The sequence below is a fragment of the Gordionus sp. m RMFG-2023 genome, chromosome 1 (genome assembly GCF_954871325.1).
Source record: "Gordionus sp. m RMFG-2023 chromosome 1, tfGorSpeb1-WG-v2, whole genome shotgun sequence".
Classification (NCBI taxonomy): domain Eukaryota; kingdom Metazoa; phylum Nematomorpha; class Gordioida; order Chordodea; family Parachordodidae; genus Gordionus; species Gordionus sp. m RMFG-2023.
Genome location: NC_088775.1, coordinates 5746882 through 5810555, shown reverse-complemented (window position 1 = coordinate 5810555; position 63674 = coordinate 5746882). Strand labels below are relative to the sequence as shown.

Sequence of the window (63674 nt, the reverse complement as noted above, 5' to 3'; positions counted from 1 at the left end):
GGTAGCTATAACTGGATATATTTTTAATATGAAACTAGTAAAACTATAACTAGTTAACGTTTTCAGAATAAATGTAATTTTAACAGCCTTACAATTTTAATAAATAAAATCATTTTCTTTTAAGCAAAATAAAATATTATTATTTCCACTAATTTCTTTTACGTAATTTTTGTCTTACGTAACATTGATTTCTTTCAAGCAAAAACAAATTTTAAATTTTCTACAATTTCTTTTACTTCATTTAAAAAAAATATTGTTTATTCATATTATTCGATTAGTTTTTTGAATAGGCATTTACGTACTATATACATTATGTATAGATTACTTGTTAAATATGTTGACGGCTAAAAAAATTTTATTTTATTAAACTTAACTTTAAAAGACATAGGCGGCATTTTAATTTTACCTAAGATTATAAAAAAATAACCTAAGACTTTTATTGTTAAATGTCCTCCCTTCTTTTTTTTTATTCATAATTAAATGATTTCCTTATATATGTATATTTAATCCATCAAATTTATGTCGAAGTTTGTTTAATTCAATTATTTAAATGTCTAACTTTCATAAGAAAAGATAGGCTAATTTCTGATTTATACCTCATAAAACAAAGGAGCAAAAATATGATTTACCCATTATCAAATAAGAAAGTTATTATTCCCCGTCATTCTTGAATAATCACTATTAACAATTAACCAAATGAAGAAACGACATTATTTGGCTTTGAAATATTAAGATTAGATCTTTATAAAAGTTTTTTTTAATGTCCGCAATTCATTTATGTAAAACATAAGATTGGAATTTCTCTTTTGGCTTCGGGTAGTTTGTTAGGCCTCCATCCTTGTGTTCAATGAAAAAGTTAGAGCTCAACACGTTAGTTGTCATCGGATATAATTTTAAGGGTAAATATCCTTTTTTTCTTCCGCCAACTTTACGTTACCTAATAAAAAATTTTCGCATCTTTTACCTTCAATTCTGCCAAGGACCATTTATTACAAGACATTTTAAAAAAATAATATTTATATAATAAATACTATCCAAAACCAAATATAACGCCGGTTATTACTTTATGCAAAGCAATATTGAAAGCTTTATTAATGGGATAAAATATTTTATTTATTGTCATAATTATAAGACTAAATTAACAAGATCAGTTTCTAAAAAGGTTAAACATGTCAAGAGTTATGGCATAAACAAATATATCATTTTGATTCATGGATATATCACATACTAATATGAACCAAAATTAAGAAAGTATATTCAGTAATGTAGTACGCAAGGCAAATAAAGCATTCCATCCTGATAAATTAAAAATCTTCGGAAAAATATCTAAGCACTGCCATGCATTTTTTGAGACAATGTTTAGAAGACTTCAATTCTTTATTAGAGCCAAAATAGACTTTTCAAAATTTTGGCTCATTTTAGTATGTGTTATATCCATGAATCAAAATGATATATTTGTTTATGCCATAACTCTTGACATATTTAACTTTTTGAAAAACTGATCTTGTTAATTTAATCTTATAATTATGACAATAAATAAAATATTTTATCCCATTAATATAGCTTTCAATATTGCTTTGCATAAAGTAATAACCGGCGTTATATTTGGTTTTGGAGAGTATTTATTATTTATAAATATTATTTTTTTAGGAATGTGTCGTAATCAATCGTCCTTGGCAGAATTGAATGTAAAAGATGCGAAAAATTCTCATTGATATTACACATCAAATCGAAATATGGCGGAAGAAAAACAAGGATATTTACCTTTACAATTACACCCCATGACATGTTGAGTTCTGACCAGAGCGTTTTACGTGAATGAGATTGCGGGCGTTATTGTTGAAGATAAAAACAAGAATACCATCGTAAAAAATAACTATATAAAATATCGTAGAATTTTCAGAGTTTTTCAATTTCAAATTTTTATTAAGTTATAGTATAAAATAGATAGGAGATAACGACTTTTACATAGACGCAGATATGATATATTTTATTGAGGGTAGCATACAATGTAATAACTATTTAAACATAGTTCAAAGATTTTAAAAATATTATTATTAGAAAAAAAACAATATGAATATGTATTTTGGTAAGGTTAACCTTCAATTTTATGCCAAAGTATATAATATTTGTGGTGGCCCGCTTTCAAAAATTCTTGTAAATTTTTATAATTTACTTCATGATAAAAACATTCAAATATTTCAAAAATTCTTGTAAATTTTTATAATTTACTTCATGATAAAAACTTTCAAATATCAAAGTTTATAATAAAAAATTAATTAATATAAGCACTTTAATGGGAGTTAGCTATACCAAAGAGTTAATTTAACTCATATGTCCTAAATATTGATTTAATTTTTCAGCAGCGATTGTTTTCAAAATTTGAATACAAATTTCTCGTCTAGCATAGAACAATTGAAACAGAAGATGAACAATATTTGGTAAAAGGTAAACCCTTAACAAAATACTGTTCAGGTTGGAATTGCTACCCAAGATCCATAAATCGCTACAGAATGATCATAAATATTATGTTAAAAAAGGATAATAGTAGGTAATGTTGTTAAACAGCTCGATTTGAGATTTTTAAAAACAACTAACTCAATGTTTTATACAGAAAAATATTACGTAAGCCTAAATATTTTGCTCATAGATGACACAAAGATTTGGACATCTATTAGCGAAATCTTGAGGCTTAGTTCTGGCTAAAATATTAAATTATTTTTAAAAATCGGCTCAAATCGAATCATTTAACAACATGAATTAGTTATTGAAAAATAATTAGATAAATTTATATGTATAATAATAATAATTAGTATATTTACTTAGCCATAAATTATTACATTCCTTTTTTTTGATATTTTTGTTTGTATGTACATCAACCTTAGACCTGGGCCAGGTCTTAAAAAATCTATCAGGGCCTGGCCGTATATTTTAAAACCGAATATTTTAAATCCCCATTATTAATTATAAAGATTAAATATAAATTCCAGGCCTGGCCTGACCTAAAATTTTTTTTTTTTAAAAAAAATGACCGGGCCTGAAAATATAAAACCCGTAAATAATTTTTTTTTAAAAAAGTCCAAAAAATGTGGGCAACTTAAGCTGAATTTCAGAAAGGTCTATGAATCGGCAAAAACATTTTTCTCGATTTGGATCAATCATTATATCTTAGAATAAAACACATAATATTTTCAACTTAAATACCATTTAAAAGATGAATAGCATATATAGTATCATTTCAAACTTAACTAATATCATTTTTAATTGGTTAAATAATGATTAAAATGATAATTTTATATGTTTAAAATGATGCACCTTAATTTTGAACGGATGCTTTAAAAAAATGAGGCAATAAAATATATATATTTTATCTATGTTTTTTAATTAATTTTTTTATATATTTTACCTGTTTGAACTTTAAAAATCTGTATTGTATTAGAAAGCAAAATCAATCCCCCCTTTAATGGCCCATATTATGTAGAAGCTATGTTCTACATAGATTACAGAAATATGCCGCTACGCGAGGAAGACTTTAAGTCAATCGCACTTCAAGTAATAATTTATATTTCTTTTGTTTAACTGAATGTACAGAGAAATGGTGTCAAGCCACATTGAATCCCAGAATACTTATTTTACGATAAACCTTTTTATAATTTATTGAATAAAAAATTTATGGTTCAAATTTATAACAAAAAAATTAATAAATAATTTAGTAATTTTTATTATTTAGATAGGGTTAGGTCTAATTTTGTGTTTTCGAAAATAGTATTCACACCAAAGTATTACCAAATTTTTTAAAGTTTTGTTGAATCGATTAATATTGTTTAAAAGCCCGATTAGGGTCATTTTTTAAAATTAAGCAGATTATTATAGCCAAAATAATATTATGTGAGCTTAGAAATTATAAATGGCAGAAATGTTTGTGCATCTATTTGCCAAATCATGAGGCCTAAATAATACTATTTTGGTTAAAATCTTAATCGGGCCGTTTTTAAAAATAGAACCAATTAGGCCTTTTTAAAAACTCTACAATCGATATCATTATATTTATATAGTTTTATTTTATGAATTTATTCTGTTAGAAAAATTTAACCATTATTATAAATGAGTTTTGAATTAGAAAAATTTAATTATTCGGTGAATTAAGGAAACGGTACATAAGTATGATATTATTGTTTTGTTTTTGATTAATTTTTCTATAATATATTTACAGGTTGATTTGATTTTAAAGGATCCCTCATTTCCAATAGAGGCATATTTCGTTCTCAAAGGGATTCGACCTTATGTAAATTTTATATATTCTATAGATTCCAAAATTTAAAAAAATATTTTTTAGAATGACATTGTTACCAAAGGGGAAAGATATAGAGATATATTTTGCCAAAACACTGCTCAAGCTCGCTTAGATAAAAAAGAAGATGTCTCTTACTTGATTTCAGCGTAAGTATATAATTTATTTCAAAAAAATAAATTGTTAGGAAGCTTGTAAATAGTTATCCACCCCGTTTTATTAACACTAGTATGCTACTATATAAGAGACTTTCATGGGCCTTAATTTTATGATAATGTTCAGCCAAGGACCGCCGTATAAAATTTGTAAGCCTAGGCCCAGCCCGGCCAACATTAAAAATTTAAAACAAATCCCAAATCCCAGTCCAATAGCGCATTAAACCTCAAATATTTTTTTTATACAGGTTTAAATAATACTAATGGAAATATAATATTTTATATAGGAATTATATAATATTAATAAGAATGATATAAACAAAACTATATTCTATAGTTTTTAATTATCATTTAAAAATATATAATTAATAATTGTTATATCATTTTTAATTGAATAAAAAGAAAAAAATTTTGCTATAAATTTTATTAGCATTTATTGCTAGATGTGAAGACCCTACTTTTCATGAATATGTATATATGTCTGACATTTTTTACATTGAATAAATATTTTTGTTTATGATTTACTATTATTATATTAAATTTATCACAAATTTTGCTATTTAATGAAAGAAAATGCTGAAAATTGTTTTATGCCATTTTTTTCTATAATATATAGAAAATTGATAGCGGAGACCAGGGCTAGGCGCAAGGGGCTTGTCGATTTAGCTAATTTTATTCTAAGATAAACAATGATTAAAAATTAAAATTTTATTCTAAAAGTGTATTCTATGATATCCATATTTTGGGATTATTATTTAGCTATTTAAATTTTAATCTGTTATGACATGTTTTTGACGTGAAAATTACAATATGTTCACTTAACATATTTAAAAATTAAAAGTTTAAATATGACAATATATATAAAATGATAATTATTATATAAATTTATTAATGTAATTTTTCATAATACAATTTTAATATATTATCAAACCTAAATAAATATCTTGCAAACTAAAATCTTCATATATATATATATATATATTGTGTATTATGATAGTTATAATATGTATTGTGATTGACATTATTTAATTAAATACAAATTATAATTATATTTAATCAATCAGATAAACATTTCATTTGCCATATGTAAATTTTAGACTGATAATTCAATTATTTAAAATGAATTATATCTAGCAAGCAAATATTATTATATATATCTATTATAATTGAAAATATAATATGATTCAAAATATTATATTTTATTAAATATGAACATTTTATTTATCAGGATATTATTTTATGATAATATGATCAAAAGATTTTTATATTTAAATATAGAATTATATAAATTTTGAGTGTTTTTTATTTATAAGGTACACCTGTTAAAAATTTTTTAAGACATTATTAAAAATATAAATGGCTGGCACTATGTCAAAGACAGGTCAAGATAATAAACAAAAATATTTGATGATAAGGAGGAAAAAAAATGGATAGAATATCTAATTTCATGTAGTAAAACGTTTTATGGTTTCTCTGTTTTTAAAAAGGTATTAAAAAAAATCACTTTACAACCCGACCATCTCAGATTTTGTTAAAATTTGGCATTAAAGTTAATAAAGTATTGTAAGTGACGAATCCAAAATATTAGAGTCTTAACTCTATTAGAATTGGAGATATAGGGCTTCAAAGTGGGTCAACTTGGTCATTTTTCGAAAAAAATGATTTTTTAAAATTGAGATAACTTTTATATTAGATGCACTATGTATATTTATTATGGCTCATTTTATAGCCCTAAGTAAACTCTTGAACGTATGTTAAATAAAATTAATTTTTAGTTTAAATATTTTTTTTAAATTGCGGATAAAAATTTGTAATTAATTTTTTAAAATGTTAGACTAAATTTTTTTTCCCAAATTTCAGATATTTTGTAAAGAGTACCAAGAACTGTTCATATATAAAATTTCAAAGTAGGGCCAAAAAATTTAATTAAATAAAATCGCATTTTAAAAAAATCCGCTAGATGGCGCAAGAAATTTAAAATATCAATTTTAACATAAAAAGTCATTCTAAGAAATTTTTTTTATTCCATAATATAATATTTATCGAATAATTAATAATAAGCGTATAATATAAATATTTAAAATAATTTTATTAAAATTTCTTTAAATGATAACCACCATTTATTATCATATAAACATGTAACATACCCTTTAATATCTTTAGTTAATATTTCGCTTTATATTTTGGATTTTTTCTAATTTGACTTCAATAGCACTAGAATATTTTTTTGTATTTATTTGTGATAAATTAACAGGATAGACTGCATGAATTTTTTGAGTCCCAGATATTGAAAGAGCTCTTGAAAATCGTTCCTCTAAAAATTCTTGCTCATCTTGGTATTCTTTATGGGATGTATAGAAAAAATAAATATTTTTAATATTTTCCTCAGCGAATTTAAAGAATTCATAGGGAGATTTTATTTGATTTTCATAAGGGCGTTGTAAACTGGCCCGCGCAGCCAAGCGTTTAACGGTTCCCCCTATTCCATCGCAAACATTTTTCCAATGGGCAGTAGGAAAAAAATGCCACTCTGCTGGGATGGCGAAGTCCACTTGATGATAACACAAATTTATAAAATTTTTCCTATTTTTATATTGCGCCGCGGATCCATCGGAATAATAATAAATGTATTTTGGCTCAGATAAAAAGAAATTTTTTAGAAAATTTATCATTTTTTTTGGGATAAATGAAATAAACAAGTGTTATGTACCAGCGACTCGGATATGGCCACATAACATATATGATTTAATACATTATTTATTTTATAATATATACCAAATGGATGTAGGGTAACCTGAGAAGTGGCCCAGTGATAACTTTGGACTTCATCTTGAAGTATAAAAGAGTAATTTTCAGAAAAATCGCAGATAACCAAATAATAATCTAGTTCTAAGTTGTTTTTAAGATTCTGATGGAATCTATTTTGTTGTTCAGCAATAAAAGAATGGCGAATCAAAATAAATATTTTATCAAATAAGTAATTAAGAAATTCGTCAGCAGTTTGTGTTAGGGTCTCTAAACTGGTTCTATCTACAGTTATCCATTGCTTGAACGTTATCCTGTATATATCATGTGCAATTAATAAATTTTCTAAGTTATGCAGGATATTTTAGTTATATAAATAATACTATGAAATTATAATGATTCGTTAATTAAATATCCTTAAAATAAGTTAATTTTAATAAAAAATTTTAAATCCAAGACTGGCCCATTAAAAAAATTTCAAAAACCCTAACCCGGTCTAGGCTTGCAAAAAATATAATATTAAGCCCACACCCGGTCCATAAACTGGGCATTTACCTAAGGGTCATGAGCTGGCCCGGCCCATGAAGATCTCTGCAATATATATGTGACGATTTAATTAGAAATCAGCGCAAATCTGTCCGATGCGCCGGAATGTTTTTTGAGGCAGCCAACTAGTAAAAAATTATCATATCAGATGTATATTTAATAAACCTGACAATATTGATTTTACATTTAATTTTTTAAAAATTAAATATACGATATAGAAACTGGAAATATGATGACAAAACAGGTAATTATTAAAATTTTTGAGATACACTGACACCCGAGTCAATAATAGTTATCGGGCCGTCACTCGTGTTATGGCTGATATCAAAATTATTTAACCCTTTCTCTACTCTTCTTCTTTCCCTCCCTTCTATTCCCTTTCTTTTCCTTCTCTTTTAAAAAAAAATTATTCAAATTTTATTTTTTAAAATAGTGTTAATTCGTTGGATGATATTTTTCAGTTTTTTTTGTATAATTATATAACTGAAAAGTATGTAGTATCGCTAGATACCTAACATTTTAGGGTAATGTTGTTAAATAGTCGAGTTCACCCGGATTCATAGTTTGTGGTCTTTAGTCAATTTAGTCGACCTCAAGTGTCGATTCGCAACTTAAGTCTTGAACTTGAGTCATAAATTTGAATCGACTAGAGGACGAAATTTCAAATTAGGGTATTTTACTATTAACAATCAAAATTTGTTCTCTTCCTTTTTAATATTGTATATTTTTCTTCGAGACTATCAACTAGAAACGTAAATTCGAGTTATGAACTTGAGTCGTGAAGTTAGTTTTAATTTTCTACATAATTTATATAATTTTTTATAACAAAATTTGAAATACTCCTCCTCTAGTCGATAAATTCACAACTCGAGTTCACGACTGAATCTGTTTTTCTATTTTCTTTGATACGAAACTTTTTTCCAGTTTGCGAATGTCAACTCGACTCATTCGATTAACAACATTAGTTAAGGGGTATCGTTGTGGCCAAAAATAATTGATATCAGTCATCTTTGTTTAATAAAATATTAATTTTTACTTTTTCACATGTTACAGCTTTTTTAAACAAATGTTATTTTGAACATACAGGATTTGCCCCTTTAGGTCGTATCTGTGATCCTAATTTTAGTTGCGCTATAATTCACCCTTCACATAATCTAGTTTCCACCATTGCACATGAAACAGGCCATTTGTATATAAAATAATTATTTGAATAATATCATGCCATACATTTTATTATATTTTAAAGCAAGGTTATAAGAGAAAATTAAACCCTAATCAATTTGAATTCTAGAATATATATAAGAAATCTGCAAACCATACCCTGACCCCAGATTTGAACTTAAAATGACATTATTTCTACGAGCAGATTCATCTCCCTAATTTTTAAAAATATATTCATATACCAGTTGAAAAATTCACTGATGGATCATTTAATATTACGTTTATTTCCCACATTTTTTTTCCTTTTGAAAATATTTACAAAATACAAATAAAACTTCAAATATTTCAAAAAAAAATGCAGACGAGGTTTTAGAATGTTCGTAATTTCCAAATCCTATAAAAAAAATTTTTTAAACAGCTATTTAATCTTAAAATTTGAGGCATACAATTTTGTCATAAATTTTTGAATCTAATTAAATATAATACATTATTTCAAGACAAATTTATTTCCGAAATTGATAAGTAGCATACATATGCTTGAGTACGATTCCGGCAAATTAAAGTCTTTAAATTTACAAAAGATAGAATATAAGAGATTTATATTTTAGCTATTCAAATATAGTCTGAATTTCAAAACCTATATGATATATAGTATGCTATCTACTTAATGATACTTTTAGTTATTTTAATTAATGCTGTAGTCAAGCAAGAAATTTTGTCTTCTAGATTTAGCCAAATTAATTATTTTTTGTATCTAAATAATTAATTATTTATTATAGATTTGGAGCAAGGCATGATATGGACAATGAATGCAACTCACTTGAACTTCGTGGTATAATGCACTACGAGAATAAACCCCCAAGACAATTTAAATGGTCTAAATGTAGTGCTCGCGAAATAGATAATCATTTAAAGAATATTGAGTATCATATTTTATTTTATTTTCTTTAATTGAGGTTGGAAGATATGAAATGAATTATAAAAACTTAATCTTACGCCTTCATATAATTTAGAAAGGTTCATCTTATAAATGCAAAATATTCATAAAAGTGGATTGATATTATAATCAATGTAAACTAGAAAGTAGATACGACTAATTTTAAAGAATATAATTTTGATAATATTTGTATACAATTAATCTATCATCGGAGAACGACAATTTACTTCTATTATCTCTCCCAGAAGTTCATCAAAATGATATATTTAATTCAAATAAAAGGATTATATAACTTAATAATTTAGTTTTATGAAGGGCCTATATATTTAAATAAAATTTATATGAAAAAAAAAATAGAAATGAGAGAAAATGCCTAGCTAATGGGGAAGTTTATAAAAAACCCGTTCACAAAAATTTAACAAAAGTTTGTGCTTCCTTGGGTGGCCGTTTTTACCCAGAAAAAGTATTATTATAAATTATAAACTTAAAATCTATATTGATTTATTGGAAAGATTATATATTTGAATGAATTATACTGTGGGCCAATGGGGTAAGTGTATGAGCGAAAGCTTAAAGTGAGAATTATTTTAATAAAAAAATACTGAAAAGCTTTATAAAATTACCATACATTCAAATTGAACAAATATATGTCAGATTGGGATATGAAATCCTTTTCCGTGGAAATTATTTTTAATCCCTCAATTTTAAATTCAGTACTGAGGGCCTTAAATTTAAACAATATGATTTGAGCATTGCATTCTATCATTGGCTTTACGGCTTATAATTTCGTTTAATATTTAAAAATATAAATATATATAAAAAATAAATATAAATAATTAGTAAAGAGTTCACACATATAAATTGTATTGTTTCATTAGAAAGATTAACAGATACCCGGTGTGAGTATAGGCAGCAGAATATTATATCTATCTGTCCAGTTTCGATAATAAATTTCCGTCAAACAGATTCTTCAAACTTAAATATTATCCTCAGGAGATAAATCAAAAATTGGGAACCCAATTTGGCATCATTTATTTATTTTTATAAAAATAGTAATTCAAGAATACTTTTAAAATGTGTAATATATATGTAGTGATAGAAATACTTTCCCTCCTCATAAAAATGGAAGAAATTTTATATAGAAGATGTAAGACTAGCGAATATCCTAATTTAACTCTTTCCATTTTTTTTGTACTTTATTAAATTTAAATAGAGGTTTTTTGTAAAAAATAAATAATTAACTAAGACTTTGATATCAAAATCAACTAATATATTAAAAAAAAATAATAAATAATAATAATAAAAAGCTAACTAAAATTATACACTGTATAATAATGGTGGATTGAAAATTTGATATATAATGATATATTTTTGAATATAATATAATACCTTTCTCTACTTTAACTTTACCTCTCTATCATGGTTTACCATGAAAATCTCGGGTGCATCATTTTCTTGCATATCAAAATATTTTGTATTTTTCACTCCACACAATCTCTTTTCATCTCCTTATGGTTGTGTGATTTTTGTTTGTTTAAAGGGAGATTATATTACAAATTTAGAATGTGTGATGCCAGGAGATTTGATTATTATTTATGGAGTATTTGGGTAGGCGTGTAGAAATTTAACGATTCTTTTAGTTATGTTTGTGTTATAAAAAAAAATATACAAATTTCTCAGCTTATCAATCGCTCGAGAAATATTTTTTTTTTCCTCTTTAGCTTTCATCTTTTCTGGTGGTAAGCTCCTTCAATATCTCTCTCCACTTTATGTTATTCATACTATCTCTTTTATCTAATTTATACTTCTTCATTGACTCTAAATTTATGGCCCCATTGAAGTTTTGGATTTCCTTTTTACGTTTACATATCACTTCCAAACTTTCAACCTTATTTCCTATGTAGTTCATTGTCCTTCTCATTGTATGCCCATACCACCTAAGTCTGTTTACCATTAATTTAGTCTTAATGTGCACTACCTTTAAATTACTTAGTATTCTTGTACTTCTCACCTTATCCCTTCTTGTTACCCCAGCAATCATCCTCAGCATTCTCATTTCCAAAGTTTGTGGACTTCTCTCGTCTGATTCTTGGCCATGCCGAACTATATAGAAGAGTTAGTTGTATTATGGAACTGTAAATTTTTCGCTTCAATTTGTGTGGAATTCTTTTGTCAAAGAGCACTCCAGATAAGGATCTCCACTTCAACCCTTGATTAATTTTACTCTTTATCTCTTTCTCTATTGTGTTGTTTGTGTGTATAGTGGAGTCCAAATATTTACAGCTTTCAATTGCCGATATCTGCTATTCATTTATATCAATGCTCTATGTTTCATCTCCTCCTATCACCATATACTCCGTCTTTTCTCTATTTCCGTGCTTTTCTAGGATAATCCAGCTCATTAATCTTTCTTTCCTTTCATCCTTGGATTCGGCAAGTATCACAGTATCATCTGCAAATATCATATTCAACGGGACCGTTTGTGGTATAGACTGTGGTAATACATCTATTACTGTTATGAAGAGAAGTGGGCTGAGAGCCGACCCTTGATGAACACGGCTATTGTGAAGCCTGTTGAAGTACCAGTTGTGCTACGGACCATTGTTGTATGGCCCATATACATATCCTATATTATTCTTATATATTTTTCGGGAACCTTTTGTTATCGAAGGTCTTTTCTAGATCAGGAAAGACCGTGTAGTTTTTTGTTCTTTTCCCTGTATTTTTCACTCATTTGCTTAATTGCATGTATAGAATCAGTTGTTGATCTTCCAGGCATAAAGCCAAACTGAATTCTCCTATTTGGATTATGTCTCTTAACCTTTTTTCTAATATTTTTTCGTAGAGCTTAAGACAGTGTGACATTAGTTTTAGGCCCCTGTAATTTTGACAATTGTGTGGATCCTCTTTATTTTTGAAGATAGAAACTAGATAGCTCTGCCTCCAGTTTTGAAGGAACTCTTCATTTCCTAGTATTTTATTCTACAGATTTGTGAGGAGATGTATTCCATTATCTCCTACTGCTTTAAGGATTTCTATTGGAATATCATCTGAACCCCTTTCATATCTTGTTCTATTATTGGTTGTACAAAGTTTTGACATGGGGAGTGTTTATCTAGATGTAGTATGTGGGGATTAAAGTTGAGAAATCCTGAAAATATTCTTTCCATTTATTCATTATTTCTTTTTCCTTTATTATCAATTTCCCATCTTTATTTTTGATTACTTTCGGCTCTCTGTTTGGCTAATCTGTATATTTTATTTTGCCCTTCTTTGGTATGTAGTTCTTCATACATGTCATCGTATGCCATGGCTTTGGCCCCACCGCCTTTGTATCTATTCTCTTGGATTTTTTGTAATTTGTCTTGTCATCTGGGTTTTTCGATTTGTACCATATTTGATAAAGGGCTTTTTTCTCCTGTATAGTTTTTACCTCTTCATTCCACCACCATAGTTCTTTGTATGATTTGTTGCCTACCTTTGTGCCAAGCCTAGTGTCAATTATGCAGTGTCTATAAATCTGGATGAAAGGTCTATCCACATTTTTTCCCTGACTTGTGAGGAATCTATTGTTTCAATGTTTGCTTTGATTGCAAAGGCATCTGTAATTGATTTTAATCTACCCCATTTAATGCATGGTTTAAGTTTTATCTTGTTTTAAGTGGATTTATTTGCGATGTGTAAATCCATGACTAGTAGCTTGTGTTGCGCGGCAATATCTTCTCCTGGGATGAATTTCAGTCTATTACATCTTTTAATCTTCTGCGAGAGATAAGCATGTAATCTATCTGGGTTTTCCTTCCATACATTCATATATTATTAAATGACTGTCTATTTTCCTATAATAGGTGTTGGTTAAGGCAAGGTCGAAGGCTTGCGCAAAATTCTAGTACATGCTCTCCTTCTTTCTCCATATCCAAAACCACCATGATGCCTTTTGTAGCTATCTCTTGTTTTTCCCACATACGCATTTAAGTCACCACCTATTATGACTAGGTCATCTTTAGGGATTTTCATTACAGCTTCAAGCTCTAAAGTCATATTTCTCTTCTTCCTTGCAACCGGTTTGAGGAGCATATACTGATAGGATGTGTAGTATTGATTGACCAATGCAGAGTTTTATCTTCATTAGTCTATCAAAGATTGTTGACTTCTACTGAGGAGGTTAGATCTTGACTGAGGATGAGGCCGACACCGTTTGCTAACAATTCCATTATAGTACAATTTATACCCATCTCCAATCATTAAAGTCTTCTGACCTTTCCATTTCGTCTCTTGTATGCATATATCAACTTTTCTCTTGTTCAACATTGATGCCAATTCTCTCGTCTTACCTTTAAGTGTCCCAATATTCAAACTTGCTCACCTTGTCTTCTTTGCATTGACCTTTATTTTACTTTTCGCAGGATGTAGGTCTACACCCTGCCCGTCGCTTGGAGTGAACGCCTTAGCTTTCATATTCATATTTTCATTTGTGTCCTTCATTTTTGTTTATTTGACAAGTATCCTTAGCACCCGGCTGTCCGAGCCTGTCGATTACCGGGGTGTCATCTTTAAGCTCCGCAATTCCTCCTACCATATGTCTTTACCCATCAGTCATCGAAGAAAAATCTAAAAATTTATACGTTCCTTACCAGGATAGGACCTGACCTTCTGTTTCCAAGCCTGCATCATAACCCACTAGGCCACCTCGGCGATCGCTCGAGAAATATGGCGATATAAAAATATATTTAATGTATAGGACACCGAGATAAAACGATTAGTATTTTGCATTTTTGCAATAAGTTTAGCATTTTACTATAATGCTTTAGGAGGAGTTATGATTAATTATGTAATGTATGCCATTTTACCCCATACCCAGGTTAAAATGGCTAAGCAGTAGGTTAAAATGGTTGAAATAAAATCGAGGGTAACTTTATTGTTTTATTGAACAAAATATTGCAATTTTGACATCCATGCATCACTTTCGAACTCAATACAATACCGAAATGTAAAATATTTTATCAGAAATAGCACATTTAATGTATTTAGACATATTGTGCACTTGAATTATTCTTCCCATTTGTTATTACTCTTAAAGTTTTATCTCAATTGACACATAAACTATTTATTAATGTTCCTTTTTGCTCAAAAATATCCTTTTATATGGTGTAGACGTTAATATTTAAAAATTACTTTAATCGGACTGAACATTTTAACCGTTTTACCCCAGGTATATTATACAAATCGTTATTGCGTAATTTCTTATCAACCTATAAACCTCCGACAAATTTTATTTTATATCTATTACTTTATGGAACATCTATGGAAAACTTTAAATTATGAGCCTTAAAATATTTTGCTAAAATAATAAACTAGAGGTTAATTTTTATAATTTTTGGGTAAAATACGGTTTATCAGCAAAATATGTCAAGCCAGGAAGGTTTTGCAAATAATAAATACTCTTTTTCGCAGCAATTTTCAAACAACTGTTTTCTAAATCTAATAAGTAATTAAGCCTTGAATATATATTAATCTTAAAAACCACTTAAAATAACATTATATTGACTCTAATCTATCATCTTATTCTTATAAATCAGATTAATCAAATAAATTTGAGATTCTAAATTGCACAATCACCCAATTATAAATCAGATTAATCAAATAAATTTCAGATTCTAATTTTCACAATCACCCAAATTATAAAAATTTGAATGTTAAATAAGAATCTTTGCCCAGATATAACATCCTTACACTAGATTTAAGGTCTTTATGCTCAATGATTTAAAGGTTATTCGCATTAATTATTACCTCTTCAATCGATTTACCCCGGTTACCCCTAATTTTTACCTTTAAATATTTTGCCCTAAAATTTGTGTACATTATCGGTCATAACTGATCCTATAGTTCCGAATCCCCAATAATTTGTTGAGGTATTTTATAGTTCCTGTTCTATTTGTTGAATTGACTATCAGTATTTAGGACTTGTTGCTGTAACTATCTATAATAATTGACGATTATTTTCCTTGAAAAGGTCTTAAAATTCAGGTTTAGACTGAATTATTAATTTGAATATTAAAAAAAAAATAAAATAGACATTATGAACAAATATTATGTAAAATTTGAATATAACTATTATGTTGAATTTATGTATATTGTTTTAAATAACAGAGTAACTGCAACTCTTTTCAATGCTTTCGAAATAAATTAGAACCCTATTCAGAAGAATATTTAGATTATCAGCCATGTAAGCGTGCTCGACAGCGAACTGAATTATCACGTTCCGAAACGGGATCAGTATATTTATTTATACCATTTTCCTCTTTTAATATAAAATTTTATCCATTGATATTTTATATACCAGTTATACTACAATAAATTCACCATTCCAATAGATACCATATATTCTATTTAACTAACAGAGAAATAACAATTAATATTAGGGCTGTGCCGATATTAAATATCTGATCGGCACCAATATTTAACATTTTCAATTAGAAAAACCGATCCGATATTTATTTTTTATTGTTTTTGAATATTTTATGTTTGTATAAATTTTTTTATTTTATAAATAATTTCTTATAATAAATTAATGAGAACTAAAATTACAATTTATTTATTGTAATGCTTAAAAAAATAGTTAAAAATTAATTTGTTTTGTTATATTTTCTGCACAAAAAAAGGATTTCAAAATAACTAAATAGTCTCATTCAGCTAGTGTTGTAAAAGGCTCGATTTAACCAATTATTAAAAACTGTTAGCTGAAGATTTTGGCCAAAAATAAATTACACATGATTATTTGGCCCACTTATGGCGGAAAGGTTTAGGCTTTTATTGGCAAAATTTTGAGACTTAGGTATTAATATTTTGGCGAAGATAGAAATTTAGCTCTTTTTATAAATTGGCCAATTGGGGCTGTTTAACAACACTACACATTCACATATAAACATTGCAAATATTTTAAATGATATTAATAACTTTCTGAGAATTAAAAAAATAACAAAATACACTTATTTATTCGTGAAAGTTGGTTGATTTTCTTTTATAATAAAAAATATTGATATTTTTATGACATTGGTTCAAAGATAGCTGGTAAATAACCAATTTTTTTTGTTATAAAATAGCGTAAAAGTGGTAGCTACTTTTTAAAAGTAGTAACCCTTAGCAGCACTGTTCAAAATCCGGACTTTAATTTTTTATAATTTTTTTAACACATAAACCTCTTAGAGACATGATTAAATCATGTCATCTCTTTATCGAATAAGTAGTAGCTACTTTTTAAAAGTAGTAACCCTTAGCAGCACTGTTCAAAATCTGGACTTTAATTTTTTATAATTTTTTTAACACATAAACCTCTTTTTAGAGACATGATTAAATCATGTCATCTCTTTATCGTATAAGTAGTGATATAAATGTTTAATAGCATCAATTATAACAAATTTAGGTTATTTGGGTTGGGTCGGACCGAAATTTTGAAATATAGTTGAATAATTTTAAAAAATTTGTAAGAAACAAGGTATAAATATTTCCCATTTATTTGTATTTATATATAATGATAAAACTCGATTATGTTTAGAGACATTTTAACAAAGTGTCGAGTAAGGGGGAGGCAATTAGTTTTTATTTTTTGCCGGGCTTTTCGGGTTAAATTAAAATAAATGTTTAGAATCGAGCCAAACCGGTTAGGTTTTTCAAAAAAACATTCCTAGTTTGAATAGCATATTACTATTAACGTCACGCATAAATTACGAAATTTATATAATTTGTATATTATAGTAAATTATCTCTAATGAGCTAATTCCAGCGTAAAAAATATTTTTTTTTCGATAAAGGTAGTTTTTTACAAATAAATAACTGTATAATTCCTATTTTTATATTTAATTTTTAAAAGTGGTGTCAAATGAAGAAATGTAATCTTATACATAGCTCTTGGAATTCTTGGTCGTCCTGGTCGTCCTGGTCGCCATGTAATTATATAATAGGTTATAGCGAAAGGAATAGAACATGTGAAAAACCCAACCCCAAGTAATAAAAAAACTTTCCAATCAGCTATATAATTAATTTTATAAATATATATTACATAAATTATTATATAAACGAATTAAATATCTCATTTAAATTATGCTATCTTCTTTATATTTATATGGGAAAGTAATTTAGGACGTTGTCAAGGTGCTAAAGTAGATTATAAAGAGTGCAATAGGGTATAATATTTTGTAAACATTTTATATTTTAATGGATTTCAACATATAATTTTTTTTAAGTTGCAGAAATGATTTTAAAATACCAGACTTTGTTATTATTCGTTCGATAAAACGTACAATGCGAATATTCGACGAATCATATTAATAATTAATGCCAATTGAATTATTCTGAATAACTTAATAAAATTTAATAATTTGTCATTTTTGTTGATAACCTATCAGTCTGATAGATGATGTGATTAATTAAAACGATTTTGTGAAAGACTTTTCTTAATTAGAATTAATTAGCTCTCAAAATTCGCTTATAGAAACAATATGAAAAACTTTTTTCCTTAAAAAAAATTTATTTATAGGCATTATTAATTTAATTAATAACTTGATCGCATTTTCTTTATCATTAGATTATTATTATAAAGTTCTCGGTTTAATAATTAGAGGTGCAATAAAAAAATACTCTGTTCAATATTATATTTTGTATGAATTATTTTATAATATTTAAAAAAAAAAGAAGAATTAATAGAATAATTCGATTCGAATACAAATAGTAATTAATTATTAGTATGAACACGAATAGCAAATTATTTGATTCGTTTAAACAAATCAAATATGAATGTGCACTCCTAATATTTAAAAAAAAACTAATATATCTTTAAACATGAATTTTAAAAATAGTTAACTGTTAAAGTCAAATAAAAAATAGTTATGCTCATATTTTTTTTTGAAAATATTAAATTGTGTATTTTTATTTTTCTTAGCACATAGGTTGTGATCTTAAACTTTCTTCGACAGCTAAAAGTGATAACTGTAAGTTTTGCAAAGGGGATGATTCTTGTAAACTTTTTGAAGATGAAAAAGAGATTGAGATAACTAATGGTAAAACATGATAATTTATTATTAATTTTTTTGTTTTATGGTTATTATATAAAAATACAAATTTTCGATTAGTAAAAATTAAAATGATATAATTTCCCAATCCTAATAATATTAATTGCCTCCAATCTTTTACCTGGTATTTAGCTTATACCCTGCGATTCTTGCAATAAATTATATATTGGACAAACTGGAAGAATTAAAAGGATAATTTATGAACAAGAGAATAATGAATCTTCCCTATCGTTTATTTGAATACAGTATTAATCCCAAACTTACACTTCTAAAATACAAATATTTTAACCATTATTAATAATTTTAAAAAGTGGATAATTAAAAAGACCTCATAATCTTAATCGACTGATAATTCTATTTAATAATCTATAATTCTTTGTTTTCAAATTTAATATTATTTTGATATATTATAGAATTCGTTTTTCTATTTTGCAAATATTTTAATTAAAAATTTTTTTTATTTGATGCTATGATGATTCGTGCTTGGAAGATTATATAATTAATCTTTAGTAAATATAATAGATCATAAAATTGTATTTTTAAATAATAATTTATAGATAATTTTAAATTGGCCACTTTTTCAAACCTTTCCTACTAGTGTTGATAAACGGCTCGATTTGAGCCAGCCTAACTCATTTTAGCCAGAAAAACCTAATGCAAGGAAGATTTTGGTTATAGATGGCACAAACGTTTGGACATATATTAGCAAAAATCTAGAAGCTTAGGCAATATTTTTCTGGCTAAAATATCAAGTTAGCCGTTTTTAAAAAATTGACTTAAATCCAGCCTTTTTTTAACAAAACCTGTGCAAATTTTTTAGCAAATAATAAAAATCGTTTTATATGTGGCGTTTTATGATATTTGATTTTTGGAACTCTACTTAAAGAACATAGGGAATTTCTGATTAAACTGTTAAATTTTTTTATTTAAAAACCAAGTTAAGATATTAATGGTATGCAAAGTAAAAAATTCAGGTCCTTAAGGTCGTAAGATTTAGTGTATTTATTAATTGCTTTTAGGGATTTTATTTTTTCGCTCTATCTTAAATTTTAAAAATTTTGAATTTTTATTTTTACTAATTAAATTTTTTTTTTGTCTACTAACTAAAAGTTTACTAACTAAGAATTATGTATACGCAGAATTGTTAAAGTTTTCTTTTTAAAAAGAGCAAGCTCCAGCTTCCGCTATTAAGTTTTTAAAAAGAACACGCTCTTGCTCCAAATCAAAAATAAATATGAGTGCCGTTTCTTATCAGCTCCTTTGATAATTCTTATAATATAAGATAACATAAAACAAAATAATTATTTTTTTTAAAAATCTATTCTAAACAAAACCCTTATATTAAAGTTTTAAAGCCTTCACAAAATATTTTTTTTCTAAAGGAAACTAGGTTTTTTTTAAAATTACACTGATGAGCTGGACAGTTGCATAAATTTTCCAGCCATCACATTTTTAATTCTATCTCTAATTTTTCCCTAAAGTCAATTAAGTTTCTTATATTTCTAATCTATAGTTTTATATTTCTTTACAACCGTTTTAATAAATGGGTTTGATATCTGTATGTGTATTGTATATTCGGACAATATTATATAAAAAATAACTTCTTTAATTTTTTGTAATATTATTTATAATCTATTTATGCTTGGGCTGACCTATTAAATACGAAAAATCAAAGATTTGCAAGGTCATATCTGATTTTTTATGTGTAAATTGTCAGGCTCTGCCCGAAAACTTTTAGCTTGTTAAATTTTTGGCTATTATTTTATAAAAAATTTGCACAGGCTCCTGGCCGGGCTTTTGGTTAGACCGAGTCGGGGGCTTTTTATATTTTTGGTGATTATTAATAAAAACATGCTCATTATTTTTAACTAATTTTGAATTAAATCTTTTCGAATACACATTAGTATATATTATATTAAACATGGATTAAAAATTGGATTAGTTTTAATTATTCTTTAAAATTTTGGCCATTATGTTATATGGATACAGATATGACCGTTATAGCGACATTGAATGAAACCGTAACATTTTTATATTTCGAACTCAAGTTGATGTATGACTTTAATATCCCAAGGAGTACGGGTAATAAAATTCTCTTTAATTCCTTATTATGAGAATCTATGCTTTGTTTACTATAATCTTTTAATTATAACTTCTTTAGAATAGTTTTCAACCCTTGAGTAGTATTCGGGGTATCTCAACATCAAGAGATTTTTTAGTTATTACTGTAAAACAATCGGTTTTAAATTAGTATTTCTCAGGCCTCTTAAATCATGTTTCTGCAAAGTTTAATTTATTTATGAATGATTTTTACATGTATTAACAATTCTTGTAAGCTAAATACATATTTCTACTCCTTTAATTTAAAGAAAAAATTTCCCATTTATTATCATTATAGGTTTTAAAAAAAATCGATTTTTATAAAAAAAAAACGAAATTATAAAGTTTTTAAAAACTATTTTGCATTTTTATAGATAGGCTTTTATAAAAATAGTTATAAAATCTTATTATTAAATCTTTTCAATTTTTATAATTGTAATTAACTTTTCTATATATTATAATTTTAAAAATGCAATATAAAAAGAATCTAGATTCATAAAAATTTATCATGAATATTAATTTTGATAGGTTTCTCATAATCTCAATAATTCATGATATATATGGTGAATTCCATATCAAATCAACCAAAAAAAGTCGATTCTCAACCCGACCCCCTTCAATTTTTCTTAAATTTTGCATAATGGTAGTATATACTATAACTAAGAAAAAAATGAAATTTTACCTCCCAAAAAGGTTTACCCGCTAAGATATGGGCGTTTAAAGCGCGGAAAATGGTACATTTTTGACAAAAAGTGCCTCATTTATTTTCAAATATCTCAAGAAATAATTAAAGAAAAATAATTTAAATTTTATTATGTAGCTTAATAATAGTTCTTTAATATGACATAAAAATAAATATGATATAAATTTGATGAATGTCTAAAACCGGATGTATAAAACCGGAAATGGCCATAGAAAAAAAAGGTATTTTTTTTTTTCGAAATTTTTTTTCTGTAGATAGATATATTACTGCTTTATATTTGTGCCAAATTCTAGCCTGGGATGAAAAAGGGTCTAGGAGTTATGACTCTTTATATGGCTTAAATTGATCAAAAATATCTTCATTTAATGAATACTTATGAAATAATGTTTTTTTAAAAATTCTGTCTAAATGATAGGCCCTAACTTTTTTTTATTTTTATGTTAACATATTGTGACTGAAAATTACTTGACAAAATAATTCTAAACCAATTTATAACTTTATTTTTCTGAAATGCATAATTACATATAATATAATAATTCATAATTATGTTTACAATATATCATATATTAAATTATCTAAAGAATTGGAATAAATTTTGACTTTAATTTTATTTTTGTCAAGGGGAATATAAGCATGGTATTTTTGTGTTCCCGGAATTCTTTTTGCTCTCAAAAATCTGCTTTCTAGATGATTTTCCATATTATTGTATTCATTATTGCTTACAAAAATGTAATTTACTCCGTGTATATTATTTGTTGCAAAGTCGAATAAATCCATTGGTGTCAAAATATGGTTTTGATATGGCCGTTGCAAACTAGCTCGAGCTGCTAACCGTTTTGTAATACCTCCTAAACTGTCGCACGGACTTTTTCCATGAGCTGTATCAAAAAAATGCCACTCGGCCTTTATACCAAAATCACATTCATGATTATAGAGATTTATGAAATTTTTTTTATTTTTATATTGGGTTACGGCCCCATCAGAAAAATAATAAATTTTGGTCAATGTATCAAATCTTTCTTTTAAAAATAAGATCATTTTAGTTTGAAATAAATAAAAGGCACAGGCATTGTGCTTTAAACAATCTGATATTACCACTAAACTTATATGTTTTATAGTGTTGTCCTGACGATAATAAATGATAAAAGGGTGAATAGTGGACTGATTATTTGTCCAATGAAATCCCTGTGCATGGTCTTGCACTATAAATGCATAATTTTCCGAAAAGTCGGCAATAACTAAGTATTCGCCAACATTTAAATTAGATTTTAAATTGTTTTGAAATAATGATTGTTGTGATGCTATAAATGAATGTGGAATCAAATAAAAAAATAATAAAATCAATTATAATATTGGGAAAAAGAAACTAAATTTTCAGAATCGATAATATTATTAAACTAAAAAATAATAAAATCATATTATATTATTGGGAAACAGAAACTAAATTATAAAAAGCAATAATATTATTAAACGAAAAAAATAATAAAATCATATTATATTATTTAAAAACTAAAATCTCAAAATCGATCTTAAAAAAATAAAATTAAAAATTATAGGTTTATTTCAAATAACAAATATTTTATTAATTTCACAATTATTTAACTTAATGAACTCAATTAATTTATATTGCTCTAATCCTTTCAAATATGAAATGCATTCCATTCGCAAAGACTTGAGAAATGTCTTGCAGTGGAATAGAAAAAAACCAGTCGTTAACACTAAAAGATAAAATTTGCAGTGGATGCAGAAAATAAAAAATATATCCACGGAACATGACTTACCATTACCATCTATTTCCACAATTCCCGAACAATACATTGATAGAGATGTTTCTATAGAAGTTTTAAACGAGACATTACAGTTTTTAGACGAGACTCCTATTAAAAAGAAGCGAATTATTGAAAAAAAATATTGTACAAATAAATGTATTAAAATTCAGAAAAAGATTAAAAAGGATATTTTTAAGATTAATTCAGAGTCAGATGAAGTTAAAAAATATGAATCCGAAATCATTAATCAATTGAAAGAATGAATTCAATAATATGGAAAATCATCTAGAAAGCAGATTTTTGAGAGCAAAATGAATTCCGGGAACACAAAAATACCATGCTTATATTCCCCTTGACGAAAATAAAATTAAAGTCAAAATTTATTCCAATTCTTTAGATAATTTAATATATGATATATTGTAAACATAATTATGAATTATTATATTATATGTAATTATGCATTTCAGAAAAATAAAGTTATAAATTGGTTTAGAATTATTTTATCAAGTAATTTTCAGTCACAATATGTTAACAATTAAAAATAAAAAAAAGTTAGGGCCTATCATTTAGACATAATTTTTAAAAAAACATTATTTCATAAGTATTCATTAAATGAAGATATTTTTGATCAATTTAAGCCATATAAAGAGTCATAACTCCTAGACCCTTTTTCATCCCAGGCTAGAATTTGGCACAAATATAAAGCAGTGTTATATCTATCTACAGAAAAAAAATTTCGAAAAAAAAAATACCTTTTTTTTCTACGGCCATTTCCGGTTTTATACATCCGGTTTTGGACATTCATCAAATTTATATCATATTTATTTTTATGTCATATTAAAGAACTATTATTAAGCTACATAATAAAATTTAAATTATTTTTCTAACTTAATTATTTCTTGAGATATTTGAAAATAAATGAGGCACTTTTTGTCAAAAATGTACCATTTTTCCGCGCTTTAAACGCCCATATCTTAGCGGGTAAACCTTTTTGGGAGGTAAAATTTCATTTTTTTCTTAGTTATAGTATATACTACTAGTATGCAAAATTTAAAAAAAATTGAAAGGGGTCGGGTTGAAACCTTGGTTGATTTGATATTTCCTATATTAAATATTGCCTCTATTTTTTATAAATATTTTTACATAATAATTCTATATCAATCGCCTAGTGTTAACTATAAATGGAAAGGAATACACTGGAACTGAAATAAGAAATACTGGTATAACCTATGATTTACACTATAATAAGGAAGTCATAATATCGGAGAAGTTAACGAGTCCTCTTATAATACAAGTAATTTAATTTCAACTATATATTATAAAATCTGTGCTAAGATATGATAGACTTTTTGTCTCATAAATTGATAATATTCAAAATGGAAATTATTCGTTATATATTTCGTGTATAATATTTTTCTTATCTTTCATTACAAATATAATATCAAATATACAATAAAATTTATTAAGTATGATAAGACCACTATATAGTTCTAAAAAATATAATCATCATTTAATTTTCCACTTTTTAACATTAGAACCACCGTCATTTCACTTTTATATTAAAATGTATATGACTCAAAATTTTCCAAAGGATGGTGTCTATTAAGGCTAACCCCCACCCTACAATTTATTGGCCAGCTATTAACCAGCTTTTTCCCAGTTGTCGATTTAAACTTATGTATGTTACAAAGGGGAGACTGTGGTTAGGTAAACCCGGGGCTTGGCATACCACTAAACAGGCTAGAAGGTTTAAATATTATCCTAAAAGATCTTTTATTAGTATGCATATATAATCAAAAAATTTTGAAACAATTGTTTATTAAAAATTTTATTTAAAAAATAAAATTTTGAGGTAAAATTAAAAAGATTTTTACATGACAAAATTTTAATTTTTTTTGATTTATATAATTATTTGTATTTAATAAATTTTGTACCAATATTTTAACTCTCTTTTATAATATGAGAAAGTTTTATGAGTACTTATTTTGTCTAGATATTATTTCATTCATGATAAGTCAATTTAGAGCTAGCTGGCTTTCTAAACCATACACGTCATATATGGTAGTTAATAATAAAAAAATATTCCAAAATCTTGTAAAAACAATTTATGGCTCCTAAGAAATCACTCCTTAAGATCCTTAATTATGTTTTTAAAATGTTTATTAAATTAACCAAAATCAAATTTTAATATTTATATATAATTAGCTTCAATCTAAAAGTATTATGCTATTAACAATAAAATAATAAAATTATTTTATACGTATTATTAATATTAAAAAAAAATGCTTTTCAATTCATTAATGCCTAAAAAACTAATGATTTACGAAGCCCCTTGCAGTGCTTTGCCTAACTACTCTATTGGGACTTGTTGGTCAAAATAAATAAAATTTGAAAAATAAAATTTTATTTTTATAAATATTTATAAGACATCTTTATAGAGCACAGTTATAGCTATCGATTCATATATTGTTCTTTATAATATATATAAAAAAACACCAGAGTTTTAACCGATTTTGCAAAAATTGGTTCTACTAACCACAGTCTCACCCACTATTAATGGGGAGGGGAATATCAATTTAATTTGCAAATTTTACAATGGTGGCCCCCACCTCCCTCTTAAATATACTTTTCGCGTCCAATAATTATGCAATATTATATATCAATATTAAAAAAATATATATATTATAATATAAAAGGTTAAAAATCGTTTCGGACCTCTCAGGACGCATTACGAATTGAGATATTTTATTCCAAGAAGATAATCTGTTTTTAGCCAAATAATATTCTCTATAAATATGATTTATTGGTTTCCACATTAATAGCAAATATATTATGGTTTGCGCATATCTTTTAATTAAACTATAGTTTATATAATATCAAATATTATAATATTTTATAAGATTCATTAATTTTTTAAACAAATACAATGGGTTGTGTTTTCTGGTTAATAATAAAGCCATCGCAAGAAGCGTGAAATTAGATATTATCTTAGTTTGAGACAGACAAATAGTTAAGAATTTAATGGCTATATAATATAATATTTTGTGCTTTTAAATCAGGGATGGGATATGCCACAGTTAAGCAACCTACAAGGGTTTTAGCAGTAAAGGACCTTCATCCGATTGTCAAAATTATATATCATATATACAATATATGATTTTATTTGGCTTTTAAAATATTTTCCAACAATTCTATATTATAGACGGCCGGCGGCAGGCCGATTTTTAGCCGCCGTCAACAATCGGTGTAAATCGGCGCAGTTATAAATTTTTATAACATAAATTTTTTTAATTGCTTATTATTTCTTAAAAAAACGAATGTACATTGCTCTACTATCTCAGCATATTTTTTAATATTTATAATAGAAAACTCATTATAAATGCAAAATCGATTTCATAATTTTATAATTATCATGTATAAAAATTATTTTATTTAAATTTTCGGGATAATAATGATCCCCTTGAATTTAACGTCAATTCACCGGTAGAGAAAACTCTTCACTAGATGTGCTAGTCACCCGAATGCAAATAATTTTTTGGCGAGCCTGGAAAGATTAAGAAGTTTACTCTTCTTTTCTCTCCAAAAATTTAAGAACGTCCGTATCTTGTGAATATCGTTTTCCAAGAAAACTGTGTCATTCTTGTTCTAAGTCACCTAACTTGGAATCATAATTTATATTTGTTGAATGTTTATTTGCCAATTTTGTCAAATAAATTAAATTTAATAATTCATCTTGATCCTCATTAGCTATATTTACTACCTGATTATCATCATTCTCTATATATTTAAGATGTTTTATTACAAATTCTGAAGCTGAACAATTTTTCTCTATTAAATACTTTGACACAATTTTCAATTTTTGAAATCATGGATCTAAGAGAAGCCAATACCTAGATAATTTTAAATAAAAAATAAAAGAATATACTTATTGATATATATTTCATATATATTTGTATTAGATATTTCATATATTTGGTATATTATATATATATATATATTTATCCATATTATTATTATTAAATGATAAATGTCAATCAATTATTAATATATATTTAGAAACATAAAAAATATTGATTTTTGTTTATATTGATTGATAAAGAATTGACGCGGAGGAATATAATAATTGTAAAACAAAGAAAAGAATTTTTTTATAGACATTTTGAATTATTATGATTTTTATGGTTGTTTTATAATTGGAATTAATTTTAAAAAAAGTTATAAAATAAAGAAATGTTAAATAGTAGTAAAATGTTCAAAATTCTAACCATTAATATTAAGTTATAATAATAATCGGTGAGATTATTGAGAAATTATAAGTTATAATCATAATCGGTGAGATTATTGAGAAATTATAAGTTATAATCATAATCGGTGAGATTATTGAGAAACAATATTATAAATTATTGAGAGTTATTTTATTGGTGCAGTGGTACCAGGATTCGTTAACTCTTATTGGGTGATTTTGTTAGGAAAATTTCAGAATTTATTAATCAAGAAAAAGATTTTCGGGGACCGGGTTCCTAAAAACATTACTGGATTCTGGATTTATAAAAGGTAGCAAATTTGTTTTTTTTATTTACACAACGCAATTACTTTTAGATTTTTGAAGATTTAATTTTTTTAAAGAATTTTTAAGTTTTTTTTTTAATGAAATTATGGCTTTTTCTTTTGTTACTGTTAATCGTAAGCCTGATTTTGATAAAATGCAAAGTTATAAGGATCATTTTAATAAAATGTTTAATTCAAAGTTTAATAAAGTGGATGTAACTAATAATATCATTACTGCAGTAATTTTTTTTGTGTTATATGTAACTTTGATTATAATGAAACATGCAATTAAGAAAATAAAAAGAAGATCTATTAAAAATAAAGAAAATGATATAAAAAATACTAATACTGAAAATTTAATTTCTGAAATTTTGGTGAAATCTCCAGATATTTCTGAGGATATCCAAAATAGCTTACATTTAATTTTGTTAGAATTAAAAAAATTAAATGATAAAAAGAATATTATACCGGAGGAAAAATCCGAGGAAATATTAGATACTGGTGAAGTATTTAATTTTCCTCAGAATAATAATATATCAGAGGATATCAATAAAAAATTAAATTCAATAGTGATTGAATTTAAAAAAAAAATTTCAGAGGTTTTAATTGAGAAACCTGTTGAAATTGTAAAAAATTATAATAAAAATAGTACTTTGAGACAAAGTACGGAAGAATCTTTAATTTTATGTGAAATTAGAGAAATGAGAGAAAACATGAAAGTTTTGTCCAGAGATGTGTCCAACTTAAAAATTAAAAATAATAATATAATTGAAAGTTGTGAACTCTGTGGAAGAAGAGGACATATCGGTAAAAATTGTTATTCAAGAGACCGAAAAATGAATGAGAATGGTAATGCAAAACCAAGTGAAAAAAATGACATTGTGTGTCATAGATGTGGTTTTGTAGGACATATTAAACGAAATTGCATGGTTAAAGAAGCAAATTTTAAAAGTGGTTTTCCGCAAAGAACTTCGGTAGTGATTAATCCGGTGGTTAGAAGTATACAAAATCCGTCGATTAAAAATGTGGATAAAATTGAAAATAACAATACAGATTATGATAGAATGTGTTTCAAATGTGAAGAAATGGGACATATTGCTATCCATTGTATCCAAAGTGTGAGTGGGTCACAGTGACTAGATGATTTGAAAGATAATCATATAAAAATAGATAAATTAATTTTTGAAAATATTAAATTTTTGATATATAAAATTTTATTAAAAATTTTGTGGATATATATATTAAAATAGATAATCATCATGGGAATGAGGATTATACATTGAAATTTAACTTGAATAAAAAGAGTTGTAATGTTGGGAATTTTTATTGTCATTTTGATGAAATAAAAATTTTTAAATTAGACAGTAATCTGAATAAAAAGGATTATTGTAATCAAATGAGTGATATATATCCAGGGGAAATTTTAAATAAAACCATAAATGAAATTGTATTAGTTATTTCATTATGAACAAATGATGAGTTAGAGAGATTTTATCATTTTGAATTTATACGAATAAAAATAAAGCTACATTTTCGTTATATATTTTTTCATTTTAAATTTTTATCAAAATGTAAATTACAAAAAATACAAAATAAAATGATAATTTTAAAACTTTAAATGTTACATTCCATTATAATGGCGTTTTCTCTGCTTTTATATTATGATATAAAATCGTTTCAGTTAATGGATCATTTAAAAAAAGTTAATTTTAATATAATAAAATAATGCTAATTGTTTAACAAAAATAATGCAAAAAATTAAAACTCTAATATAAGATAACTTAAGCAGGTGGCGTTGCCAAGATTTACCAATAGAGGTGGGGAGGGGGGCTTTGCCTTCAAGCTATCTTACCTCCGGGCTTCGGCCGGGTCCCTAAAAAATATTATATAATATTAATTTTTCATATCATCCTTGTTAAAGATGGCTGAACAACTGGATATACTAATTTTAAAATTTAAAATATTTTGTGGGGTTATTAGTCTCTAACCAATTGATAAGTATAAATAAAAAAAATATTAATAACAAAATTTTAGCCAAATTTATGATTAATAGCGATTGAAAGCATTATTCTGAAAATTTTATATATGTTTAGTGTTCAATTGTAAATTAATTTAATCCATTCGGTGTAGAAAGAAGAAAGTAATTGGCCCTCAAACCTCCCATTTTTTATAAACACTTATATCTTGTTCTATGTTAAAATAATTATTTTTTATTAAAAATTTTTACAGAGAATTTTGTTATAGATTTTATTTATTATTAAAATACTTCATATAAATAACATATTTTTAAAAATAAATTTCAAAATGTAGAATTTTATAAATATAATTATATTAAAAATTTATTGTAAATAAATATATTAAAAAATATATCATTACAATAAAATACAAGTAATTCTTGTTGCACATAACGGTATTTAAAAAAAATATAATTTAACAACTATATTTAATATATAAATGATTATATTATCAAATAAATAACTCCTATTTCAAATACAATACTTTTATTAAAATAGTATAATAAAATTTTTTATAAATATATGACTAAGAATTTACTATAATTAAGTTTTGCATATAAAAATTTTATGACTAAGAACATATTATAATCATATTGCAATTTTATTATTTTTCTCTGAGATTTGGCTCATTATCATGAATCATTATCTAGAATAATCTCCTTATAAATATTTAATAGGGCTAAACCATTTAGTTTTCACCGGTGCTATTTCTTAGGTTTTTAACCTTTTCAAAGTTGAAAAAGACCTTTCATTAGTGCAGGTACTAATCCATAAGGTATCTAAAACAATATAAAAAAAAATGTTTTGATTATTGGCAGGGAATCTAAAGCGCAATTACACATGGAAAAGGCCTGCAAATCTTTTTTGGTCTCAAAGAGTACTCTATTCTGTCAAGAATTTTCAAAATTCGACATTACAAATTAACTTATCATACTATCATCAGAGTAAAACTCCAAGACTTTCTTAATATCTTCTGGTGTTTCAAGTGTAATCAACGATTCAGTTTCAACCGGCAAAGAAAAATATAAGTTTGCTGTTTATGTTTACCAAATTAAACGACTTTTCTTTTATATTATTAAATTAAAATTTTTAAAAATTATAATAATTTAACTGTCATATTTAAAATAAATTTAAATTTTATTTAATATTTAGCCGAATATAAATTATATTAACTCTCATTTCTACATTTAAATTTATAAATTAATTATCTTTTTAGTTGTTCTGGCCAGATTTACAAAATAATTTATTCAATTCTGGTAAAAAGTTATATATTATATTTTATATAATATTAAGCCAAATTACTGAAATAATTGGTCGATAATTATAAGATGTCATAATAATTCAAATTCCAAATTATCAACGTCGAGAAAATCATACAAATGCAATTTGTAACCGGTTTCATAGATAGAATAAATCCCAAAGAAAAAAATGAGTTAGATCAATTGTTTGCAAAGCTGTATGTGGGCCATTCCACGTCAAATCGATCACGATTCGGCCGGCCCCTTTTAAAATTGTTAAAAATTTCTGGAATTATTTAGATAGGTAAAAGAGTGAGAAAGCCGTTTATTTTAGCTCGCTAGCACACTCGGTTCTCGAAATATAGGGGTTCAAAGGTACAAAAAAGAGCCACTTTGGAATCTGTAAAATTTTAAAAATGCTTATATCTCAAAAACTATTTATAGTAAAATAAATTATATTATATCATTTTGTAGGTAAAAAAACTCTCTAATGGGCTAACAAAGAATAATAAATATTGGCGCCATTATAGGCTTTTATCATCCGGTTTACCTAAATTGCTTTACCTTTATTTTTAAGCAAAATAGTGAGTTTGTTTTCGAATTTTTTAATTGCTTTTTATTTAGACACCTTTGCTAAATATATATACAATATCAAAACCTTGGCGACGCTATTGACTCCAAAAATTGATGAAAAAATTGATGGCGCTTTATGAAATTACGGATTATGGTTAAAATTTTGCTGCTAACTTATCAATAACCAGATATTTTCACTTTTTATACTAAAAAATTTTGATTTTCTACTAAATAACTGAGGATCAGAGTGAGCATATGCCCATTAGACACTTAATAATGTAACAAATTTCTAATAATAAATATCTTTCATACAATTTTTTTAATTTTTAAGGTATCTACAATTTCTTTTTCATCATTTGATGAAGATAATGGTATAATATTAGTCGTTAAAACTTTTTTTTACTCTAGATATTTTTTTCTTCGAATATTTTTTTTCACATAAGCGTTTTCTTTTAATGAGAGATTCCCCGTTTGATTGTAGAGATATATTAATGTTATCAATAGCTTCTTGATTAATTATATGAAGGGGAGAATCAATATCTACATTGTCATTTGAAGTATAAGGCGTGTTTACTAATTTTTGTCGCCATGAAGAGCATATTAACATATCTAAATTGAATGGTAAATTTTTTTGGGTCATCCAGGGTAGAATCTTTCTTAGATTCTCGCGATAATAAGCATGTCTCTGTAGATTAAATGGGTTGCAACATTTTAATATTTGGTACGTCCATCTGTATAGAATAAAATTTTAATTGATCTATACCTAGAATACATGCATTTGCACTCTCAAAATCCAGATTGTTATTGGTAGACAGACGATAAAATTAATCTGAACGGACAGGTTAAAATTATTTAGCAGAAAAAGAGATTGTTTTAAACAATTTATTTTGTAAAATATAATCGAATATATGCCTAATAAAATATTCGTTTTTACTGCAGCTGTTCTAATAAGTCATTCGCTCGCCATAGTAGCAAAGTAGAGATCTAAAAAATGTAAAATATGTTAAGGATAGTGGCAGGGGGGGGAGGGCAGAACTGGAAAATTTTATCACAATTTTATAAACGTATTAATATTTCCATTTTCCTTAAGAATAATATTTTTTAACAATTAGCGCCATCTACTTCTTTCTTCAATTTTTGGTAAAATGGTATATTTCGGAAAAGTCGATAGCGTCGCTAAGGTTTTGACATCGTATATATATTTATAAAAGGTGTCTAAATAAAAAGCAATTAAAAAAATTAACAAACTCACTTAAAAATACAGGTAAAGCAATTTAGGTAAACCGGATGTAAAAAGCCTATAATGGCGCCAATATTTATTTTTTTTTGTTAGCCCATTAGAGAATATTTTTACCTAAAAATTGATATATTATAATTTTTTTTACTATAAATAGTTTTTGAGATATAAGCATTTTAAAAATTTTACAGATTCCAAAGTGGCTCTTTTTTGTACCTTTGAGCCCCTATATCTCGAGAACCAAGTGTGCTAGCCAGCTAAAATAAACGGCTTTCTCATTCTTTTACCTATCTAAATAATTCCAGAAATATTTAACAATTTTAAAAGGGGCCGGCCGAATCGTGATCGATTTGACGTGGAATGGCCCATTTACGTACCTTTCAACATCACTTAAATCCCTACATCCAAGAATTTTAAAATAAAATATGTCCTATTTACATTACTCAAGTATATCGTAAAGAGATATGGAGGCGAGAATTGCAGATATAATAGATAAAGCCCTTCACTTAACAATTGTATCAGATGGCTGGAGCAACATCAGAAATGAGAGTATTATTGATTTTATGGTGATGACGCTTGATACAGTATTCTACAAATTTTTAAATACTGAGGAAAATTGCCATACGACAGATTGCATTGCTCAGGTTAAAAATGTAATTCATGAATTGAATCCGGAAAAAGTATATTTTTTAGTTACTGAATCGCTACCATAAAAGCAGCCTGGAAAATTGTCAAAATTTTCAAGAATCAGCTGAAGTATTTTCCCGTAATAAGAATCAATATGGTACAACATCTACATTAAGTACAATTAGCCAAACAAGATGGGCATCGTCAAAAAAATGTATGGAAATACAAATTAAAGTAGTCCTTATTGTGTCATCATTTATTCCACATAACAAAATTGTTATAGCTATCAATCATAAAAACATGTGAAAATCAAATTTAATCCAGTAGATTGTGCCCCCACAATAATTTTGCCTGTGAACGTCCAGTTGAATGGTGCTCGACCATTCTGTATGCTCTCAAAACTTCTCCCATAGCTTTCTCTCGTTCTTTAATATTTTTTATAGTGTCAAAATATCGACTTTAAAGTGTTTGTATTGTTATTTCAGCTAACCCATTCGTTGATGGTAAGGTGTTGAATGTATTAATTTAATATTTTTCTCTAAACGGAATCTTCAAAATTTTCTAGAAATAAACTGAGTGCCATTATCGGACACAATTTACCTTGAAGTTCTAAAACGTGCGAACCATTTCCTTAACGCTCTGATCATAGTGGTAGACATGGTATCTCTCATCAACTCGACCTTAAACTAGAGGTTTACATTAGGTGGGGTAAAAATATTTTTAACATTTAACGGGTAGCGGGCGGGTTAAAAATTTTTTAAGTTAACGGGAGGGCGTGGGCGGGTAAACCTTTGATATTTTTAGGCCAAATGAGCAGAACAGACTTTAATTTATTAAAAATAATACTTTTATTTCATAATATTGCATATTATATATGTTTAATTAAAATTACATTTAAATAAATAAAGAACCAGGCTAGCCATATTTTTGGTAGTCCTTTTATCACCAAATAATTTCAAAGGTTTGTGATCTGTTAGCAATATAAATTTTCTTCCAAAAATAAACGAATGAAAATTTTCCATTACAAACAAAAATGTTCGTGTCTCTTTTTCTATTGGTGCATCATTTTTCTCTGACTCCAAAAATGTTCGGAGCAAATGCGATAAGTTTTCTAAAACCTTTTTTAACTATGTGAAATAGCAGAGTTCCAAAACTAGTATTAGAGGCGTCACATTCAAATATGATTGGCAAGATTGAAGAATAGTGAATTAAAGTTTTATCTGATGACAAAAGCTTCTTTATTTTATTTAATATATCCTGGACCAACCCCAGAAACTTTTAATGGTTGTTAATTTATGCACTGAAGTGGCTATATCATGTAAATATGGTAAAAGTCTATCGTGATAATTCACAAGTTCTAAAAAAGATCGCAATTGGTGTATATTCTTAGGAGTTGGTATCCTTCGAATTGCATATTATATGGTATATAAGATAAATGGTTTAATGTAACCTTTAAATTACAACAGATCCTGATTTTTTCATTTGTTTTGCGCACGTTTACTATTAGAGTAGGCCACATCATACCGGTTTTTTTGGGCCAATCTCCTTCAATATTCCTGATTTAATCAACCAATCGAGTTCTAATTCAATTGGTTTTCGTAATGCAAGGTACTCTACCTGCTGGGTATGATTCCGGCCTTGCTGCCTCACTAAGATGTGTGCCAACTTTAAAATTGTTGATTGATCATATATAAATTTAAAGAATTAATCTTAAATTTGAATAGTTAATCTGATATTATAAATTGATGTGTTTGATATAATTTAACTATTCACAAAAACGTGATATTATATATTTTTCAATTAACTTTTGTATATATATGATATATTTTTAGTTCTTTTAGATATAGAATAATAATAAAATATTTTAAAAAATAATTAATTTGAATAGCTTATTTCATGGTGCCCCGGTTACAGTGGTACGATTTCGTTTTTCTTTCTCTTTAAAAAAAAATAAAATAAAGTAAAATAATAAAAGTTTTAAAAAAAAAAATTTAAAAAATATCCTTACCTTGATTTCTTTTGTAAAAATAAAAAAAGAAAATTCGTCGTTTGATATTGGAGATGATAAGAGGACATATAAAATTTTTTTGACTTTTCTTTTCGATAGTCAAAATTTTATCCAAATTTACAAAATTATAAAAGGTAAAAAAAAAAGAGAAAATAAAATATATATATATAAAAAGAGTAATATGATAAAAAAATATTTTTTCCATCGGAATCTTTGCATTTTTACGTTATGATGTTTTGTTTTAAAGCTTATAATATACCTCAGTGCATAATTATCGATAAAATGTTGAAGGAAATGGGAGTATGTAATGAATTCTCTTATGTCCGTGATAATAGAATGAATGAAATTGTCTTTTATTTTAAGTCCTTACGAAAAATGATTGATACCTATATGTCTCTAAATGGGAAGCCCTATGTTTTTGATGAAAATAATTTCATTTTTATATCTTGTGAAATTACGGAATATTAAAATTTAAATATTAAAATTTAAATATCTTTACGCTTTACATATTTGACATACTATATTTATAGGGTATAGAAAATTTTCCCTATGTTACGTTATTAAATATAAATTTACGCGATGTTTAACCTATAGAATATCAATAAAATTTTTTTAATTTTCCTTCATAATTTAAAGTAGTATGAAATTCCTTGTGACGAATCAAGTCTAGATATTTATAGATAATTCAAATTAAAACTTAGTGGACTAAATCCTCTTTACGAATTAGAATTAAATTTTTCACAGACAAATTATATTGAAACTTAGTGGATTAAATCCTCTTTACGAATTTGAATTAGAATTTTTATAGATAAACTATTAAAACTTGGACCATATTCTCTTGATTAAAATTAAAATTTTTAGACAACTTAAATTTGATTTTAATGGACTAAAATGTTTTGCTTTTACGATTTTAAATATTGAAAGTTTACTTTACTCAAATAAAATTTTATCATGGACGAAAAATTAACTCTTACACACACTCAATATGTTCCTAAATTTCCCAAGTTATCAGGAAAATTATCTGAGACTTATCTAAACTTAATAGAAACATACTTTGAAGGACATATTGAGTCAGACTCATCTAAAGTTAGGACACTACTATGTAGCTTACCAATTGAGATTGTAGACCAAGTTACGTCGATATGTTCTAAAGCACAGTTAAAAGACTTTAATACTGTTTTTGGTAAATTGAAACTGTTAATTCCAAGTGAGGACATTAATGTAAATATAAAGAACTTTAACTTAGCGGTACAAGGTGCCGAGGAGTCCTTCCATACTTTTTATTTTAGAATTTCAAAACTTTATAAAAAATGCGATTTTGATAACGATACAAGAATGATTGAGAAATTAATAACTTGTTCTTTAAATGATAATATCAGAAGGAAGTTAAATAAACATAAGCACTAAGGCTTAGATAAGATGATGAAATTAGGAGTGGAGTTAGATGGCAGCAATAATAAACCAGACGTTAGCGATACAAATTATGTAGACAATGATAAAAAATTGGATAAAAATAAAAAATTTTACAATTTAAACATGGATAAAATACCATGCAAAAGTACTTTTAGTAATAATGAGAATAATTCTAATGATTATGAACATAATAATTTTAAAGAAAATAATTTTAATTATAATGGACGTAACACTCGTAGGGAAAATTTTGATTTTAAGAAGAGGAATTATAATGATTTTAGGCCTAATGATAGTGCTAGCCGAAACTATCAAAACAATATTTTTCGAGACAGTGAGGGTAACTCTAAAAATTTTCGTAATAACCAATCTTCGAATAACAATTCAAACTATTACGGAAGAAACTCCATATGGCACAACAACAATAATGCAAACAATTATGATAGAAACAATGCCTGGCAATACAATAACAATTCAAACAATTATAATAGAGGTACTTGGCAAAACAATAATTATAATGGGAGAAACAATTCCTGGTCTTACAACAATCAAAGAAATCAGAGTCAATATAATAATCTATATGGTTATCAATATCAATCCTACAATAACAACAATAATGGAGAAAATAATATGTGGAAAAATTATAATCAAAATATTAATCAAAGAAAACCATTACAATATAATGACATGAATCAAAGTAACATCAATTGTAACATGAACATTGAAGAGATTGTTGAAGAAAAAAATAACCCTACACAAAATAATAATGGTAGTGATTTTAATATCAACAATTTAACTGAGTTTAAACTTAATGATAATGCGTTCATGACTACTTTAAAAGTAAATGATGCTGCTGTTACTATGCAGGTTGATACGGGATCCAAGTTCACAATTATACCTCATGATATGGCTAAACAAATAGGTATTAAAGATCTTAAAAAGTCCACTCTACAACTCACAGCATATGATGGAAACTTAATCAAAATTATTGGCTTCACTTAAGTTAAAGTAACCTACGAAGGTATCACCAAACACTTGTAAGCCGTGGTCGTTAAATCTAATAAAAATGCGTTATTGGGACGTATGTGGATTAATGCCTTTAGTAATATTTTGAACAAATTTATAGCAAACATTGATACCAACTATGAAGATGAAATAAAGAAATTAATAAAAGATTGCGAATCTAAACTGACTAAAAAACCGATCAACAAAGGGAATGTCAAGATACATCTACGTAATGACGCCAAACCGAAAATCATACCACCTCGACGGTTACCTTATTCAAAGATAGACGCTGTTACTAGAGAACTTATGAGATGGATAGGAGATGGAGTCATTGAGCCGGTAACAGATGTCCGATGGGCAAGTCCGATAACCGCTGTCTACAAGGATAATGGGAGCGTTAGGGTTTGCGCCGACTTCAAAGACACTGTCAATCCAGCCCTTGAGGACTTCAGATACCCACTTCCAAGAATAAATGATCTTATCGCTAAGCTCAAGGAAGGGAAGAAGTTCACCAAGATAGATTTCAAGGATGCGTTCCTACAAATTTCCATCGATGAAACCTGCAGAGACATATTAACTATATCTACACACAGGGGGTACTACCGGTTTACCAGACTTCATTTTGGGTTAAAGACTTCATCTGCGATTTTTCAACAAATATATGGATCAAATTTTCGGTGACATGAAAGATGTCATATTTTATATTGATGATCTACTAATTACGGGAAGTAGTGACGAAGTTCATTTCAACAACATAAAGAAGGTTTTTGAAAGAAAACTATCTCATGGTTTAGTGCCTAATTTTGCAAAAAGCTTATTTTTCAAAAAAAGTCTAAGGTTCTTAGGACACGACATCGACGCCAAGAGGATCCACGCCAACCATGACAAGATCGAGGCGATCGTTAAAATGCCGGAACCAAAATCAGCCGCGGAATTGTCAACGTTTCTAGGTATGGCCGGGTACTACAGAAAATTTTTGAACAACTTCGCTGAAATAGCTGATCCTTTATACAAGATTGTTAACAAAGAAAAATGGGAGTGGAATTTGGAACACTCCAAAAGTTTTGATGATCTAAAGACATTGATTAGTCTTCCTCCAGCTTTGACGTACTTTAATCCTGAACTACCTATCGGAATTGCGACTGATGCATCTAAAAGAGGTTTAGGAGCTGTTTTGTTTCACACTGAAAAAGATGGCAAAGAAAAACCGATAGCTTTTGCATCAAGAACTTTAGCAAAATCCGAAACAAACTATACCAATATTGAGCGTGAAGCTCTGGCCATTATGTTTGCTATCAAGAGATTTCAAGAATACTTGATAGGGAATAAGTTTACTATTGTAACGGATCACAAGCCGCTAATCCATATTTTCACTAAAGGGCTCAAAGATAATAGCACCATGTCGTTGAGGTTACAGAAGTGGAGTATAATTTTTGGGGGTTACGACTTTAACATCAGATATAAAGCTGGTAAATACAATGTTGTTCCCGATTGCCTCTTAAGACTACCACAAGTAATTGATGATGACGTTATTGATGATATCGCGATTATAAATGACTTTGGCGATATACCTCTTAGCTTTGACCGAATACGTGATGAAACGTCCAAAGATTTTGAATTATCTCAAGTTATGAGTGACATAAGAAATAATGTGCCTATCCAAAATAAAAATTTATAAAAATATTGAATACGAACTAAGTATCATTAAAGATTGTCTGTACAAAAGCGACAAAATAATAATTCCGTCAAGTCTGAGAAAGAACATACTGAAGGCGTTACACGAACGTAATTTGGGAGCAGGTAAAATTAAATCCTTAGCCAAAGATCGTATGTGGTGGTCTGGTATGGTCAACGACATTGATTTGGAAGTCAAAAGTTGCGATGATTGTAATATTTATCATGACAATCCAAAGAAAATACAAAATCCATGGGTAGCAGCAACTAAACCATTTGAAAGGATACACATAGATTATGCGGGTCCGTTTTTTACAAAGAATTGGTTGATAATCGTTGATGCTTACAGTAAATTTCCGGTTATAGTTCCGGTAAAGAGTATTACGACTGAATTCACGTTAAAAGAAATTTATTAAACTATTTCACTATTTGGTATACCTGAAACCATTGTTACAGATAATGGTACCAATTTCACGGGCAAAGATTTTGAAAAATTTTGCAGCAATTAAGGTATAAAACATGTACTAACGTCGGCCTACCATCAGCAATCTAATGGACAAGCTGAACGTATGGTGAGAACATTTAAAGCTCATATGAAAAGAAACATAAAGATTGACTTAGAAACTGCGCTGGACAGATTTTTGTTCAACTATAGAAACACGCCGAATGACACTACGGGAGTTACACCGTCCAAGAGAATGTTTAACCGCGACATTAGAATAAAGTGGGATTTATTAAAACCTTTGGAGGATAAAGTTGGTGAAGTCTTTATGTCGTTACCACGAAATCGAACTTTTAATAGAGGAGACTATGTTTGGTATAAGAAACAGGGTGATGATACATGGTGCAAAGGCAGCATCAAGCTTAAAGAGAGTAACACCATGTTTCAAGTTTATACTGATAAAGAGATAGTAAGAAGGCATCTTGAACAGTTAAGGAAAAGAGAATGTTACAACAGTTTAAAATATTATGAAATTGACCCTAAAAATTCCTCTAAGGGGGAAGTGTGGACACGAAGAATGAGATTAAGATACCAATTACTAGACCAATAAGAATTAAAAATAAACCTGATTACTTAAAAGATTACGTGCTCAAAATTTAAAAATTAAACGCTTATAAAAAATGTAAAACGCAAAAAATATAAAACGCTAAAAATATAAAACGCTATGATTAATAAAAAATAATATAATAATCATTATGATTTATCATTCCTTATTTTATTCCTTATTCCATAAATTATCATTCCTTATTACATATTTTATTGTTCCGAAATTCAAAATTTTATTCGTGCATATTATTCATATATTTGATTTGATCAACTATTCCAAATTACATATTCCGATTTATTCCAAATTCCAATATTCGACTGGATTAATTATGAAACATGATAATAACAATTTTGAGAAATGTGAACAACATACGATACGGATATCAAGCATACAAATAACGTACAAACTCACGCAACTCTAATAAACGATTTTATCAAACCTACGTGATAGAATAAAGCTTACGAGAACATTTGAGACTTATGCGCTAGCCAAGATAAAACCGAGTACAATCGAAACGGGAAAAAACTTCTGGGACAACAAGCTCTCGATGACTGCTGAGAAGAAGCTTCGTTCTTTGTAGAAGAGGGGGAATGTTGATTGATCATATATAAATTTAAAGAATTAATCTTAAATTTGAATAGTTAATCTGATATTATAAATTGATTTGTTTGATATAATTTAACTATTCACAAAAACGTGATATAATATATTTTTCAATTAACTTGTATATATATATACTGATATATTTTTAGTTGTTTTAGATATAGAATAATAATAAAATATTTTAAAAAATAATTAATTTGAATAGCTTATTTCAAAAATCATTACCCAGTCCTGGCTTATCGAAAACACTGGCAAATTCTGTAGGGAAGCAATTTGTTTATTTATACCTTTACTTGTTATACTACGTATTGTAACTTGTTATGGAATAAACTCATTAAATGCCAGCATCCATGGTAGTTCAAACGGTTGTATGTCATTTGAACGGGTAAACACAATTGGTAATGATCGGCCTATATTTTCAAGTTGCACTTTTACAATAGTTTCACTAAGGACTTCCAGCTGTTAATTGCCATAAACCAACAATGTTGGTGTAAGTTGGTCTGCTAATTTCATCCTAATATTGTTTTCCAATTACAGATACCTATGCACCGGTATCATAATCAAATTCAATCGGTACTCTGTTTATCTTAACAGATATCTTAGCATTGTTTTTACCAATTTGGTAGATGTTGTTATTTGAATCTGATGATTCATTATCATCTTTATGAATAACATGTAGCTGATTTTGAATAGTGCATCATTATTGTTCAATTTACTAATCTATATACTTAAAATTGTTGTTATTATTATTATTATAATAATTAAAATTTCCCTTTTCTTTAATATTATGTGGGTATTTTGATTAAAATGATTTCCTTGATTATTCCCGAATTGTTCCTTATGTTTATTGACCTTTTTTTTAATCATAATATTTGTAACTTCATTCTCAGCTCTTTCCATTGCCAGCCATGTTTAAAACTTATTAAAAGTTCAACCTTTCTCCCAGGTCATTTATTCTATTTGGAAATATTGGCGATTATCTTTTTTCAATGCCATTTTAATTCAAGCCAATATCTGATTCAATCTTCCATCAAGGTCAGATTCGAACTTACACTCTTGTACCAATCTTTTAAGACGACCTAAACTAAGCCACTGCTTCGTCTTCCCCTCTTTCTATTCGAATAAACTTAATCTAATTTTCCAATCCTAATAATATTAATTGCCTCCAATCTATTACCTGGTATTTAGCTTATACCCTGCGATCCTTGCAATAAATTATATATTGGACAAACTGGAAGAATTAAAAGGATAATTTATGAACATTCTTATAAATTAGAGAATAATGAATCTTCCCTATCGTTTATTTGAATACAGTATTAATCCCAAACTTACACTTCTAAAATACAAATATTTTAACAAATTATTAATAATTATAAAAAGTGGATAATTAAAAAGACCTCATAATCTTAAAAATAAAGTGAAGTTATTAAATTGAAATTGTTTGTAGTGAAAATTTAAAAATATTTTATGTTATCAATAAAATAAAAACTTGACTTTCGACTGATAATTCTATACTATAATCTATAATTTATTTCTTTGTTTTCTAATTTATTATTATTTTGATATAGGTATTAGAGATGTTCCACGAATAAAGAAACCTTCATTATATTCGACCGGTTACTTTGACAAAAATACATTGAATAACATGTTGTTCACTGTCTTTACCGCAATTAAGCCTCCAACAATACATGCTAAAAATTGATTTTATAGCATTTATTCCTGGATGTCCACGGTGTATAATAGTTAATATGATTTTCTTAACACAATTGGAATTACCAACTTTCCACCATTCAATGACATAACGATCTATTGATAATACCTCCCGACGATTATTAAAACAAACTATCATTTTTCGCATCAAACCCCATCATCTTCACTCAATGTTTTTAATTACTTTATTTAGCAATCTCTGGAGTTCAACTTGACCTAGATTTATATCGAGAAAATTTATAGCTCTAATTTTTAATGTCATTATTTGACTCCATACTTGCTATTGGCAGTCTAGATAATGTATCAGCCACTATGTTTTGTTTTCCTGGACGATATTTAATTTCAAATTCATATGCAGACATTTTCCATTCCCAGAGCGTTAATCGACTATTGGATATTTTTGATAGTCCATTTATGACCAAATAATTTTTTCAAAGGTTTTGATCTGTTCGCAATATAAATTTTTGTCCAAAAAAAAAGAATGAAAATTTTCCATTACAAACAAAAATGCTCGTGCCTCTTTTTCTATTGGTGCATCATTTATCTCTCACTCCAAAAATGTTTAAAGCAAATGCGATAAGTTTTCTAAAACCCTTTTTAACTATGTGAAGTAGCACAGCTCCAAAACCAGTGTTGGAGGCGTCTCTAATATGATTGGCAAGTTTGAAGAATAGTGAATTAAAGTTTTATCTGATGACAAAAGCTTCTTTATTTTATTTAATATATCCTGGACCAACCCCAGAAACTTTTAATGGTTGTTAATTTATGCACTGAAGTGGCTATATCATGTAAATATGGTAAAAGTCTATCGTGATAATTCACAAGTTCTAAAAAAGATCGCAATTGGTGTATATTCTTAGGAGTTGGTATCCTTCGACTTGCATATTATATGGTATATAAGATAAATGGGTTTATTGTAACCTTAAAATCACAACAGATCCTGATTTCTTCACTTGTTTTGCGCACTATCATTGGAGTAGGCCACATCATACCGGTTTTTTGGGTCAATCTCCTTTAATATTCCAGATTTAATCAACCAATCGACTTCCAATTCATTTGGTTTTCGTAATGCAAAAGGTACTTTACCTGCTAGTTATGGTTTTGGCCTTACTGCCTCACTAAGATGTATGTCAATTCAAAATTATTACCCAGTCCTGGCTATCAAAAACACTGACAAATTCTGTAGTCATGGCAGCAATTTGTTTATTTATATCTTTACTTGTTATACTACGTATTGTAACTTGTTATGGATTAAACTTATTAAATGCCACTATTCATGGTAGTCCAAACGGTAGTATGTCATTTGAACGGGTAAACACAATTAGTAATGATCGGTCTATATTTTCAAGTTGCACTCATACAATAGTTTCACTAAGGACGTCCAGCTGTTAATTACCATAAACCAACAATGTTGGTGTAAGGTCTGCCAATTTCATCCAAGTATTGTTTTCCAATTATAGATACCTTAGCGCCGTATCATAATCAAATTCAATCGGTACTCTGTTTATCTTAACAGATATCTTAGCATTGTTTTTACCAATTTGGTAGATGTTGTTATTTGAATCTGATGATTCATTATCATCTTTATGAATAACATGTAGCTGATTTTGAATAGTGCATCATTATTGTTCAATTTACTAATCTATATACTTAAAATTGTTGTTATTATTATTATTATAATAATTAAAATTTCCCTTTTCTTTAATATTATGTGGGTATTTTGATTAAAATGATTTCCTTGATTATTCCCGAATTGTTCCTTATGTTTATTGACCTTTTTTTTAATCATAATATTTGTAACTTCATTCTCAGCTCTTTCCATTGCCAGCCATGTTTAAAACTTATTAAAAGTTCAACCTTTCTCCCAGGTCATTTATTCTATTTGGAAATATTGGCGATTATCTTTTTTCAATGCCATTTTAATTCAAGCCAATATCTGATTCAATCTTCCATCAAGGTCAGATTCGAACTTACACTCTTGTACCAATCTTTTAAGACGACCCAAACTAAGCAACTGCTTCGTCTTCCTCGCTTTCTATTCGAATAAAATTAATCCTAGAACAAACTGCCATTTAAACGCCTATAGGCTGAAATAAAAAGGGTTAGGCAAAGAGAAAGCCTGTACACGAGAATTGCACATTTATTAAATTATTTTATGGAGCAGGTCAAGACTGATATCAATTTTAAATATGTATGTTAAATAAAAAATTCTGTTGTAGTTGTTGTTATAGTATGAATAAATTGAAAGTCTTTTGTCTTGTTTACCTTCTAAGACATATATACAATTAAATAATTAACTTTTGTCCGTCGCTTCTCAACTTCTAGTTTACATAAAGTTAATCTTATTGTTATATTGAATTCCCGATTCATCTTTGTCCACCAAAATCAAACCAAAATAGCTATATCTTTGTAAAATTTTAATTTTAATAATTTATTTTAAATAAAGATGACAACAATCCTAACTAAATGTAAAATATGCCTATAAATAATATAAGTTTCAAAATCTAAATTCTTAAAAAGATTTGATCGTAATATTTATTATTTTATATAATATAAATAACTATAAATATTCTGTTAATAATTTATTTTATATTGTTGCATTTCATAGGCTTTAAAATTATTATGATTATTGTAATAGATGCATGAAGTAAAAATAATTATATATTATTTAAATAGATAAAAAACGAATTTTAAAATATCTTGGTTATTTTACAAAATTTTATCTTAAATTTTAAGCACACTTAAGCGGCGTCCATTGGTTCCACCTATTTTCGAAAACTTACTTCCGGTTGATTCCCAGCTTAAACAGATTTTCGAACTAAGGACACCCTTATTTTGGTTAGTTTTATAAGTGCGGTACGTTGAATAAATGCTATTGGCTATTTATATATTTTTTCCGCAAAAACGCCTTAACCTTTACGTAAATCAAAATGGCCATCTTTTCCCTTTTTTAGACTGTTTAGAGGGGAGCTATATAGCCGGCCAAAACAAATTTAGTGTTTAGAAAATACCCCAGGGACACGACCTTAAACCGACATAACTCACATATCTGGTCTGAATCCGGTTAGTTTCCTTAATTTAATTTTAATTTTTTTTTTGAATTTTTAAAATAACATATTTTTATTATCAACTAAAGGCGGAGGAGCCTTCATTTTCCTATTCAAAAAATTCAAAACCGTTATCCGATCAACTTTTTTAACCCTTATTTTATCAGCTTTCTAAACCTTTATCCGATTTTGATAATATTCGACTGGTAGAACCTAAAATTTAGTAGATATTAGCAGCAACACATTTATAATTTGGAATCGAAACTTTGTTATATCTTTTTTTGACATCAACAAAAACGAGACCCTAAGGAAGCACGGTAAAAGTGGTAACTGGTGTCATTTATCATATCAGTCACCTTTCACAGATCCTATCCCCCCCCCCCCCCCCCCGATTTTCTCTATTACACTTAACATTAACATCTTCTTCACCTCAGCTCTCACCACAATTAATAATTTATCTATTAATGAGGACTCACCATATACTTCCAATGAGTTACCAATACCCTCCTTCTTCGATGAATTTACAAATTTACTTAAACTCATATTATCTCAAGAATCTCACTGGGAGCCAGGCTTCTTGCGGCTAAATCATATCGTAAAACTATTAATAACCTTGTAACCAACTCCCCACAGCACTGGAAAAAGTTCTTTTTATTTGGCTTTTCCATGCCTTTCAGGTTCCAACTGACAAAAGCAAACTGTCCCTCACTCAACAAATTAAAAAGAGGTTAAATGATCAAGACAACATTTCAAACAACATAACTTCCACACCGAAGTTTATCCATAAATCCTTTTAAGATTAAAGTAAATTTAGTGGGGAAAAAATCGATAATTTAGATATAAAAGGGTCACTTCGTCTGGCCTCTTCATCCGACACACTAGACCCCATTAATTTTCAAACTTTTATCCGATTGGCTGTGAAGCACCCCACCTCCCCCCACATTAGGCACCTATAACTGAATTACCTGGTGTAAATTCCATATCTTATCCAATAGAATTTACCACAGAGGAAGTGAAAAAAGCAATCTCAATCTTTAAAAAATATTCTGCACATGGTTTTGAAGGCATGAGACCGATATACTTTCAGGACCTAACCATCCCTCTTCTTAATTCTCAAACTACCCTACTCTACAGTATAACCATCCTTTGTAACAGGATCTTACATGGTGAAGTTCCTATCTTAGCCCAGCCAATATGTTAGGGAAAATTTATCTCACTTACAAAACCCAACAAAGATATAGGCCCAATTGCCATAAGCACCCTCTTTAGGAGATTAGTATCAAAATTAACTTCGGCTCGAATCAATGAAAAAGTCTCCACAATTCTCACTTCAACTTAACTAGGGGGTGGGTGTCAAAGGGGGCTGTGAGCCTGCAGCTCATATAACCCGCATCTATCTTCAAAATATTCCTCTAAATAAACACCTAATTAAAATTGATTTTAACAATGAATACAACACAATAAAACGGTCTGTCTTCCTAAAATCCTTCACCAATAGCTTCTTGCTACTCCACCTACATTTTAAGCTGCTATGCGAATCCCTCCATCTTACAATATTGTGAATATAGGCTATCTTCTTCAGAAGGAATTCAACAGGGTGATCCCTTAGGGTCGAAAACATCGACAAAACAGAATTCTGTCAGCTCACCTCTCAATCTCCCAACTTCCACGCCTATAAAGAGGTTATGTCTAAGAACTAACACATCTTGGCTCACCAGTTGGAGGTTACTTAGCAGTTGAAGCCTTTTTCCAAGCTACTTCTAATAATTTAGACATATGGAGGAACTACTTATACAACTTCCCAGATATAATTCTTAATTAAAAATTTCTTCAATATACCAAAGATCATATATGCTCTACGGTCAACTGCTGTTTTTAAACATTCTAAACCCTTAAAAGCATATCAATCCATAATAAAAACATCATGGAAATGGAAAAAATAACTAATCTCAAATTTAACTCCAATTCGTGGCATCAAGCCATTCTACCCTCAATAAAGGTGGCTTAGGGTTACAATCACGCATAGTCTCATCAATTAGTGGTTTCATCTCGTCTAGATCAAGCTCCAAAATAATAACTGATCACATGTCCTTGCCAGATGCACTGCTTGACGTAGCCTATATCATATGGAAAGCCTCAGTCGGAGATGAATGTCAACCACCGGCCTCCCATAAACAAAAGGATTGGGACAATCCGATGATTGCAAGGTCCGTTAATTACCTCTTTTCAGAGTTGGAGCGCCGTTACATTTTTTCAAAAACACCTGGAGCCCTCTTTTTAAAAACGAGGAGTGGGAGCGGGAGCTAGCTCCTTTTAGGACTGGAGTGGAGGAGGGCCGCTCCACCGCTCCTTTAAATTTATGGCATAAATTAAATTATTTTTTAAGTATTAATAATATTTGTTAATTAAAATTCGATAAAAGTGAAATTTTATTTTATTTAAATTTATCCATTATTAAATGTTGAGCCGAATTTTATATTGGTTTTTCTCCTAATCTTTTATTGAAAATTTTGTGGAAAATCTTTTAATAAATTATAGTTTTCATTATTATGGATTTAGAGATCATAAAAAGAAGAATTCGAATTTACATTTCCATTTCTATCAAACAAAAAATATTTATACTTCTAAAAGATGTTGATTCAAATGATTCTTTCTTTACGAAATGATAACTATATTTTTTTATTTTTGAATATTTTTTTTTAAAATTATAATTATTTTTGGGCAATTCATTATAGTTGAGCTTGAGTTGTTAGATATGGTGCTTCTTTAAATATATTTTAATAATTATTTTAATTTTCTCATTACTTGTTCAACCTCCTTTTTTATACCTAAATTAAAAAATATCTTTATAAAATACAATATCCCTCATCTCTCTAGTGCTCCCATGGAGCGCTTATTTAGTATTACAAAACAGGTCTTAGGGGAGAGGCGTGGATGTTTGTTAGATTCTATAGAAAATTTATTACTTTTAAAGGCTAATAAAAGATTATATATATTTTGATAGATCATCTAATATAAATAAAACTTTTTGATAAAAAAATATGATTTTGTTTCGTGTACCTTCTAAAAAAATTAGCGGGAGCAGGAGCTAGCTACTTTTAGAAAGGAGCGAGCTAGCTCTTTTAAAGGCGAACACTCTGCCTCCTTTTGACCCTGCTATCTGAAGATCATGCCATATTAGCTTCCCTCAACCAAGGTTCATACATGAACACTTGGATGCCATCCCCTCTAAAAATCTTGATCTCGAACTTTTAAATCAGGAATTCAGTTTTGCTGTAGCCATTCGCTTAAATGTGATAGTCTCAGTTTTATATAAGTGCACCAAGTGCAAGAAGCTAGTAAATCAAACTGGTCGTCATTGCCTTCAATGCATCTTTAGCAGTGGACGCTCGATCCGGCATAACAGATGCATTGCTCTAATAAAACGAGCTAAACAGTCCGCAAGCTTTCCTGCCACTTTAGAACCCCCAGGTCTCTTTACGGATGGGAGACGACCCGATGGAATTACATAAATTCCTTGGGAGAATGGCCGATTTCTAGCGTGGGATTTCTCCTGCGTTGACCTCCTCTCACCCTCCAACATCAATAAGGACATTTTAAAATACACAGAAGATTTTAAAATGAATAAATATGTGGATATTCTTGATGAATATAAATTCGTACCAGTTGTCACGACAACCTTAACATCCTTTGAAAGTTAAGCATTTAACCTAATTAAAAAGATTGGTAGAGCCTTAAGAACTAAATCAGGAAACCCAAAAGAAGGCGTCTACTTACGTCAACGCATAGGAATTCAGATTATAAAATCGAATTTCACATGCTTCATGGGTTCATTCCTCGAAGAGCCCGATTTTTCTAGATTTTCTTCTTCCCTAAATTATTTAAAATTACCCCCCCCCCCCTTCTTCCTCGTATTATCATTTGCACTAATTATATTCCCATTATTATGCTTTGTATTATGAAGTCGTTGGTTGTTAAATTTCTTAAAATTTCTAGAATTGTTAAATTATATATTTTTCTTAAATTCCGTTATGTAAAAATTACTTATATTGTATTGTAATTATATATATTTATTATTTTTATAAATACAGTATTTTTTTTAAAATGTATATTTATACGAAATTAAATATTTTAATACACTAGATTTAATATATTTTTAAGTTGTACATGTAAACTATTTGTATATATTGGATAAGTATTCTGTATTATTTACTTTTATATTTGTATGCCTAATAAAAATAATTATGAAAGGAAAAAAAAAATAAATAAAAAAAAAATAAAAAAAAATAAATAATAATATTAAAAATTTCCCCTAGTTTCAGTAGTGACTTACCAAAATTAAGATGAATATTTTCTTTAGATTAAATTGTATATATTTAATTGATAGCGCTTTCAACCATATTTAAAATAAACCCTTGTAATCAGTGATTTTGAATCAATACTTTTTTGTGAAAATTTATAATCAGATACCATTTTTAAAATCAAATAGTATTATAAAATAAAAAATTTCCATTTCGTTATTTTTGTCAGGGATTCAGACTCATATAAACCCAAGGAACAGAATAGTGTTCTAATATTCAAATGTTATATATATCTTTTTTTTAACCTTAATGGACTGTGGGAATGTGGTTTCTATTGAAATCTAGATGAAAAGTAAATTATGGAAAAAACCTCCCTCTTTCTAGGAAAAAAATTTGTTTTCAACTTTTTGTTTTTTAAATTCCTCTTTCATAATTTTTATCTATCATGTTTTATTTCCAAGATGTCACAAATCTATACCTTTTATGCTATCTACTAAATTATAAAGTATCATAGCTACCAACCGATTTATCAATTCTCATATTTTTAAGATTGCCCTATATCGCTTAGAATTAAAACAGAAATAATGCTCAATAAAAATCCTCAAACATCGAGAATAAATACTCAAAGTTCAGAAAATACTGAATATAATTTTTTCTAGATATATCATCGTTATTTTCCAGGGGTTATTATTGATAATTTAAAAAATAATTTATTCGCAAATTTTTTTTCTAGATTTTTCGTGGGATTTATTTTCCCCTATATATTTTATTTAAAATCTAAAAAAATGGAGAATTTATTTCAGTGGAAATTTTTTCCGGGGTATTTTCTATGTGAATTTTTTCCCGGAAAATTATCTTCCAAGGGATATTTTTTCCTGAGATTTTTTCCCGGGATTTCCTTGAAATTATATATGAGGATTTTTTTCCCGGTTTTTTTTCTTGGGATTTATTTTCCGCTTCCGGAGGAGTGGGTGGGTATATTTATAATAAAATGTTTGGACATGCGTTTGTTACTCATTTCCTCCAATTTCCAAGCCAAAAGACAAATCAAAAATAGCATTATAGGTAATGTTGTTCAAACGGCTCAATTTGAGTCGATTTTAGTAAACGGCTAACTCAATATTTTATCCAGAAAAATATCATGCAAGCCTAAAGATTTAAATGGCACATAGGATTGAACATCTATTGGCGAAATCTCGAAGATTATAGCACAATATTTTCCTGTCTATAATGTTGAGTTAATCGTTTTTAAAAATCGACTCAAATCGAGCCATATCACTAATTAAAGGATATCCAAATCAGATCTTCTCTTTTCCACCCTATTAAATCAATATTGTACATAAAAAAAAATGGCTCAAATGATTATTATAATTATTAAATTTCTTTTTTTGAAAATAATTATTTCAAACTAAAAATTGCAAACTGCAATAAAGACGTCATAAATAAACAATATTATAGACTTTTAAATAAACATTATTTTTATCTTAATATCGTTACGAATTCCCAGAAAAAAAATAAAAATTTCTTAAATATTATATTATATTATATAATATTTAAAAATTGTTCATTGTAAATTTTACCAACTCATCAATATAAATAAAAAAATAAGGATAAATTAAAATATAATATTGCGTTTATACATTAAACTGGGCTTGGATAAACGAAACTCCATTACAAAAATATATATGTATAATTTTTAAAAATCTCTTTCTTTTCTTCTTTAATATAAACATATTAAAAATTAATAAATATACCATTAAAAAAGAGATTTTATCTCGAAAATTAACAAAATGAAGAATAAACTTCTGCCATTTGTGCTGATCCTAATATTCCATGGATGCGACGGTAACGGCTCAATTTGAATCAACTTTTAAAACGGGTAACTCAATATTTTTGCCAGAAAAATATTTGCCTAAACTTCGAGATTTCGCTAATACATGTTCTAGATCTTGGTTCCTTCTATGAGCAAAATCTTCAGGCTTGCTTAATATTTTTTCTGGATGAAATACTGAATTAGTCGTTTAACATCGCTAAATTTATACATATTAATTTTTTAATTATAGGGACACCATTATATTATTATAATTTTTATATTTTGATTAAATTTTTTTAAAATTGCGTTTGAAAATAACCCATGTAGTTCTGAATTCGAGCGATGCGCAAATAAATGCACTTTGCTTATTTAAAGACAAAGTCAGCTGATTTTTAATTTTGGCCAGAAAAAAAAAATTGATAATAGATGTCCAATTCTTTGAGCTATCTATAAACAAAATCTTCAGACTTTGAGTGATATATTTCTGGGTATTGAGTTAGCCGTTTTTAGAAAATCGGCTCACAATTGAGCCGTTTAACAATCCTAGTCGGGACAGCGAAGCTGGCTAAAATAAATCTTTTTAACTTTATAGCTTCAAAATATCTCAAATTTAATATAAATATTTTCTATCGTTTAATTTATTTTCGTGAAAATAGTTTTAAAGCCTCTATTTAAAAATATTTTTCTAAAAAATATCTTATTTAAAAAAAATAACATTTGGGCATCGTGATTTTTTAGAAATTTGTACGATACAGAATATATTCTCTGTTGCCTCCTTCTTTGATGCCATTTGGAGATTCAATTTCAACTAAAGAATTGTGGCAGTTAATGGAACCTGATTTTTTGTTAATGATATTCCAGTGTTTTTTTAAACGGCTCTCGAGTTAGCCAATTTTTAAATTAAGATTTTAGCCAATATAAATATTATGTATATGCCTCGAAATTTTGTCGATAGATATCCTTAGGGCTCTCTTGAGCAGAATCTCCATGCCTTGTTAATGTATTTTTTTTGGCTAAAATGTTGAGTTAGAGCTATTTTTACAAAAATAGAGCCCTACAACAATATGAAATTCTTAATTATTCTATATTATTTAATATACATACTATTGTGATAAGTATAGTATACATACCATATTTATGTAATAAAAAAAGCTTTGAAAGATTTGTGCGATGTTAAAGAAGATGGTAAATATAACATAACGCATTTCTACGATTCTACAGATATTCCTAACATAGTATTGTAATATATTTTTTTAAATAAATTAAACTTAGATTATTGTATATTTTGTTGGTTTCTTTTATCGCCTTATTTTATTTTATTTTATCTTTTTTTTTTTGAAAAATTACCTTAAATATATTTTTAATTATATCAGAGGCCTGCAGGCTCGACCCTAAGCCCGGTCACATGATACGGGCCGTATTTTAATATTATTTAAATACATTCGGGTTGGTCAAAAAAAATTATTTTTTTAAAATTACTCGGCCGTAAACCAAATATTTTAAATCGCTATGGTTAGATATAAAAATTAAAAATAAATATAATATATATATGAAAAAAATGCGGGCGGGCCTGAAAATATTAAAACCCAGGCCGGGCTGTAAATATTTAAAATTATATAATTTATTAATAGACTCATTACTATAATATACAATTATCATTCTCAAGTATGTCCAAAACATTTTAGAAAAAATTAATTCGAATGTGATCTAAATAAAACCTATTTTAATATTTTTTTTTTTAAAAAAAATAAAAATAAAATATGGTCAAAAACATTTATTTCTAAATTTTCAACTTTAAAAAAAATTTTGAAAACAGACCTAGGCGTACCAAACGGGGGCGGGAGGGACGTTCGCACTCCTTGACGGAAATTTGCCCGTTCGCGTAAATTTTAAACAAATAAAATTTTTAAACGCCTTTATCACTCTCCCCCCCCCCCCCCCCTCATACAATTTATATAATTAACGGGCCGGACCTGTAAAAAGTGGAGATGCCCATTGCGCCTATTAGAGGATGAGAATTTTTTTTTCAATTTTAAAGTCTTATATTTTATTAACATTTTTTATTGATTAAATGAGCTGATAACTATAATCATTCATTCATAAAACTCGATCTACCAGTAATTTTTTTTGGTTAATTAAATTTTCTTTAAGTCACCAGTGTTTGAAATTTAAAAAAAAATGCAATCAAACCCCTCATAATTATTAATTATTTTTCCATAGGATATATTTATGAATTGTAAAAAAAAACCCAGATTGGGCTGGGTACCTTAGTAAAAATAATCGGAACCGGGGTAGGTTTGGCTGACTAAAAGCTTAGATGGCTCTAGAGAGTACTTTGAGCATTATCAGACTTTAATATCAACCTAAAGCTAATCCAAATACGTTAAATCCTATATATTCTGATTAAATTTAAAAAAAATGTAAATATATTGGCAAAGCGATTATAATATTTATCGATATAAAAATAGATTAATTAAACATCCTTAAATTTTTAACCTTTCAATTGTTTATTGTAATACAAAGAATTCGGCTAATTAAAAACAATATTATATAATAATTAAGTTAGAATCATATAAATAAATAAAATAATAGTCTCAATATAGTGAGAAAGGATAAGTAAGGGATGGATAATATCAAATATATTTTAAAAAAATTTACCAAATAGGAAGAGTATAATATGTGACTATACTTTAATTAACACGATTATTTATAGAAAGCAGAAAATGCTTTTGAAATCATATGTACTTTGGGATCTTTTGTAAGGCTTTGAAGTGCGAAGTTGTTTTATTTGTCCACCCTAAATATGGACCTTAAATTGTAAAGTTATTCAATTCTTAATAAATTAAACTCTTTTTTTAAAAAAATAAAAATATTCAATCATATAGGGTTAATCCGATTTACTTGAAGAGACAAGGTAACCTCATTGTAACGGATGCCGATGGCAAAAATATTTTTATAAATAGAGCGGTAATATCCGATCATGCGATATTTCTAATCAATTGGCTAAAGAAAAAAAAATTGTATCATAGTGTTGAAAGCAATGTAAATATACATTCATCATTAAAACTTTAATTTAACAAGTGTTTTTCGATCAGTCAATTTATAGACAAAAGTTTGATTTAAATGAGAGATATTTTTATAATTATATAAGGAACATATTAATTTTCCTCAATAATTACAATGCCTCTTTTAACTGAATGTCAAATTTTTCCCGATTTATCTACTTAACTTTATAATGTATAAAAAATTTATATATAAAATTAATTAATTATAAAATTGTTTATGCTTGATACTTTAAAAATAATCTTAAACTTAATTGAACTTTACGCGTGAAACACTCAATTCAAAAAAAAAACGTTTAGAATTTTATGGACATATTTTATAAAACGTATATTCTTATATTGCTTTTGGTTAATTTTTTTATAAATTTAATTAAAACCTTTTTTATTAATATATTAAATTCTTTCATAAATTATATCAGGTATAGAATAAATTTAATTTAACATAATAATTTACATTAACACATTTGTAACGAAATCATTAAAAAAAATAATAATATTCAAGTTAATTGTTTAGAAACAAGGCAGTTAACAAATTTTAATGTAACGATAACAATTTCTCTAAAAAGCTAATATAACTGAACAATTTAATATCAGGTTAGAGGGACCTCTGGCCGCTGACCGGATTTTTAAATTGGTTAAATGACTAAAATTGACCATATCGGAGTTAATTAAAGATGTGTATGTGTATACATAACATATATACAAATATTGTCATCTTTATATTAAATCTTTCATTACTTAAGATTATTTTATATAATATTGCCAGAGGAATTAATAATTTTTATGAATATTTACTATTATAAATATGTTTCTGCAATAATTTTTTTTTAAAATTCAGTTAAGGGTTAAATTTAATTCATCAGATTCTCCAAACCGCCTATGCAGAAAGATTATTAAGGCTGATGACGCTAGCTATCAGACTTGCACTTTTCCAAATAACCACAAATTCGTAAAATTTTTTTTTTTCTTTACTAAACATACAACTGTTTTTAAAATTGTTAATTCAATATGAAAATTCTAGTACATATTCCTCAGTTTCATCTACCTAAACATAATCACTGTAATTTTACTTTAAAATAATTGGCTAGCAAAAATAACTTTATATATTTTTTTTTTATGGTCAACAAATTTTGAAACCAAATATTGGTGCATTATTTGAATTAATATCCTTGAAAAAATCTCACATATTAAAAAAGGAGATACAGGACATGGCACCATGATTTTATCTCTCTAAGCTTGCTTAAATTAAACTAAATTAATAGACATTTTAAAATTATTTGTCATATATTATGAGATTAAAATCAGTGTTGAGATTATGATTAGATATATATAATATATATATGTAATATATAAAGATTAGGGAAATAAAGGCATTTAATTTTATTAAATATTATTACCTAATAAAAAACAAATATGAACAAAGGAGAGTTAAATTTTATATTCAGAATAAGATACTATTATCATTATCTTTTAAACATATCTTTGTTGTTTGCACTATTTTAGAACGAAGCAGAACAGAGAGGTAATAACCTTACTGTTAAGGAAATTAATAAAGATGGAACATTTGTCAGAAGCGAAATATATCAAAACTCCTTTATATATTATGTAAATAAGGTCTTAGAACTGACTGGAGATACCCATAAAGTCTTAATTATTCTCAAGACATGTAAAGGTATACACTATATTATCTATTTTTAAAAAAAGAATTGTTGTTTTTTTTCAAATATTTGATTATTATACTATACAACAATTATTATGGAAAATATAATTTAACCAAGGACCTTGAATGAAGGCATTTTTAAGTTCCTATTTACATAACCGATTAAAAAATATGTCCCGTTCTGTTCTTCTGTTCTTTCTTTCTTTCTTTAGGAAAACGCTTTTGAAAAAAAAAATAATAGTATAGTGCTATTTAAATAAACAAAAACTTATTCGTTGATATTTAAAATATATAATAGATCTAATTATTACACCTAAATATCCATTAAAAAGATATTCCAAATATATCATTTATAAAATGTTTTATGTAATAAACTATATGTATAAAATTTTCAAACTAAAGAGGTCGGAACGGTAAAACCGTAGTAAAAATTTTATTTCAAATGTCATAACTCAAGAATAAAATTGTATCATGTATTTTTTTATAAATATTATTAAGTCATCTAAATTTATCAATATTAATATGATATACTCTATTTCTTTTTACCTCATCTATAAAATAAATGCAGTCCAAAGTTTCTAGCCCAATTAAAAGTTTTGCTAGTTCCTTGAGAAAATTATATTTACAAAGGAAATTCTTCATTCCACGATTTAAAAAAAATTATATTTTATTATTTATTATAGTATTATACCTAATATTTGATTAATATTGTATATAATAATTTAGATATAGTTACCAAAGATTTATGCGATGTTAAAGAAAATGGTCATTATAATATAGCAGATTTCTATGATCCTGAAAAGATTCCCGAATTGTAATATATTTTATAATAATCATAACGATATCTATTTTTAATTAAATTTAGAATATATTTGATCAAAATTAGAAAAAAACAAAATTACTCTTTCAATAAATATTTATCTATTTTTATATTTTAATACGTCTAATCTAAACCTCAATAATCTACATAACATAATTTGAATTTTTTTGAAATAGACCTATACCCAAATATAAAATTCATGTCTTATTGCTGTCTATAAAACATAATAAAATTTATTTTAAAAACTTTATTGAAATGAATCAAACGAAATAAGCCTTTTCGTTAAATAAAAAATTAAATAAAAAAAAATGTGGCCAAAACATTTTTTGTAGGTTTCCTTAAATATTCTAACATTTCAAAAGTTTGGCTTTGCATACAAACCAAATATACAAGCAAAAATAGGTTTAAAATCGCATTTATAAAATTTTTTTTATATCTGCGAGCAATTGCAAGATATGAGCTTTAAAATTTGTAAAGTTATTCGATTCTTGTTAGTGTCGTTAAATTACCTAACTTTAACCATCTCTTTCGTGGCTTAGTCAAACTTTTAGCCCAAAAAAATGAATTAAGCTTCTAAGATGAGTCTCAACTTGATGATTGATTCAAAATTTTTGGATAAAAACATGGCTACACTATTTTATGGTTGACTAAAGTTAGGTAGTTTAACAACACTAATTCTTGTAGATATAATACCTTACCCAATTTCTAATTAATGAAAAATCATTTATTTCATAAAGAGTAAATCCGACTGTTTATTTGGAGAGAGAAGGGGACCGTATTGTATTGAATGTTGATGGTAAGGAGGATATTATTTCAATGAATAAAAGAAGAATATCCAACGATGCTCTTAATCTAATTGAATGGCTTAATGGGAAAAATTTAAAGCACGATATTGAAAGCAATGTAATAAATCAAAAACATATTTTTTAACGGGGGATTTTTATTTTCAACTAAGGAAAAGCTTTATAAAATTATTGAAACCTCAAACAATTATATCATTTCCTTAATAATTGCAATGGCTCATTTATTGAGCATAACATTTTTTTATGAAGAATTATATATAAATTATTTATTGGCTTTGGGGTTTAACCAAGGGTTGCCCGGTCCCCCAACCCCCCATCGTCAAGTGTACTCCGGCAATTTTATTCAACAAACACGCACATGACTCTACCACAACCTTATTCTGTTTTTCTAAAACTTTCTACACACTAGAAAAAGTTTTCTCGTTTGACCTTAAATTTCAGAACCTTCCTTCTTTCCATTGAAAGTCATATGAATTATGATGATATTATTGTTGTCAAACGAACTCAATATTACATCTATGAAAATTATTACGCAAGCCTGAAGATTTTGTTTGTAGAAGAAACAAAGGTCTAGACATATATTAACGAAATCTGGAGGCTTAGGTGATATTTTTCTGGCTAAAATATTGAGTTAGCCGTTTTAAAAATGGGTTCAAAATGAGCCGTTTAACAAAACTATGATAAATATGATTTAATCAATGACATAACACGGGGGGGGGGGTAGATGTCAGGGGAGGGGTTGATCGTGGCAATTATTTTTTAGCCATTGCTAGGGGGGGGGAATAAAAATTCCCTGCCCTATAGCAAGAATTTTTGGGAAAAAAATATATATAAGGGTTTCATCAATCTGAATTTTTGCAAAATATTTTATTTCAAATAGGTTATAATTTACATTTTTTTAAACTTCAAACACTGGTGGCCTAAAGAAAATTTTATTAACCAAAAAAAAATACTAGTAGAAAATTTCTAGAATGTATGAAAAGTGTTCGGATATCCAAATAGACACAATTTGCTGAATATAATTATTTCTGAGACTTATTGTGCTACATGAAAAAATAAACAAAAGGCCTGCATCGCATGACAAGATGTGGCCTTCGACATCAAGCTGTTACAGCATATAAGTGCCTATTTTGTGCCATTAGAGAAATATCAGAATCACCTGAAACATGTATTTCATATGAACTGTTACAATATTAAATACGAGTGCTAATTTTTTTCACTTGGAATGTATTAAAATATTATCTATTACACCTCAATTATATGCAATTTTTTTCAAAAAAAATGTATTTGGCTGAAGTTATGGGAATATTGAATTATTATATTAAGGAATTTCCATAGGATTTTGATTGCTGAGGATAGTGTTGTTAAACGGCTCGATTTGAGCTTATTTTTATTAACGGCTAACTCAATATTTTATCCAGAAAAATTTTGACGCAACGTATATTTTGCTCTAAATCGCACAAAGGGGACATCTATAAACGAAATCTGGAGGCTTAGGCAAAAATCTTTTTAAAATCTCAAAACGAGCCGTTTAGCAACGTTAGTTGAGGCCAAAGCCAAATTATATAATTTTCAAACATGATTCAATAAAGGATTATTATAAAATAACGGTTTTTATTGCATTTTTAGTTAAATTTTTGACTTTGTGTTTCATTATGAAAGAATCATTTATTTTTAGATAATCTTCCAAGAAACACAATGTAAGCATTCCATATTTTATACTTTCCAAATATATTAAAGTTACTCTATATTTTGGCAATTATACCAAATTAGTACAAGCACAAATGAGAGGGCCTTTTCTTCATTACAGAAAATATTAAAAAACTATATCAAAAATATGACATCTTAAAATTGATTGATTGAATAACTTTACTCATCGAGATCTAATCCCCAACACAAAAAAATTATCAAAAAATTGGCGCAATAAACATAGAAGATTAAATTTTTATTTATAAATTGATATTTTGACTAACTTTTTAAATCATTATAAAATGTTTAATTTTATATTTTATTGTGATTTACATACCAGTTTATATAGCTATAATATTTTTTTTTAACCGTATAGTATTCGCACTTCTCATTTATTTTATTATATAAAATAACATACATACATATATCAAAACTATATAAAATATTTTAAAAAATAATAAATTAATTAAAACCTCATTCTATAAAAACGAAGGTGGGACTACAAGTTCCCAAAAATGTGGATGATTTGTATTTTAAAATTGTAATTTGTAAATTTTGTTTTAAAAAATAATATTCTTTAGGTTCTGATGTAAGAGCTCATATTTTGCAGCCTATAGTTTTTAAAAATTTCAAAGTTCTACTTGACATATGTCCAAGGGAAGAGATAATGATTGGTAAAAAAAAATATAATTTGTTAATTTGGAATATTTAATTTTTTTTCTCGGCTATGTCAATTGGATTAGAATTTAAATATTTTTGAAAATGAAGATACGTTTGTGATGTCCCAAATTAAGGATTTCCCTAATGATCATGGTTATGAGGTTAAGCCATCCGGTCTTAGGCCATCTAATAGCAGGCTCCAGGATGTTTGGTATTCGGGCCCTGGTAAGAGAACGGCTAATAGCTGAATTAATCGCGCATTTACATGTCTGCCTCCTTGACTATATATACAATTAAGCCCTTGTATCCCTTTGGAGTCAACTAATATTTTACATTTGATATATGTATGTGGCTGAACCATGTTATATCTAATCGATGGCCTATGGCAACTCTTAATTGTTCATCTGATAAGAGGTTACCTAGGTTACGACTTGGTAATGCTTCCAACCATTCATTCAGTATAACAGTCAGCATTTTGAAATAGTTGAATATACTTCAAAAAGGGGTTAGATGAGAGTATTTTTAATTAAAGGTTCAAAAATTGATTGATGTATTAAAACTGTGGGTAAAACAGCTTAAGCCAGAGCTAAAGATGTTCAAGCTGTTAAGGCCTAATATCTTTAGAAGTGATAAAAGAAGATATCATGGCGTTGTTCATCAAATGCGATGTCAAAAATGAAGAAAGAGATATAAGATTTAATGGATATAAATCTAAACCACCCATTTTCGAGAGTAATTGTGAGAAACCCCAATTAAAATCTTCCAATTTAATATTTAAAATAATATCTAATATGCTTCTAAAAAATTTATGAACACGATTAATAATTTATTATTTAAAAAAAAAAGGAAGAAGATCTAAAAATATGTAAAATCTTAAAACTTTGGTGTGAAAGTATTTCTTAAAATATTTTCAAGTCCTAATAAGTCTTCGAAAAATTTTTCCACGATCATCTCACAGTTGGAAAAACTGCTTAAAAAAAGTGTACCAAGAAGATTAATTTCACTTTCTTTAATGACTTTAAACCCCTGGACATCGAGGGTATTTGAATTTAAAAAGTATATTTTAGATTTAGCTTTATTTAGAGTAAGGCCTACATTTAGAGAATTCTGCTCGATATAATCTATCGCAGCTAAAATATTTTTTTAGAAGGTCTGCAGATGGTACCATCATCTAGATACCATATTTTTAAATCTAAACCCTCGTCAGAAGGAATTGTATATTCCCCGAAATCTAGAGGGGTTCTAAAGCATGACTGTTAAATAAATCTTGCATAAAGTGGGAATTTTTCATAAAAAATGTTCATAAATACTATTCTGGATAAGGAATTAAAGGCATTTTATCCAGCTTACAGACTAGGGCGTCTGGAGGAGGATCTTCGATATATATTATATATATACTTAATATTTTGTACTTTCCAATATTTTATGATTTGTGTACTTATCATATATTTTTCAAATATGATTGGTTCTTAATAAATTTTATATGATGATTTATTTAGCTCCGTGAAGTTGGCCGAACATTTGGAAGCACTAACGATGAATAATATGTCATTTTTTAGTGTTTCGTTAGTGCTTATTAGTGCTTCCTTATAGTAGCCGAATTTAAGGAAAAAAGTTATAGCAAAAATAAAAATTTGTGCTAACTTCACGCTTAACAGTTGATTGAAAGCACTAACGATGTTTTAACTCACTCAATGTTAAAAATATTTTAAAAAACCCGACCACGCCTTCCGTATGAGAGGGTGGGAGGTGCATTAAGAACCGGACCGTTGCAGACCTTTTTTTTAAAAAGATGATCCACTCCACCCTGATTTTTTAAAATATTTTTAAAAAATATTATATTTGTTATTATAGATAATAATGACTATTTACAATATTTGATTTTAAAATATTAGAATAAAATGATAATTTTATAAATTAAAATAAAGTAAAGTAGCAGTTACATATAGAAAATGGAATCAAATAAGCCTAATAGAAAAAATTTTTCCTGCAATTTGAAAAAAAGTTTGTCAATTCCAGCTACCTTAAGAATAAAATGGAATATAAATTAATATAATAGTTAATTTTAAATTGTTTATTCTGATATTTTCGAAAAAAAGTCTTATAAACTCCTATGACTTGGTTTGGTTAATTTTTTAATAGAAAACTTTAATTCTATTTTTTATAGATCTATAGTTAAAATTCCTTTTAAATCTCCAACAGAATAGCAAATTTAGTTTAACTATGATCCGAATACCTGATATAGTAACTCTAATCGATATAATAATTATTTTTTACATTCACATATTTGTAGCTTAAAAAAATATTTAAAATTAATTAATGTCATTTAAAACAGGTATATATTGCCGAATAATTTGTTGGCTGTACTTGCAAATTTTATTACCTTTAATGAATTTTATCTGAGTTAACACTATAACTATAACGATGTTTTACTGTTTACTATAGATAATATACATAATATATATTGTCATCTATATATTAAAGCTTTCATTATTTGGGTGTAATATTATATGAGGAATTAATAATTTCTTAAAAATATAAAAAATCCAATCTTATAAAAGTTAGGATTATATTATATTTATTATAAATATGTTTTTGTAAACAAAAAATATTATTTAGTTAACGGTAAAATTTGTTACATCTTCTT

General features: G+C 27.2%; 1 protein-coding gene and 2 long non-coding RNA genes across 3 annotated transcripts; all 3 read left to right on the top strand.

Moving 5' to 3' along the window:
- Positions 1–3441: 3441 nt before the first annotated feature.
- On the top strand, positions 3442–4440 carry LOC135931048 (uncharacterized). The gene is made up of 3 exons (XR_010572919.1): positions 3442–3552; positions 4214–4285; positions 4337–4440. It is a non-coding gene; the product is annotated as an uncharacterized LOC135931048 (long non-coding RNA).
- Positions 4441–37143: 32703 nt separating this feature from the next.
- LOC135930924 (probable serine/threonine-protein kinase clkA) lies at positions 37144–38133 on the top strand. Its single transcript, XM_065467728.1, has one exon. It carries the CDS (start codon positions 37144–37146, stop codon positions 38131–38133), a length of 990 nt encoding a protein of 329 aa, XP_065323800.1.
- Positions 38134–53484: 15351 nt separating this feature from the next.
- Positions 53485–57034, top strand: LOC135922465 (uncharacterized). The gene is made up of 4 exons (XR_010570917.1): positions 53485–53573; positions 55219–55375; positions 56234–56344; positions 56899–57034. It is a non-coding gene; the product is annotated as an uncharacterized LOC135922465 (long non-coding RNA).
- The last annotated feature ends 6640 nt before the right edge of the window (positions 57035–63674 follow it).

What these genes read in the sequence shown, in the direction of transcription:
- LOC135930924 (XM_065467728.1), top strand. Translation starts at nt 37,144, where the DNA reads ATGAAATTAGGAGTGGAGTTAGATGGCAGCAATAATAAACCAGACGTT.